The sequence below is a fragment of the Helianthus annuus genome, chromosome 10 (assembly GCF_002127325.2).
Source record: "Helianthus annuus cultivar XRQ/B chromosome 10, HanXRQr2.0-SUNRISE, whole genome shotgun sequence".
Lineage (NCBI taxonomy): Eukaryota > Viridiplantae > Streptophyta > Magnoliopsida > Asterales > Asteraceae > Helianthus > Helianthus annuus.
Window position 1 is genome coordinate 48,343,207 of NC_035442.2, and position 72,089 is coordinate 48,415,295.

The 72,089-nt window shown below is 37.1% G+C and overlaps 2 long non-coding RNA genes across 11 annotated transcripts; one reads left to right on the forward strand and one right to left on the reverse strand.

Moving 5' to 3' along the window:
* Window positions 1-29,133: 29,133 nt before the first annotated feature.
* LOC110881687 lies at window positions 29,134-29,876 on the forward strand. Its single transcript, XR_002559852.2, has 4 exons — window positions 29,134-29,201; window positions 29,274-29,361; window positions 29,477-29,718; window positions 29,818-29,876. It is a non-coding gene; the product is annotated as an uncharacterized LOC110881687 (long non-coding RNA).
* Window positions 29,877-34,555: 4,679 nt separating this feature from the next.
* Window positions 34,556-39,343, reverse strand: LOC110884949. 10 transcript variants are annotated; one of them, XR_002561743.2, is made up of 11 exons: window positions 39,169-39,324; window positions 38,927-39,005; window positions 38,610-38,734; window positions 38,097-38,249; window positions 37,434-37,819; window positions 36,868-37,217; window positions 36,199-36,804; window positions 36,061-36,126; window positions 35,896-35,969; window positions 35,013-35,118; window positions 34,556-34,822 (listed from the first exon to the last, which is right to left on the reverse strand). It is a non-coding gene; the product is annotated as an uncharacterized LOC110884949 (long non-coding RNA). The 10 variants fall into 10 exon arrangements; XR_002561746.2 differs by adding an exon at window positions 35,758-35,813 and having other exon boundaries at window positions 36,199-37,217; XR_002561742.2 differs by having other exon boundaries at window positions 36,199-37,217; window positions 39,191-39,343.
* Window positions 39,344-72,089: the final 32,746 nt, after the last annotated feature.

Sequence of the window (72,089 nt, forward strand, 5' to 3'; positions counted from 1 at the left end):
TCTGATACCACTTGTAAGGCCTCCTAATCCAAGATCTCACTCAGCTAAAGCAACCAAAAGGTGTGCGGAATCCACCTGATGATCAACCACTGTAGATGAACACAAGAATGCAAGGATTTGAGAGAGAAATCAAGAATACACAGAGTATTCTTGATGAAGATGAATGACGTCACTCACACAAAGCGCCGCCAGACAAAAGAGAATGATTAGGGCACAGAAATTCACACAGAAATCGTTTCCTTGTCTATTCCATATTAAAGTATATATACAAGGTGAAACCCGGACTTTCCACACTAAATAGAAAGCTCGGACTAAACATAAAGCACAAAGCAAGCACAGAGTTTTTGCTACAAAACTCAGACAAATCTAGTCTATACAAACTCTGTCTAAACAAAAACTCTTTCTAAACATAAACTCTTTCTAAACATAAACTCTTTCCAATCATAAACTCTTTCCAATCACAAACTCTTTCCAATCATAAACTCTTTCCAATCATAAACTCTTTCCAATCATAAACTCTTTCCAAACCTTGGACAAAGCTCTCCCTAGGAACTTCTTAGGGACAAAGTTTGGACATTGTTCAATAAAGACCCTAAATGTTGAAGCCTTGCACTTATCACCCAAAAGTGCATTAACATGAAGCCTTTCAGTGCCTTATCCATCTCTTACTCCAATCTACAATCTACTGTAATTACCTGAAACGCGTTTTAAAAAGATTTTGTCAGCAGGGAAATACTGAGTGAATCATTCATTTTACTTAAAACGATGCATTTGTTATAATTTGCAGTATTAAGAGCGATTACAATTGCCCATATCTTATAATTATCTGGTCCAGTTGTCATTCGACCGGATCTATGACTGTGGTCATATCACCATTGGGTCCTGTCACCCAACAGTGACGTGTATCACTATTTAGGTCCGTTCACCTAAAAGTGACATGTATCATGACTTAGGTACGCCCACCTAATCTGATAAAACAACAGTAATGTGCACAATACCCCACTTACTGCCAGTAACTTTAAGATTTGCAAAGACTTAATCCCTGTAATTATAACTGTAAAGCAAATAGCGTTTTGAAAGTAATTTGATAAAAAGAGAATGACTCACATTATAAGCATGCAGTATTGATTTAACAAGCTTCCTGATTCAAATTCTTCTGAGAATTAGCATCTACTTTGATTGTAAGCGTATGGGGTAGTGCTTAGTCTACTGATAAGCCTGATAACAATAATGCACACGAAACTGGGTAAATAACTAATACAACATTTACGATAACTCACGAGATTAAACTCTCACAACGAATGACAAAGTGCTATACTTAAACATCCAGCGGATTCGCAACGAACGACAGAGTATAGCCCGAGTTCAGGCGACACTCAAACATCCTGTCGGAATCACGACGAATGACAAAGTATAAACCCAATTTGAGCAGCACTTAAACATTCATCGGATAGTTCCAATCGACCGGACATTAAATCGTAGCAGCGATTGAGTTAATACCTTGTATCGTAGCAGCGTTTCGGGATTGTGTGTGTTTGGTAGAAAAACGGCTATAACTCAGTGTATATAACGAATTTATTCGTCGTTCCAACGCAGAATTGCAAGTCCCACACCCCTCTATTTATAGATGGAAAATGGTCTTCTTCGCGTGTCGCGACAGGGAGACCTGTCTCCTTCGCGTGGCGCGACGGGTCCAATTTCAGCATAGGGTTGCTTGGTGTCCTGATAGCCTTGGTGAGTCGACAGATCGATTAAATTCGAATTACACGTAAAACTGTGATGATAATATCGAATGGGAAATGCCCCCTGAGTTTTAGGGGCTCTGATCATGATTCTGATTGTTCTGAAAATTTTAGGATTTGTGCAGGATTACTTGGGGGTCTCAAATAGGGTTTCTTATTTGACAAAATAAAATAAAATAATAAATAATAGTTTTGGGTGAATCATAAAAAGGAAATAAAATGGTGAGAAAAGAGAATGGACTCACTTTGTAACTTTAGGGTTCAACTAGAAAACCTCCTGGTATAAATCTTGGGTATAACTTCTGAGCTATTAAAAATATATAATGCACTTGTGGTAAGTATAGTACCCCTAATTCAACCTTATCCCGATGTCACGAGACAGAACCCTAACGAACTTAGTCGGGCAGAGCCTTGACATGCGTTATGGGGCTCAGATCAATCGGAACGGGTAGCGGTGATCGGGAGTTAAAACACTTAAAATGGGGCAGGGCTTTATTATTATTATTATTATTATTATTATTATTATTATTATTATGGGGGTAAATTATTAAAATAAAAATATATATAGAGACAGACTGGGCGAAATTTTGAAGGAGAGAGCAATTTTGAAAGCATACACCAGCATCCTATTTATACTGTATGTTTGAAACTTAAACTTGAAGGTTACACTAAAAGAAAGATTCCATTTAATGTATTTGCTTTCCACGTATTGCATGCATTACACAGCACACCATCACACGTGCACAATTTCTCTTTTCAATTAAATGTAGTTTTAAATTCTTTTATTTTTTATTTTATTATTATACGTAGATCTTTGTTATTATTATTATTTTATTAATTTATATATTATAATTAATTCAATTGCTTCACTTATTTGGCGCGTATAACTTCTAAAATACAACGTTTTATAAAACAATGAATATGTCTTTAGAACGAGAATAATTTTATCTACAACTTGAATCAAGTTTTATTAAAAATGGAGTAGGTTCAAATATAATATATTTTTATAATTTAGTTATTAGACGGTCACCAAACCCGTCTAGGTACTTCATATTTCTAACAGTCAACTTACCCGTAATCTACCCGTCTAATAATATAAGTTTTTATATACTTTTATTTTATTTAGAAAGGTCACCTATATAAAGGCCAATTAATTAATATAATATTTCAACCAACTATATAAAATAGTGTTTTAAAACTATTTAGGTGGAATATTTATATTAAGATAAACTAGTTACTAGTTACTAGTGGTCTATAATTCTTATCTAAAAATAGGAATGTTACATCCTCCCCACCTTGTTTTAAATCTCGTCCTCGAGATTTGGGTTACGATATTTCTTTTAGACTTATGTCATTTTACTCAATAAAAACAAATTTAAGGTAGATGACACAGAACTAAAATATCAAATTTTGTGAATTGGAGTTGTACAATAGGTAGGATTCAATGGTTCAACTGAATTAGTTTAAGAAATCAATGTCAAATGAATAAGATGAAATGATATAATTTCCAAAGTGACTAGGTTCAAACAAAAAGATATATGATTAATAGATTTTTAAAATGAATGTGAAGGACTTTTAGAGTCAATAAAATTTATTTGTCAAAAGAAAACTTACTTTGATTGGCAACTGAGGAAGACTTAGAATTGAAAAGTTCAAAATGAAATAAAAGCATGAAAACGATTTGTCAAATATTAAATTATGATATGAGAAAATCAATGTGCTGAGATGAGTGAATTGCAAGGATACGAAAGGACAATAGAGTTAGTGTATTATTTTTTTAATACATAATTGCAAAAATTTTATTTTCCTTGAATAATATACATTTATATACACCTATGCCCAGTGCTTAGTCAAATTTATATAATATTTATTATTATATTAGAGGTATTGTAAAAAGTAAATACTTATATTTGGAGCCCAGTTCACATTATTCAATTCAATTATAGTAATCTATGTAAAAGGAAACTTAGATCCAAATGTGTATTCGTATATAATATATAGTATTTATATAATGTGAAATTATTATTGTGTTTGAATACAGTATATAACAACTGTTTTGTCTAGATTACTATAGTAGATTACTTTTACTATTAACATTATAAAATAATGTTTATTTAATAAATAAAATATGTCAAAAATAATATATATATATATATATATATATATATTTACACTACTTAAATATTGGTTTGAGTAAATAACATTTGATATTTTAATATTTTAAAATAATATTTCTATAAGTATTTAATAGTTGTGGAATATTAATCATGATGAACAATTACTTATAAAATGTCTTGTCCATGATTACTTAGATAGTTATTTAGATAATTTTATTCGTCCCTCTAATTCTTGTATTGTTTTATGAAAATATGTTTTCTCCTTACAGTATAGAGTATATATATTTTTATATATATTAACTAGTCATTATCATGGTTGGATATTAGTACTGCCTTGTTTAAGCATGGGTGATCAATCCATGCCTAACTAAGGCTAGGCTATCCAATATCTGCCCCTGACAATAACCCTAGTATTTTAAAATAATACTAACACTATCACTATTAATATATTATTACTAATAATAAAACTAATATTAATTACCAATAATAAATAACTAAATATAAACTTAAATGAGAGTATACCTCAAACATAATTTTATACGTAAAAATATAAATTCTTTACCTTAATGGTTTAACAAGAATTTTAAATATAGGAATACTATATTGTAAATAAGGTAATTACTTATGTAAGTTTCCATATATAATCAATAAAATTTATATTTTAAATTTATATAATGTTTTTCGATCAATGATGATAAAGCAATAAATATCAAGAAAGGCTCAATTGATGCTTGTAAGAACTATTAAGAGATATACTGAAATATGAAATAAATTTGTGTATCATTATCTTAGCACATGATTGTGTTAAGATTGCTTGTATAGAATAAATCAACAAAACGGATTCAATATAAATAAATAAATAAATAATTAAATCCGAGACTAGCGTAAGCTTCAGATTTTGTGAAAACGTCACCACAAGGTGATCGTGATCAAAGAAATAATTTAGTAAAGTTGAAGGCCAAGAAAGCATGTTATAGATTAAGAGAAATAAAGTGCTTGTTGGGATTATTTCGAATTTGAATATGATGGTTTAAAAATATCATATGGGACCTTGAATTGACTACGTATTGCGAGCAAGTTAACTGGGTTTGAATAAAACGAGTTTTAATAAGGAAGTTCGGACATGATCACAACAGAAACCATGTATACCCTTCAAAATAAAAAATCGAATTTTTCAAAATTCATTGATTCGATATTAAAGAGTCATCACTTTGTAAAAACGCGGTTTATAATGCAAAGATCAAGTATAGCGAAATGATATTTGAACTTTTGATAAAACAACAAATTGGAATGATGCCCTCCTATGGTATTCATAACTCAATTGAACCACATGCGTAACAAACAGTGCATGTGTAACGTGTGGATTTTCCAAGAAATGAAATGGATCAATATTTGCTACTATGATAGAAATATAAGAACTTTTCCTGGATTTCTGTGTGATAACCGGTGTTAAGTGACATTACTAGGGAATGTCGAATGAAATGAAATAGGGGATTTGCAAAGGTATATGACTTCTTTTGTAGTGCTAATAATTATGACTCTAATTAAACTGTGCACCGATGGTTGTGAAATATTGTTCCAACGTACCTCAGCAAAATTCAGATTGTTTGTAGGATTATGTGGCAAAGTGCCGCTTTTTGATTAGGAGTTCTTCTACTGACGGAATTAGTATTGGTGTCGTCGTGCCCAATTTTATATTTTCCAAAGGAAGTCGTGTGTAACATACTTTAACGTCTGTGGACGTATAATTTAAGTTTAATGTGTTTTCTTGTGCATTAGCACAACTTTACATGCTTCTTACTTGCGTTAATAGTTTATGGTAACGTATTGGAAATTCTTATATTTTTTTATGGTGTCTCAACTTAAAGGGTTCCTATTATTATTATTGTCGCTCGAGTTACGAGGTAAATAATGTTTGATATCGGAATTAAAGATATACGCAAAAGATTCCTGATAAAGAAATCTAGATTTATTATTGACACCTATGCTTGTGCTTTATCCCTAACTGACTTTTGGAATTCCTTATAGATAATCATATATTTCACATGCTGTAATATACATACCCTCTATAAGGTCAATGTATTTAACAGATTCATATTTCCAAAAACAAGTCAGATATCAGGTTATGATATTATTTAGGGAAATCTTGTCACTGGTTTGACATATTATTTACCCCGTCTTATTCGGTTCGCGCCGGAGAGGTAACCTCAGTATATCCAGACAAGCTAGACAAGCTGGAGAGTGTGCTACACCATACCCAGTCTTGCCGGAGAAAAATTTTCTATTTCCCATAAATAGTATCTTTTCAAGATTTTAAAAGTGCCTCTTTTATTAGGGCTTTTATCCATAATCAAGTAAATTTATATTCCCATAAAATAACCTATTCTAGACCAAGTAATATCAATAAGCAAGGATTAATATCAATTAAGTGTTATTGCTTATTTATCATATCTTGCAATATTCTAATTAACATTCTTATGATATATCAATATTCATTACATTATACTTATATAAGTAATTTATCTTGAAGCTTATTTTAAGACAAAATTCTTAAGTTTAAGTCTAAATATCATCCTGAGTGCTATTGGATAATATTAAGTTCCTAACTCTTCATTTAAACTTATGTATTATTACAACACCTAATTGCTTAAACAAGTGGCTTAGCTTATACTAAGGCATCTTTTCTTATGTTCAAGTCTAAATGTTATCAGATGTGTTACCAGTTAATAGCAATCTCCTAACTCTTTTATTTAAGCTTAAGTATTATTATCACAACACTTATAGGCTTAATGCAGTGGCTCTGATACCACCTTCTGTCACGACCCTGACCCCCCTGGACGAAATCGGGAGCCGCGAACAGCCAAGTGGTACCGGTGATTATTTTGAAAAATATTGCAGCGGAAAGTTCACAGGACCGCGAGGTAGGAAAAATATGAGAGTTTAGAAAACACCGGATTTTATTTATTAAATAGATGGGATAAACCCAGGTTTTACAAAGGTAGCTTTAATAAGGGATAAACCCAATTACATAAAACAACTTTTCTTAATTTGATTTAATTAGTAAGATAAGCCACTACTTGAAGCCTTTCAGTGCCGTATCCATCTCTTACTCCAGTCTACTGTAATTACCTGAAACGCGTTTTAAAAAGGTTTTGTCAGCAGGGAAATACTGAGTGAATCATTCATTTTACTTAAAACGACGCATTTGTTATAATTTACAGTATTGCGATTACAATTGCCCATATCTTATAATTATCTGGTCCAGTTGTCATTCGACCGGATCTATGACTGTGGTCATATCACCATTGGGTCCTGTCACCCAACAGTGACGTGTATCACTATTTAGGTCCGTTCACCTAAAAGTGACATGTATCATGACTTAGGTACGCCCACCTAATCTGATAAAACAACAGTAATGTGCACAATACCCCACTTACTGCCAGTAACTTTAAGATTTGCAAAGACTTAATCCCTGTAATTATAACTGTAAAGCAAATAGCGTTTTGAAAGTAATTTGATAAAAAGAGAATGACTCACATTATAAGCATGCAGTATTGATTTAACAAGCTTCCTGATTCAAATTCTTCTGAGAATTAGCATCTACTTTGATTGTAAGCGTATGGGGTAGTGCTTAGTCTACTGATAAGCCTGATAACAATAATGCACACGAAACTGGGAAAATAACTAATACAACATTTACGATAACTCACGAGATTAAACTCTCACAACGAATGACAAAGTGCTATACTTAAACATCCAGCGGATTCGCAACGAACGAAAGAGTATAGCCCGAGTTCAGGCTTGGTAAGATTTTGGAATTACCGAATGAGATTCTCAAGCCCCACTTACGATTCAGTGAAGCTGTAGAACATGAAGATTTAGCAAAAATAGGGTCAGCAATTCTTGAAACAACCCGAACATGACACGAAAAAAAGGTTTTGGGTCGATGAACACAACCAGTTTAAAATGGGTCGTGTTCGGGTTGACTCGTTTTAAAAAGGCCGGTTTAGGTTGACCCATTATCCCGTTTTAGTATTTTGGAAAAAGAAACAAACTTTTATAGTTTATTTTTGTTTTTTCCGTTGTCCATTTTACATGGTTAGTCATAAATAATGTTTGGTTTATCACACCATATTATATCCTTGTCACATTCATATTCACCGTTAAACACACTACTAATAACCCGCTCAAACCAAACAACACGTTTATAACTCGTCAACATGTGTCACTCATTTAAAAAGATAGGTTAAATGGGTTGTACTTGGGTTGACCCGAATTTATGTTCGTGCGCGTTAGGGGTGAAATTTTTGACATAAATAACAATAAGGGTCAGGTGCAGGTCACATATCTACCTCCCAACCCGATACGACTGACACCCATATGTAAAAACTCTATTAAACTATATAGTTAGTCCAGTCTACCCTATAAAATCAGTTTGTATAAATAAGTTTTTACAATTTAACATATAAATATGAAACAAAGAATTTGAACTATAAGATCAGTTTGTATAAATAAGTTTTCACAATTTAACATCTAGATATGAAACAAAGAATTTGAACTACAACAGTCTTCATACATGCTGCATCTCCTCTCCATCAGGGGTAAAAAGCTGATTAGGAACAAAAACATATCTTACGCAATATACACATGAAGAAGGAATTATACGAAATGGACGGAAACCAGAAAGCAGGTAAATATCTGGTTTACCTATTGGTCGGCCTTCTAATGCAAACACAAGCCTCCTTTCTCGTGTAGGCACCCGACTGGGTGCACTAGACTGTCCATGACCTTGCGAGGACTACGGGTACAAACAACAATGACAGACCTTGCCTCCATCCCTAAGGATAGAGAGGCTGCTTCTAGAGAGATCCCCGGCTCCAAACTTGTGAGGACTACGGGTCTGGATCGTTATTGGTAGCACTGATAGCCGGAGTTAAGTCTGCTATCAAATATATACATTTTAAGATTAGTTTTTTTTCAACTATCTGTATCTACTTGTGGAACCATTTTTCTATTTATTAACGTGAAATTTTTAGAGGCTTTTAAAGATTTGGTAAAGAGTTTTTGGTTTGCTCAAAATTGAAATTCGGGATTTTTGGTCCGAATCTTGTTCTGTAACTTGGATCAAGTGTCGGACGTAACTAAAATTTCAATTTTTTAGAGCATGATTCGAACATAATCCCATGCTAGCCAAAGAAATTATCCAATTAAGATTAATAAATGCTAATTATCAATTTTCCAAAAAACGTAAGGTAACGATCATACCTCAAACAATCAATCTTGAATCTAAATCATAGAAAAACGTCATATCGATTCATCAAATGGAAGCAAATAATTATACAGAAATCAAACGCCATGTGTTACAAGTCTTCAAGGTTTTTGCCTTCTGCTGTTACCAAACCATAGATCAGAACATTTGGATTTGGTAATTGTCTGAACCCTAGATCCACATTGACGGAACTTAGCGAGCTTAAATAGAAGGGACTTTGGCTAGTTTGAACCAGGTTTGAGCTTCTCTATTTGGGAATTCAATCCTAAATCAAGCCCTAAACAAAGAGGAATGGACTCCGAGCCCAAGTTTTCCTAGATTCCAACTAAGCCACAAACGGGCCAATTGAATATACCAAACAATACATCTTCTCAACTTGGGCCTGTAATTGCTCCAGTTGAGAAAAAGAAAACCCTAACATATATCTATCTATACATATATTTTTATGCAAACCATACAAGATAACTATACTAATCACATAATGCACAAAGTGGTCTTCCCATATTTGACTTTGAATCCACGTATACCTATATATATATATATACTACTTTAATAAGCATATAGGAAGGGTAAGAATGGTCATTTGCCATTGTACAACCATTTGAAGCCCATTGTACAAGCATTTAAGCATGAATGTGTTCAAACTTTCTTCAGCAGCATAGAACAATAACTGGGCGGCAAAACAATTTTTGGGCGGCCAGAGCTGGATTCAATTTTTGAATCTGTTTATTCATCCCCCATCCCAAGACACTTTTTCTGTTCCTATTGTTTCTTCTTCCAAGAGAAACCCTTAAACACAAACCCTCCCAACCATCTTCTCCACCGATTCTGTTACTACCCTTTCTTGAGAAACCCTAAAACACAAACCCTCGCATCCATCTTCTCCACCCATGACACCACCAGCGACCGTCGAAACCATCTTCTTCTCTTAAAGAGCCGATGATCTTGGTAAGTTACGATTCTTCTTTCCACATATGATTTTGCTTTGGTGATTTATGAGGGTGCGTTCTAATTTATCTTTGTTTTAGCAAATAAGTTTATAAACAGTTTCTAGGGTTTGTTGTTTTAGGACAAAATCATGGCTGGTTCTCCTTAACATACCCTCTGTTAGCCTTTACTGATGCCAGAGAGTAGTCCATTGATGATGATGAGTTCTTCGGTGAGTATTTCCCTTTTTCATTCTTCATAAATTCTTCGATGCACATGGTTCTTTGCTGATTTATTGAATCTAGAAGGTAATTTTTGTGTTTGATTGTATAAATTTGTTATAATTTGCGTTTGTTGTTAGCAAATTTTGGATTTTGTAGGTTCGTACTTTTCTAGGGTTTCAAAATATTCAACTCATTTCTATCTCTGAATTTATCTGATTAGTATGTCGATGCATTACTGATAAGAGGTGGGTTATGATATGAATACAGCCAAAATATATAGGAAATAACATATTGGTTGGTATAATCACCTGTGTTTGTGTCATGCTTTAATTACGATGGTAATTGGTCAGGATTTTAACTTTAATTGGTAGGTAGAATTAGTGTTTGAATTTTATGATTAACCGAATTTCTCTAGATAGAATTAGGGTTGTGTAATCTGTTTATGCAGCTTTGATTTAACATTTGTTTATTCAGCTTTGATTTAACAATTCTTATTGCTGATAACCTAACTTTAAACTGTGTGTTTGAAATTTTGCTGATGAATGTTATGTAACGATGTAGGTCCCTCGGAGGATGAGGTTCAACCTTAACCTTGTTATACTAACACACTAGCAAGTGCGGAATCCAAGCTAGTGAGCAAACCGAGTTGAAACAAGCACAAACACAACACACAAAGTTCACCGATTAACACCACTTGTATTAATGCGAATGAAAAGTTCCGGTTACAAGCACAAGGTTTACAAATCTGTTTTGTAAACTCTCTAACAGTGTGTGTGTTCTTGACAGAATGCTCTCACTATCTCTTAAGTGTATCTTTCTGTCTCTCGTGTCTCACTCAATAGTGAACGCACTGCATGGGTATTTATACCCAAACACAGCAAGTCTGGTCGAAGGATCAGGATGACTGATCGAAAGATCATCTTTCGATCAGACTGCTATCGAAGGATTCACAAGGACCTCGAAGGATGATCTATCGAGGTCCATCAATCATCCATCGAAGCATATCTTTCGAGGTCATCGAAGGATAGAAGCAATCCTTCGATGGTCCAACCTTCGACACAGACATTGTACAAACATATACAAACTGTTTGTCCAAGTCAAACCGGAGGATGGTTGACTTGGTCAAACTTACATGACTAACAAGGACATCGTTTACATCGTGAACGAATACAGACAAAGTACAGACACAAGTGCACCAACAAACTCCCCCTTGGCTGTAGCTTTGTCTCGATCTTGATCATTATTGATCTTCGTGTCTTCAAGACTCTGATGTCCATTCAAGTCTTCAATGTCGGAGGATCTTCAAAGTCTTCACGTCCTGAAAGCAGAAAGTGTATCAACAAACTACCCGTATCATGTAGGAAGTGTGTTGACAAACTCCCCCTTAACATAAGCTCCCCCTTGAGTTATACTCATGAATGACTTGATCTTCAATGCTTAAGATCCTTGTGGTGTTGATGATGGTCAGTGGCAACTCGATCATCTTCATCTTTTGAGTGCCTTCACGTCGTGTCTTCATTCCGAAGCTTGTCATCGACTATGTTCTCCTAGCCTTTAGAATCTGCACATGCAAGAAATCTAAACGCGTAATGAGAACAACTGCTTGGAATATAGTTAACATAAACAAATGACACACTAATGACCATGTCACAATCAAACACCGTCCGACAGTTTGAAAGTTTAATAAATTTGTCAATTTTAGTTTCTAACTTTCAGACATTGCAAATTTCGACCGTTTATGAAGATTTAGTCAATTCGGTTTTCGTTCAGGTTTCAGGTAACGAGGACTCGAGATCCAACATCGTACGATCGAAAATAAAGTAGAAATAAAATCTTTTTGGTATTTTTGATATTTGAAATGTAAAGACTGAAAGCAGTAAATAAATATATACAGACATTCTTTTTGCGAGTTTCAAGGGTAAGAGAATCATATCAGTGTACGGTCATGCCAAAACACTCTTGTTGTTCAGTTAGTTAACATTAAGATAAACATCCTATAACAATTATCGGTATTGTTGTCCACTTAAGCTCAACTTATCAAATGTAATCATGGCGAAGAGATACGTTAAGGTATGATTTATACTTACCGACCGGTGTTCATCCACATCACGACACATTCCCGTATCAAGGTATGCACGAGGGTTCATCTTACCGGTGAGTATACCGATTATCATCTGTTTGACTGTATATGATGTGAGATTCTCACTTATTTTGATTTGAAAACAAGCCCTATGTGATAGAATCACTTATTGATGAGGAACTTGATTTTCATATGCATGAGGGCACAGGAGCAAGTCCGTGAACAGGTCAGTACTTCCGTACAGCAGAGAGACGAACTTGACTCCCGGATAAATGTGATATTTTATCACTTATTTTATATGGACATGTGATTGTTTATCACTTATTGAGGTCGAATGCAGTATGAGATATGTACACGTATGTATACTATCATGAAAGATCTAGACTTGCGTCCCCGTTATTTTTCGGTAAAAGATACAACCATGATACCCAGATGATAAGCAGCATAAAGACCGAATATCTCAGAACCTCGGCAATCTCTCAAACGAAATTTCGGTACTAAGACCATATGCCAATGAATGGTTCCCACCTGGTCTTCAGTCGATTTAAGTTTATATCACCCTGCACACTTTAAAATGATTGTGAGCCTACCGATACATCTTATATAGAGCTGCTTATCGTTTTTCATTTAAGGTTTAAAGAGGTTTGGATAGACCACTGATGTACTATCATTTTCTCTTTTGCTCGCCAGGAAACTCATTTTTGTTTTTCTATTGTTTTTGTGTTTTTGAAATTTTTCGATGTTTTTGGATTTTCAGATTTTGGATTTACTCCCCCTAAAATCAATAAACTAAGACAAATTTAAAACACAAAGATATATACAAAAATGATTTTCCGATGTTGGTTTACTCTTACTTGACCTTAATGCCGTTTACCAATAATAAAAAGTCAAATCTTGATTTGTCGAATGCTTTGGTAAAAAGGTCGGCACGTTGGTCATCGGTGTGGACCTTAACAACATCGATTAGCCTTTTCTCAAAGCAATCACGTATGAAGTGATATTTGATTTCGATGTGTTTGGTCTTTGAGTGCTGCACAGGATTTCTAGTGATCTGTAATGCAGCAGAATTATCAACGTAAATAGGAGTAGTTAGGAATTCAAAACCGTAGTCGCGTAATTGTTGTTGGATCCAAAGAACTTGGGAGCAACAACTTGAGGCAGCAATGTACTCAGCTTCGCATGTTGATGTAGCGACGCAAGTCTGCTTCTTGCACTGCCATGTGACTAGGCGATTTCCTAAAAACTGACATCCAGCCGTTGTGGATTTGCCGTCGATTTTGCATCCGCCAAAATCAGAATCACTGAAAGCGACCAATTCAAAGTTATTATCCCTAGGGTACCATAGACCGGTGTCAGGGTAACCCTTCAAATAACGAAAAATCCTTTTGACAGCTGCAAGATGTGAGGTCTTCGGGTTAACTTGATATCTGGCAAGCAGGCACGTTGGGTACATTATGTCTGGTCTTCATGCTGTGAGGTACATAAGAGATCCGATCATTGCGCGGTAGTATGAGGGGCTAACAGCTTCACCCTTCAGGTCTGGTCTGGTCTGGAGTAATTCCGTGATTTTGTGGCAGTGGGGTACCAATGGGCGTTGCACTGGAACCGGCTCAAGATGTCACCAACATATTTAGTCTGATGGATGAATATGCCAGACTCAGTTTGTTGCACTTGTAGGCCCAAGAAGAAGGTCATTTCCCCCATAGCACTCATCTCGAATTTATCCTGCATAATGCGCTCGAAATTCCTACACAAGACATCATTAGTAGAACCAAAAATAATATCATCAACGTATACCTGTACCAGAAGAAGATCTCCATCTTGTTCTTTGATGAAAAGAGTACAGTCGATAAGACCTCTTCGAAAACCGTTCTCCAGTAGATAGTTAGATAAGGTTGCATACCAAGCTCGCGGTGCTTGATGTAGACCATAGAGAGCTTTGTTGAGCAACCAAACCCGATCGGGATGGATAGGATCTTCAAAACCTGGAGGCTGTTCGACGTACACCTCTTCTTCAACCACACCACGTAAGAATGCACTTTTGACGTCCATTTGGTAAACCTTGAATCCTTTGAATGAGGCATAAGCCAGAAAGATCCGAATTGCTTCCAGACGTGCAACAGGTGCATAGACTTCGTTGTAGTCGATTCCTTCAATCTGACGAAAACCTTAAACGACTAAACGTGCTTTGTTCCGGATAACAACTCCGCGGTCATCCTTTTTGCATTTGAAAACCCAACGGGTACCAATCTTCTTGTATCCAGCAGGTTTCTCTACGAGTTTCCAGACACCCAGCTTCTGGAACTGTTGCAGTTCTTCCTGCATTGCTTCAACCCACGAGTTATCTTTCATGGCTTCTTTCCAAGTTCTTGGCTCTTCCTGTGATACATAACACGCGAAAGACCAATCATTTTGTTGCCCGGATTCTCGAATAGCCACATACAAGCCTGCATTGTTGTTGTTTCGCAACATGTTTCTTGTTTGAATTCCACTTTGCACATTTCCGATGATGTTTTGTTGAGGATGGGTATTATGAATCCTTGTTTCTGGATTATCTGGAACTGGAATATTTATACCCAGGTTGTTGAGGTTGAGATCAACAATTAAATCAATGCCCGGAATTGACGAAGATGATGATGCAGTAGCTTCAGCTGTTCTATGGGTATCCACTGGAGGAGTACCCTCTGAAGTACCATGTACTGCTGTTGTTGGAGCTTCTTGATCTGCATCTAGAAATTCATCATCCTCTGAAGATTTGTTCAATTCAGCAGCATCGTGAAAATCCTCATTGTCGAGAGTATTATTGTTCACCGAAGATGGTTCTTGATTGACAAGAATTGGACGAACCACCGGTGAAACTGTTGCATTGTCACTCTCGAAAAACATCCTTGCGGTAGCACTTTCTTCAACGGCTTCAACATTGATCGAATTGAAAAAGTCATCATACTCAAACATCCAAGGTTGACCAGGACATTTGACTGGCAAAGTGTGCCTTTGTACTCTGACCTCAGACCATTCCTCGACCCTTTTAGTCTCCAGATTCCAGACTCGTAAGTTAGGGGTGGCATACCCAAGAAAGTATCCATCAATTGCTTTTGCCCCAAACTTTCCATTAGGATCGATGATTGTGCATGGAGCTCCAAACGGTTCAAGATAAGACAAATCTGGTTTCCATTTTTGAAGAAGCTCAAAGCAGGTCTTGTTGTGCCTTTTGACTGTAAGGACTCGGTTCAACGTATAACATGAAGAGGCCACAGCTTCAGTCCAGAATGGAATGGGCAACTGCGACTCTACCAACATTGTCCTAGCAGTCTCGATCAATGTGCGGTTCTTACGTTCAGCGACGCCATTTTGTTGAGGAGTATAAGCTGCACTAAACTCATGAAGAATACCCTTTGAAGTGCAAAACTCCGCCATGGCATGATTTTTAAATTCAGTACCATTGTCGCTACGTATCCGCCTAACCTTCAATTTATACAAATTCTCAATCTGAATGATCAAGTTTTTGATAATACCAAAGGTTTCACTCTTGTGTGCCATAAACGCCACCCAAGAAAATCTTGAATAATCATCAGTTATCACGAGGCAGTATTGATCACCCCGAATACTCTTGTGCTTGACAGGACCGAACAAATCCATGTGCAAACATTCAAGAGGAACTGCCAATGTGTTGATCTTCTTTGTAGGGTGCTTCTTCTTTGTTTGCTTTCCCTTCTGGCACGAAACACAGACGTCTTGAAGATGAAAATTTTTGAGGGGAACACCATTCACCAATTCATTTGAAACCAAATGATTCATTTTGCGTAAGTGAATGTGACCCATTCGTCTGTGCCAAGAGATAGAGTCTTTTTCTGTGGCTTTGGAAACAAAACAAGTTGCTTGTGCAGACGTAGTAATAGCTTAGCTCATATCATGGACGTACAAATCATTTATCCTTGGAGCTGACAAGAGAATCCATTCTTTTGGAATTTTGAAGCCCGGCTTCAGCACATAACATCCATTAGCATCAAAGTGTACTGAGAACTGCTTGTCACAGATTTGAGAAACACTAAGAAGATTGTGATCAAGTTGTTGCACAAAGTTGATCTTGTCAAAACTGACAATCCCGTTGGATATCATTCCTTCTCCCGTAATATATCCACCCTTATCTCCAGCAAAAGCAACATAACCTCCTCTAATAGATTTGACGTCGTAGAGAAGCTTCATGTCGCCTGTCATGTGCCTGGATGCCCCACTATCAACAATCCAATGACTACTGACAGTTCCTCCTGGAACACCCTGCACATGAACTCAAAATGATTAGTTGGAGATGGGGACCCAAGCCATTGTGGTCTTGGGTCTTCCATTTTCATCAATGACAATAACTTCTCGTCTTTGATGGTTGGTGAATTGTGATGTTCCCCCTGATTCATTAACCGTTTTTGGTTTCCAGGTCTGTTTTGTTTTACCATTGTCATTCTTTAAAATTTTAACTTCTTGGTTGTCTGAAGTTTTTAAATTGTCTGGTTTTACAGAAACAGCTGGTTTATTAACCACATCGGTTTTAATTGCCTTCTCAATTTTCTTGATTTGTTGGCCTTTCTGTTTCTTTTCCCTTTCTTTTACAAGGCGGGGATCTTGTTTTACCGAAACAGTTTGCCTGCGGTCAGTTTGGTCACGGGGAACATCAACCTTTTCTTTTTGTTTATGAAGATATGGACAATTTCGAATTATATGTCCAATTGTTCCACACTCAAAACATGATCTTCGTTCAACAAACCCCGAAGTATCATGTGATCGTTTAGCCGAAGATGTTGAACTTTGTGAACCCGAGGTACTAGGCTTTGAACTGTTTTGTTCATTTCTTTTCAGAACAGTAGCTTTCTTGACAAAATCTAAGTTAGATTTATTTTCGAACGTTTCAATTTTGTCCGTTCCCGTCGATTTCACAAAGTTTACATTCTTGTTTTTCTTCTGATTCGGCTTCTTTTGAGTTTGAGCTGGTGATTTTGCTTTTGGCTTGGTGTGATTTTGCTGTCTCTGCACTGTTGGTAATTTCTTGTTGCCAAATTGTTTTTGAATTTCGGCCTTTGGAATAGCAGGACCCTGTGTAACTGTAACACGTGGTCCTGACTTTCCCAAAAACTTACTAGTCGAATTCTCAAAGACTTTACTGATTAACGATTGATTAACATTCTTAATAGGAAAATCTTTGTCTCAATAAATTTTATCATCACCAACAAGAGTGTACAGCAAGTTCACACTCTCCGATTCTTGTGCAGACGATGACTCAATTGCAACAGTCTTAGCGGGTTTTGCAGGAGGTTCACATAGAATGTGATTCTCGAGAGGTATGTCCTCATTTTTGGCTACCGCATCATACTTTGCTGGGACAGCATCATCAGATTCATCATCAGAAGAATCAGCATCCTCAGTAATGACTGGAGAATCCTGATTCAGTTCAACAGAAGACACACATGCATCTGCTGATACATCTGAATCTGATGATACTTCTTTTGCATATCCGAGCCCTGCTGCAAACTCTTTCACATCTAGAGGCACAGATGCTTTAAAGAACACTCTGTCCTCCTCATCCGGCATGGCATCATAATTATATCTCACTGGTGGTGGACAATTCTTATAGCCTATGCACGTGACATCCCTTTTCTCCTTTTGGACATCAATGATGTGATCCAACACATAGCTAGAACTCAAATAACTATCTAACTTGAGTTGGATTGCCTCACTTTCCGTTTTTACACAAGCCATTTCTTTTTGCATTGTCTCAAGACGAGATATATACAAATTAATGTCAGTTTGTTTTCTGGAAACCATTTTAGTTAGTTCGGTTTTATCTTTCTTTAATTTTTCGATTACCGACTTAAATTCCTTTTCATGGTTTTCGTAAAACATGTTGGCTTCAGTGCATTTGGAAAGGTCCACAGTCAATTTCTGATTGTGGATAAAAGTCACATCATACTTTTCTTGCAAAGCTTCATGCTTACTTTGCAAGTCACACAACTTCTCATTCACTGTAGTATGTTTGTCTTGCAAGTCAAACAAACTAGCTTGTAAAGCATCATGTTTGCCTTGCAACTCAGACATACTTTTCTCTATATCAGCACATCTAGCACGCAGACTATCACAATTATCACAGTTAATAGCAGTGGGTTCATCGACACATACCTGACTTGATGAACCGTCGACATTAGCCATAAAGGCTGAATGGAGAGAAGACGAAGAATAAGCAGCTTGATCCACCAAGATAGATCTTCTTTGAGTTTCTGCTGCAGCTTCCCCCAAAAGTTCATCAATATCTGCATCGATTGCTGCATTTGATGTCTCACCCACATGATCATCGCCCGAACTTGAGGATTCTTCATCTGAACTCCTGCTATAACCCGAAGAGTCTTCATCCTCAGAAGATTCACCACCATTGGCGGAAGATTCTCCACCACTGGTGTGAACTAACTCCTTAACCACTTCAGCAAAACATGTTGTTCCATCGGGAGCATCACCACCCAACTGGATTGACCAGTCACAACCTTCATCCACCTGAACCGCAAGTGCCCGGTTGGCTTGGTTGTTGACAGGCACTAATGTACGCTCATTGTTTCTGTTCTGGTTCTGCTGGCTGCCTTGGTTTCTGAAGGGGTTTTGGTTCCCGTGCTGTGCTGGCTTTGTACATTCCCTTTTAAAGTGACCCCGTTCACCACAGTTGAAGCACTTTACTACCTGTTTATCGAACCCATACTTGGTGTCTCTCTTGCTCTCCAAGCTGGTTCTGCCAGTACATTCCATCCAATCATGTGCTCTTCTCACAGCACTAGCAAAGGCCCACTTGATATCCATCAAATCCATCTCTTCCTTATCAATCTGCCGATAATCTTCTTGTGTCAGATTAATGTTTCTAATCTGACCTTCTATTAACCCGCAGTACGCGCTCACTACAGTGTTAAGCAACTCCATGTGTTCCTTTGCTACTTCTACACTGACCTTAGAGAAGCTTGAAGTGTCGAGCTGGACTGTATTTGGTTTTGATTGTTGACCAGCAGATGATGTTCCTCCATAACACGCGCGTTGTTGTTGAGCAGGAGGAGGAGGAGGTGGTTGTATTGGATTTCCATACATGTCTGTGGTGGGAGGTGGCTTAACAGGAACTTGCACCGGATTGCCATACATATCCGTGCTTGTGACAAACGCCGTTTGTAGTGGAGCATGTGGACCGGTTCTTGCAGACGAAGTACTGGAAGTTCCATAATACATTTCTGGTTTTTGTGGCAATGGAACTCTCTTCGCCTTTAATGTTTCCTCCTGATCCTTGTTTTCCAAAAGCTGCACGAAGTCGTTGATATTTGTAGTTCTCAACACTCCGTTATATTTCAGGATTTCCAAGAAACTACTCCATTGGGGAGGCAAAGCATCAGCAAACTTCTTCACCACTTCTGCTTGAGTTGTCGCTACACCAAAATTATTCAACTCAGTAAGCAAATGATAAAACCGGCTTGTCATGTCTCCCAAAGACTCCTTATCCATGCATGTGAAACAGTCAAATTCTTTCTTGAGCAGATCATGACGCAGTTGACGTGTTGCTTCATTCCCTACTCCTCTGGTTTTCAACCCGTCCCACAGCTTCTTCGTTGTCTTGAAACTGACAAACTGGTGGTAGATATCTTTGCTTAACGCCTGAGTGAGGATGGCGTATGCTTTCTTTTCCAGATCATACGTTTTCTTCTGATCTTCAGGAAGATCGGCAAACGTAGCAGTATCTGAAGCAGCAACTTCTATAGCTTGATCGAAATCTGTAGTGAAACGTATCCACAGTTCGGTGTTTTGACCAAGAACGTATGTACGGAATCTATCAACCCAGCCCGGATATTCGTTTAAATGCATCAACTTCGGAGGTCGATTCAAACTTCCGGTTTCGCTTTCACTCAATAAGATACTTTGGATGCTCGGAGTTTGATTCGATACTAATGCCCATTGACTTGACGATATGGCATTTGCTTGTGAAGATGTAGACACCGGAGACTCGGCCCATGAAGGTGATAGACTTGTACACGTGTACTTTCCACTGTCTGGAGCTGGTGTACCCCACCATGAGGGAGTGGAACCTGTGCTGGTGCATTTTCCACTGTCTGGAGCCGGAGTTCCCCACCAACTCGGATTCATGATTGATCAGAAAAATAAATTCTATATCAATATTTCGAAAGATGACAAAACAGCCGAAAGATCCAAGCTCGAAAGATCTGAAAAACAGAAACTTGTTAAACTAAACAGACCACAATCGAAGGATCAACACTTATTCGAAGGATCAACAGTGTTCGAAAGATCACTGTTGAATCTGGAACAATGATTTCGAAAGATTCACAAATTCGAAAGATTCACAATTTGAAAGATCCTTATCTTTTGAATATATATCCTTATCTTTCGAATAACTATCCTTCCAATAGATTCCCTGGATCGAAAGATATATCTCAGAATTCGAAAGACTGTTCGAAAGATGCTTATCTATCGAACTGTCTTTGATCGAAAGATGATCTTTCGATGTCGAAGGATATCCTTCGAACACGACTGACACAACTGACAGGTTGGTGAAAAGGTGATGGGTTGGTAGAGTCAACTTTCGGCAAAAGAGTATGATCAGACTGTACTTTCTCTACCAACTCAGATTTTCAAATAAAATATGCCCAAAATGGCAAATCTTATCCAGAAAGTCCGGTCACCGGAACACACCGGAATTTTGCCGGAAATCACTCTTAAAAACAAGTTTTAAGTTACCCAACCCGCTCTTGAACACACCCGGTTAGTTTAAAACACGTTTTTATGTTTAAAAAAAAAGCAAGAAAACCACCAAAAACGGGTACTAAACCAAGTGACCAAACACACCAAGACTTGAACAAACCCAGTTTTTAACAAGGTAAAGAGCCACGGCTCTGATACCACTTGTAGGTCCCTCGGAGGATGAGGTTCAACCTTAACCTTGTTATACTAACTGTTGGTGCACTTGTGTCTGTACTTTGTCTGTATTCGGTCTGTATGTAAACGATGTCCTTGGTAGTCTGTAAGTTGACCAAGTCAACTATCCTCCTAGTTTGACTTGGCAAATAAGTTGAAAGATGTTTGTCTGTATCGAAGGATAGCCTCGAAGGATACTGATTGATCCTTCGAGGTGCTCGAAAGATATGCTTCGAATATTAGACCTCGAAGGATCATCCTTCGAGGTCCATGCACATCTTTCGAACATGTTGTCATCGATAGATGATCCTTCGGACCATCTATCGGATCCTTCGAGCAGACCTGCTGTGTTTGGGTATATATACCCATGCAATGTGTTGAGTTCAGGAGACAGATAGACAGATTCACACACATCCGAAAGAGAGAGCTTTGAGAGCATTCTGTCCGGAACTCACACACACACTTTGAGAGTTTACATGTTAGATTTGTAAACATTGTGCTTGTAACCGAAACCTTCATTTGCATTAATACAAGTTGTGTTAATCGGTGAACCCTTGTGTGTTGTGTTTGTACTTGCTTAATCCCGGTTTGCTCGCTAGCTTGGATTCCGCACTCGCTAGTGGGTTAGTATAACAAGGTTTGAGGTTCGTCATCCGACAAAAAGGGACCTACAAGTGGTATCAGAGCTTGGCTCTTTACCTTGTTTAAAACCGGGTTTTTCAAGTTCTTGGTGTGTGTTTGAACACTTGGTTTAACACCCGTTTTTGTTGGTTTTTCTACACTTTTAAACTGGAAAACGTGTTTTAAACTTACCGGGAGTGTTCATAAGTGGGTTGGGTAACTTAAAACTTGTTTTTAAGTGTCTTTGTGTTTTTCCGGCGAAAATTCCGGTTAAACTTCCGGTGACTGGTTTGCAGATAGGGTTTTCCTTTTTGGGTAAATTATCTTTCAAAATCTTGGTTGGTGGGAAAGTTGTCAGCCTGCCATACCCTTTTGCCGAAAGTTGACTTACCAACCCATCACCTTTTCACCAACCCGTCACATATGTGTCAGTGTGTCAGTGCACATTCGAAAGATATCCTTCGACTTCGAAAGATATCCTTCGACATCGAAAGACCTTCTTTCGATCAAGGAAGGCTCGAAAGATCATCATCCTTCGACCCTTCCTTCGAAGTCTGAAACATATCTTTCAATAAAGGAATCTATTCGAAAGACAGTGTCCGAAAGATAGGGATTTATCTCGAAAGATAAGGATCTTTCAAGTGTGAATCTTTCGAGATTTTGAATCTTTCGAAGCCAGTGCTCGAAAGTCAACAGTGATCTTTCGAACACTGTTGATCATTCGAACTAGTGTGATCTTTCGAAAGTCAGCCATACGAAAGATAAGGATATATACTCGAAAGATAAGGATCTTTCAAATAGTGAATCCTTCGAGCTTGTGAATCTTTCGAAACCATTGTTCGAGATACAACAGTGACCTTTCGAGTACTGTTGATCCTTTGAACAAGAGTTGATCTTTCGATTGTGGTCAGTTTATTGTTAACAAGTTTCTGTGATTTCAGATCTTTCGACCAGGATCCTTCGGCTGTGTGATCTTTCGGGTGGCAATCATCCTTCGTGACTTTGACATAGAATTTATTTTTCTTGTCAAAGATGAATCCGAGTTGGTGGGGAACTCCTGCTCCAGATAATGGTGAATATACAAGTTCAGGTGTCACTCCCTCATGGTGGGGTACACCGGCTCCAGACGATGGAAAATACACGAATACAAGGTCATCTCCATTATGGGCCGAACCTCCCACACCACCTCGAATTACTGCAGAAATGTGGGCATCAGTTACCAATCAAAGGCAAAGTGAACCGAAAATAACAACAACAGATTGTTTTGGCAATCCAATACAAGTTCCTGTAAAGCCGCCTCCCACCACAGACATGTATGGAAATCCATTACCCCCAGTTGCCGTACAACACCATTATTCTACTATAGAATCGTCACTTCTTAAGAACAGTAGTCAGACAAAAACGGCGTTGTATGCTGAAATTGTCAAAGATGTCAGCAATGGTGGATCCTCGGGGAATGATAACATTTCTGAACATGTTAGAAGTTCAGATGAAGATGTTTCAACTTCAGTTGAGGGTGATACAACTTCAAGTTCAAGTGAGGATGGATCTGAACGTGAATCATCAAGGGAGATTGTTGATTCTGATGCAGAAAGGCCAACACCTGAGAGTAATTCCAGTCAGGTATGTGTTGATGAACCAACTGCTGTAGATTGTGATGATTGTGCTAGATTAAAGGCAAACATGTCTGAGTTGCAAGGCAAACATGATGCTTTACAAGCTAGTTTGTTTGACTTGCAAGACAAACATGTTTCATTGAATGTCAAGTGGTGTGAATTGCAAAGCAAACACGAAGCTGTGCAAGAGAAATATGATGTGACATTTATCCACAACCAGAAGTTGACCGTGGATCTTTCAAAATGCACAGAAGCCAATATGTTTTATGAAAACCATGAAAAAGAATTTAAGTCAATGATTGAGACGTTAAAGAAAGATAAAACTGAATTGACTAAAATGGTTTCCAGAAAACAAACGGAAATTAATTTGTATATCTCACGTCTTGAGACAATGCAAAAAGAAATGGTCTGTGTAAAAACGGAAAGTGAGGCAATCCAACTCAAGCTAGATAGCTATTTGAGTTCTAGCTATGTGTTGGATCACATCATTGACGTTCAGAAAGAAAAACGGGATGTCACATGCATAGGATATAAGAAATGTCCACCACCTGTGAGACACAATTATGATGCGATGCCTGACGAGGAGGATAGAGTGTTCTTTGAACCATCCGTTCCTCTAGATGTAAAGGAGTTTGCAGCAGGACTCGGATACAAGAAAGATGTATCACCAGACTCAGATACTTCAGCGGATGCATGTGTGTCTTCGGCTGAACTGAATCAGGATCCTCCAGTCATCATTGAGGATGCTGGTTCTTCTGATGATGAATCTGATGATACCATCCCAGCAAAGTCTGATGCGGAAGTCAAAGATGGGGACATACCTCTCGAGAATTACATTCTATGTGATCCTCCTGCAAAACCCGCTAAGACTGTTGCAATCGAGTCCTCGTCTGCAAAAGAGTCGGAGGGTGTGAACTTGCTGTACACTCTCGTTGGTGATGATAAAATCTACTCTGACGAAGATTTTCCTATTAAAAATGTTAATCAATCTTTAATAAGTAAAGTCTTTGAAGATTCGAAAAGTAAGTTTTTGGGAAAGACAGGACCACGTGTTACAGTTACACAGTGTCCTCCTATTCCAAAGGCTGAAATTCGAAAACAATTTGGGAATAAGAAATTACCAACAGTACAAAAACAGCAAAATCATGCCAAACCTAAAGGAAAGGCACCGACTCAGGGTCAGAAGAAACAGACCCAAAAGAAAAACAAGAATGTGAACTTTGTGAAATCTAAGGGAACGGACAAAATCGAAACTTATGAGAACAAATCTAACTTAGATTTTGTTAAACAAGCAACAGTTTTGAAAAGAAATGATCCAAACTGTTCAAAACCTAGTACCTCGGGATCACAAAGTTCATCATCATCGTCAAGACGAGCACATGATGCTTCGGGGATTGTTGAACGAAGATATTGTTTTGAGTGTGGAACAATTGGACATATCATTCGAAATTGTCCATATCTTCATAAGTTGAAAGCAAAGGTTGATGATCCCCGTGAACAAAATCATGCCGCCCAAGAGAATAGTAAAGGCAAACAGGGCGAAAACAAGAAAAAGGTTCGGAAGATAAACCTCGTGAAATCAAGAGGGACTGATAAAATTGATACTTCCAAAAACAAATCCAATAAGGATTTTGTTAAACAAAGTAAAATTTTGAAAAGAAACAGTCAAAACAACTATACACAACACACAAACGGTTGTGATGTAGGACCAAGTACCTCAAGATCACGAAGTTCGTCATCCGGCTATTGCAGTTATGATACTCCGAGGTTTGTTGAGCGGAGATCATGCTTTGAATGCTGTGAGTATGGACACATCATTAAGAATTGTCCATATCTCACCAAGAGAAAGACAAAAATTGATGCCCCCCATGGTAACAATTACCATAAAAGATCTGTTTCACCAAAACAGGACCCTCGTCTTGTTAAACAACGAGCAAAGAAACAGAAAAAGAAACAACGAAAAGAAGTTGAAAAGATTTTAAAACCGGAGATTATCCAAACAAGATCTGTTAAATCGGATGTTAAACATGAAAAACAGAAAGAGATTTGGATACCAAAACCGGTAACTGTTTCAGGGGGAGCTACATCAATTCCGAATCATCGGGAAATGGATGTTACAATTCTCGACGATGACGGACGACCCAAGTCTGTGAAGGCTTGGGTCCCCCTCTCCAACTAATCTCTGAGTGAGTGTGCAGGAAGTTCCAGGAGGAACTATTGATAGTCTTAGGATTGTTGATAGTGGAATGTCCTTGCACAAGATAGGCGACAGAAGAAATTGTTGCCTTTGATGGAGAGAGAGGAAAGAAAAGGAAAATGTGGCTGAATGAAGTTGCAAAATTCGACCAAATGAAGAACGTGCCAAAAATTTGGTCATTCTGGTTTTTGATCGGGTCCTCAGGAACGAATGAAGTGAAATGTGTGCCGATGCCTTGGCGTGGATTGAACATCCGCACACCATTTCTGAAAGAGAAAGTCAAAGACCTTCGCTGGTGAAATGTGGAAGACCAGCCGGACCCGGAGGTTTTATGAGCTTGTTGCTGTCAAGAGATTTTTCAGTAGTTGCAAATTCGACTTTGAAGTCCACACCGGGTGGATATCCAGTTGGGAGAGTGCTTAGATTCCTTGCAATGCACGGAATAGTTGCAGGATACGCCTTTAAATTCTTAATCTCTCCTATACTTGTCGATATTTAAGCTACTTTGTGAATTATTATTATCTCGAACAGCACTCTTTGACCTGACACGTTGATCTCGGATATCACCTTACACGTGATTGTTTCAATATGAAACTCATCAATGTTGTCATGGTCCGCACCGCTTACCGACATGCCAACTCATTTTTCCAAAATTTGTTAAATCTTTTCTGATAAAACTTAATTTTGGTAAACGGCATTAAGGTCAAGCACAAAAGTAAACCAACATCGGAAAATCATTTTTGTAAATATCTTTGTGTGTTTTTAAATTTATCTTAGTTTATTGATTTTAGGGGGAGTAAATCCAAAATCTGAAAATCCAAAAACATCGAAAAATTTCAAAAACACAAAAACAATAGAAAAACAAAAATGAGTTTCCTGGCGAGCAAAAGAGAAAATGATAGTACATCAGTGGTCTATCCAAACCTCTTTAAACCTTAAATGAAAAACGATAAGCAGCTCTATATAAGATGTATCGGTAGGCTCACAATCATTTTAAAGTGTGCAGGGTGATATAAATCTTAATCGACTGAAGACCAGGTGGGAACCATTCATTGGCATATGGTCTTAGTACCGAAATTTCGTTTGATAGATTGCCGAGGTTCTGAGATATTCGGTCTTTATGCTGCTTATCATCTGGGTATCATGGTTGTATCTTTTACCGAAAAATAACGGGGACGCAAGTCTAGATCTTCCATGATACTATACATACGTGTACATATTACATACTGCATTCGACCTCAATAAGTGATAAACAATCACATGTCCAAAACAAATAAGTGATAAAAATATCACATTTATCCGGGTGTCAAGTTCGTCTCTCTGCTGTACGGAAGTACTGACCTGTTCACGGACTTGCACCTGTGCCCTCATGCATATGAAAATCAAGTTCCTCATCAATAAGTGATTGTATCACATAGGGCTTGTTTTCAAATCAAAATAAGTGAGTATCTCACAATTTATACGGTCAAACAGATGATAATCGGTATACTCACCGGTAAGATGAACTCTCGTGCATACCTTGATACGGGAATGTGTCGTGATGTGGATGAACACCGGTCGGTAAGTATAAATCATACCTTAACGTATCCCCTCGCCATGATTACATCTGATAAGTTGAGCTTAAGTGGACAACAATACCGATAATTGTTATAGGATGCTTATCTTAATGTTAACTAACTAAACAACAAGAGCGTTTTGGCATGACCGTACACTGATATGATTCTCTTACCCTCGAAACTCGCAAAAAGAATGTATGTATATATTTATTTACTACTTTCAGTACTTACTTTTAGAAAAGTCAAAAATACCAAAAAGATTTTAGGTGTGTTTTAATATAAACTTTATAAAAGCCAAAAAGATTTTATTTCTGCTTTATTTTCGATCGTACGATGTTGGAGCTCGAGTCTTCGTTACCTGAAACCTGACTGAAAACCGAACTGACTAAATCTTCATAAACGGTCAAAATTTGCAGATTTTGAAAGTTAAAATTTAAAATTGACAAATTTATTAAACTTTCAAACTGTCGGACGGTGTTTGATTGTGACATGGTCATTCGTGTGTCATTAGCTTTTATTATATTCCAAGCAGTTGTTCTCATTACGCGTTTAGATTTCTTGCATGTGCAGATTCTAAAGGCTAGGAGAACATGGTCGATGACAAGCCTTGGAATGAAGACACGACGAGAAGGTGCTCAAAGGATGAAGATGATCGAGTTGCCGCTGGCCATCATCAACACCACAAGGATCTCACTTCATAAAGATAAAGTCTTTTCACGAGCATAACTCAAGGGGGAGCTTATGTTAAGGGGGAGTTTGTCAACACACTTCCTACATGATACGGGTAGTTTGTTGATACACTCTCTGCTTTCAAGACGTGAAGACTTTGAAGATCCTCCGACATTGAAGACTTGAAAGGACATCAGAGTTTTGAGAACTCGAAGACCCAAGACCGTCGAAGTTCGAGACGAGTCTACAACTATAGAAGATAAAGACAAAGCTACAGCCAAGGGGGAGTTTGTTGGTGCACTTGTGTCTGTACTTTGTCTGTATTCGGTCTGTATGTAAACGATGTCCTTGGTAGTCTGTAAGTTGACCAAGTCAACTATCCTCCTAGTTTGACTTGGCCAATAAGTTGAAAGATGTTTGTCTGTATCGAAGGATAGCCTCGAAGGATACTGATTGATCCTTTGAGGTGCTCGAAAGATATGCTTCGAATATTAGACCTCGAAGGATCATCCTTCGAGGTCCATGCACATCTTTCGAACATGTTGTCATCGATAGATGATCCTTCGGACCATCTATCGGATCCTTCGAGCAGACCTGCTGTGTTTGGGTATATATACCCATGCAATGTGTTGAGTTCAGGAGACAGATAGACAGATTCACACACATCCGAAAGAGAGAGCTTTGAGAGCATTCTGTCCGGAACTCACACACACACTTTGAGAGTTTACATGTTAGATTTGTAAACATTGTGCTTGTAACCGAAACCTTCATTTGCATTAATACAAGTTGTGTTAATCGGTGAACCCTTGTGTGTTGTGTTTGTACTTGCTTAATCCCGGTTTGCTCGCTAGCTTGGATTCCGCACTCGCTAGTGGGTTAGTATAACAAGGTTTGAGGTTCGTCATCCGACAAAAAGGGACCTACACTAACACACTAGCAAGTGCGGAATCCAAGCTAGTGAGCAAACCGAGTTGAAACAAGCACAAACACAACACACAAAGTTCACCGATTAACACCACTTGTATTAATGCGAATGAAAGGTTCCGGTTACAAGCACAAGGTTTACAAATCTGTTTTGTAAACTCTCTAACAGTGTGTGTGTGTTCTTGACAGAATGCTCTCACTATCTCTTAAGTGTATCTTTCTGTCTCTCGTGTCTCACTCAATAGTGAACACACTGTTATTCGAGAGCTATCGTTATCTCCTGTTCCTGCATCGTGTTGCACTGCTTTACTGGAAGCTCATAGTGAGTTCATATCTCTTCTTATTTTGGTTGTTACATTTGGAATACGTATACTGATATTGTTAATCAAACAAGGAATTGATCGCAAGGAGGCTCGAGTAAATGCCATGCGTGCTGCAATCTTGGATACATTTCCTGAACCAAATAGGCGTTTGCTACAGTGGTACCTTTTCCTATATGTTACTTTGTATTTCGGAACCACACGTGTTTTGATTTATGTTCATATTGCTTGATAGCTGTTGTAATAAGTATATTAAATTGGTGAAATTCATCTGCAGAATTCTCAAGATGATGCACTATTTCTTCACATTCATTTGAAAATTGGATGACACCATCAGCGGTTGCCGCTTGTATGGCACCATTACTCCTACGCCCCTTCTTAGCTGGTGAATGCGAATCAGAGGATGAATTTGATAATAATGGCGACAATTCTGCACAGCTTCTTGCTGCTCCAAATGCTGCTAATAACGCTCAAGCTATTGTCACAGGTCTACTTGAGGAGTTTGAGACAATCTTTGATGTAAATATGCTCTTCTGTTTTTTCTTTACTTTAATCGTTTTTAAAATGTAACTGTGGAAGTTTAGTTATTTATCCAGAATTGTTTCAGTTGTGGTTCAGGATTATGCTATGCTCAAATGTTGTACATCGGCAGATTCTAGGATAGACAATAGTGGGATGATGAACATAAAGTAAACAGTTACCATGATGCTGAAAACGAAGCTGATCAAGAAAGCGACGAGGATCCTGAGCATGTACTGAGTGGATTTGAGTTTCTTGACCACCGGTTGAAACAAAACGGTCATGCTGTCGTGGTGGTTGCCGAAGGGGCTGGTCAGGATATGATCCCACGAACCGATGAGCAGAAACAAAAGCGAGATGAATATGGGAATCCAGTGTTGTTAGATGTTGGGGTGTGGTTGAAATCGGAGTTGAAGAAATGGTGGAGTAAGGATCATGAGGGTGAGTCGTTTACCGTCAACTATATCGACCCTTCATACATGTTGAGGATCTGATGAGGTTTTAACCATACCGAAGGGCACCCTCTTCCCCTTGTGTGGAATGAATCTTGCTTTTGCCCGTGAGTTAATCGGACCAGCAATGTACTTTGGTCTCATGGGCGATGGTCAGCCAATTGGGCGGTACGATGACATGTGGGCTGGCTGGTGCATCAAGGTATAACGTTTATCTATGCACACATAAAGTGAAAGAATGCGCGGATCGGGTAACATGTCAATATATGGATTATATGATCGGGTAACATGTCAATATATGGATTATTAATGGATTGCTACACCACCCCCTTGCATCATTCATCATGGTTCGCATTGATTAAACCATGACAACCATAGACCTCCTTTCCTTTTTTTAATTTCTCCCTTTCCTTTTCACAAAAATAAATTAAAATAAGAGAATAATGGTTTGAGTGATTACGACACCCTTAGGGTAGTGGTTTTGGATAGATTAAAAGTGGGTGACATGACGCTGATATGAAGGATCATGAGGATCATGATCACAACTTGTACTTTTAAACTTCTAAGGCTAAAGGGTGTGGGGGCATGGTTTGGGTAATTAATGTCACATAGGACCATTAATGGATTAAACCCTTGACTCATCCACCATGGTTGACATGGATTAAACCATGGCAACCATGAGCCACCTTTCCTTTTTCAATATTTCCTTTTCCTTTTCACAAAAATAAATTAAAATAAGAAAATAGTAGTTTGGATCATGACCACACACTTAGAGTGGTGGTTTTGGATGATGGATTAGAAGTGAGTGACATGCTTGAAAAAGAGTTTTTTTTTTTTTTTCCCAAGAATCCCTCTAACCCTTTCTGGAGATGACATGTTCCCATTCAAGCTGAAAAGAAAACAATTTCCAATTCGAATTAGCTTTTCCACTACGATTAATAAAGCTCAAGGTCAAACAATTCCGCACGTTGGTATTTATCTACCGGATTCTGTATTTTCACATGGACAACTTTATGTGGCGTTATCAAGAGGGATTTCAAGACAAAATACGAAGGTGTTGGTACATCTAGCCAAAGATTTTAAACAACGCGAAGTTTACACATCAAATGTTGTCTACCAGGAAGTGTTGCATGATTAATGAACCGCATTCGTATCAAAACGAAGGTAAGTAAGTAGATTTTGTGCCTTGATTGCTTTCAGAAATTACTTTTTTCAAAACACATGTAAGTGTCTAACATTGTTTTTTTTTTGTGTCGAAATCTGGTACAGTAGAGGAAAAGATACAAGAAAGTCATGAGCGATCGGTAAAACAGAAAGAGATACAAGAGACTCCCCATATTTTGTTTTTGATGTTTCATCCAGCTACTTGCTTGTTTTGTACTCTTCTTGTTTTTAATTACATTTACTTCCTTGTTTTGTATTCTTCTTGTAGATAGATCACGCTGAAGCTACAGCTAAAAAAATTAACAAAAGTATATCACCAAAAAATCCATAAAATAACAGAAAAACCAGTGCCAACATATCACCAATAAGAAAACTAACTTAAGTACTATACAATATATCACGAGACGACTGATAAACTAACGGTAAACAAGTATCCTGTTGTAAATCGCCACTCCGGCCGCATCGCGCGGGTAAATGGCTAGTATATATATATATATATATACATAGGGGAGGGTTTAAATGAGAACGCTAAATATTGTGAGAACCGTGAGAACAAATGAAAAAGCCGCGAGAACTTGGTCAAAAACAATTCAAATTCAAAATTTTTTTCCACACTTATCATTATTATTCGAATACAATGTTAGAAATTTAATTTACACGTTTAAATTTACGTGAATTCATAAATAAAGAAAATTTACACATGTGTAAATGTGTAAGTTTGCCATTTACACATGGTTATATTTACACATGTGTAAAAAAAATCTAAAAATAGTGATTTTGAAAGGAGAAATAAATTATTTGATGTTGTAAATTCTTTTTTTGATGTTGTATCTTAATTACAATGAGGTTTGTATTAAAAAAATTAGTTTTTATTGGTTTTTTCATTCGTTCTCACGGTTCTCGCAATATTTAGCGTTCTCAAGATAACCCTCCCCTATATATATATATATACTAGTCACTTACTCGCGCGATGCGGCGGGAGTGGCAATTTACAATAGTATAATTGTTTACCGTTAGTTTATCCGTCGTCTCATGAAATATTGTATAGTACTTAAGTTAGTTTTCTTATTCGTGATATAATGGCACTGGTTTTTCTGTTAGTTCATCGATTATTTGGTGATCTTCTACAAAAATAGTACAAAACAAGGAAGTAGATGTAATTAAAAACAAGAAGAGTTCAAAACAGTCAAGTAGCTGGACAAAACAATAAAAACACCATGCGGGGAGTCTCTTGTATCTCTTCCTGTTTTACCAATACATCCGTTCGCTTATGACTTTCTTGTATCTTCTCCTCTACTATACCATATCTCTCGACACATAAAAAAATGTTAGACGCCTACAGGTGGTTTAAAATAGTAATTAAAAGGTAATTTCTGGAAGCAAATAAGGCACAAAATCTACTAACTTACCTTCTTTTTTATACGGATGCGATTAATTAATCGCGCAACACTTCCGGGTAGACAACATTTGATGTGTAAACTCCGCGTTGTTTGAATTCTTTGGCGAGATGTACCAACACCTTCGTACTTTGTCTTGAAATCCCTCTTGATAACGCGACATAAAGTTGTCCATGTGAAAATACAGAATCCGGTAGATAAATACCAACGTTCGGAATTGTTAGGGTCGGTTGCAGCCTTCTTCAGCGGCGGAGAATCAGCGGTGTGCGGCGATTGGTGGTTTCGTGATGGCGTTTGGTGGTTATTGTGTGACTGCCGGTTACCGGTTACCATTCATAGGTATCCCCGGTTTCGAGTTGGCAAAACTCTTTGAAGACCAATGGCGGATCCAGGAATTTTTTCTAATGGGTTCACTATTTTTAAATGCTCAAATTCCATAGAGCCGGACTTAAAAAATTTCTGGGTCGGTTGATGTCCGATCGGTTCGGTTCGACGATTCAGGTTTTAACAAATTCACTAAATTCACTAAATTAAATTCAAGTTTCAATAAATTAACATCACTAAATCTACTATTCAGGTTTCAAAACACTTGCATTTATGTGGCATCCATTTAAATTGGTGGGAGTCCCATTAATCGAATAGAAAGCTACACATCTCTCATTATGTATAATTTAAAATGAAATTAAATCAATATATGCATCTGAAATCAAATTACTGATGAATACGATTGAACTAAATATCCTACAAAATTATTGGAAAATGTGAACTCAATAAAAATTAAAATAAAATAGTGAACTTCATCTATATATACTTCAACATTAATGCTCTGTTCCTCTAATCTCTGGCTTAGTGAATTTTGAAACCAGCAACCCTAACATGGGTATTTGAATTAAAAAAAAGTGAACAGTTAAAAAGAGCAATGATCGAACCCGGGTTACTCTGTTGAGAACTGACAGCTTATCCACTGAGCTACTTTCATTTTACATTTATGGGTTCATTTCATAGAATTAAAATCAAATACAAACCACCACAAAAAAAAAAAAAAAAGTTTCTAAACACCTACCACCCCCAAAAAACCTAAACCCCATCACCCACCCAAAAAAACATTTTTTTTGCCGTGGGCGGGAGGGGGGGGGGTTAGGTTTTTGAGTGGTGGTGGGTGTTTAGGTTTCGGGTGGTGGTGTAGTTGGTTTAGATTTTAGGTTATCGGATATTTATCACTCTATAAAACCTTCTTACACTTCTTATAATTAGAAGTATTTGTAGAATAACTTAACCCTCATAGAATTAAAATATTAATGGGTTCATTCGAGTTTCTTATAGATTTTTTTTTTTTTTGAAAGTTTAGAGTTTCTTATAGATAGTTTCTATTAAAAATACAAAACCGAGTGGGTTCGCATGAACCCGTAACCCACTACATAGACCGCCCCTGTTGAAGACCTTCCTATCCTCAAGCACAGGTTTTGTCCAACTCCAAGCAGACCCTATATTTTTATTATTCGTTAACCAGACCCAACGAAAATGCTCAAAATAGTTTTTAAACTTCAAAAACATCAATTAAGTTACTTGGTAACTACAATTCCAATTGAAGTCTATTACTCAAAGATCCAAACTATGATTAAAATCTTCAAAACGTAGCCACTGGTTTCATTTTCGTGATATGTTGGCACTTGTTTTACTATTAATTTATCGATTCTTTAGTGATATACTTTTATTAAATTTTTTTTAGCTGTTAGTTTATTAATCTTTTCATCAAATCAAACATAATGCTTTAACCATAAATCATTAATAGATACAAATACGAAGTGCAATATGCTACAAATACGAAGTGCAATATGCTGAACATCATAAATTTGTTAACAAAATTACAACGATAAACATTACTCGATAAAAAAATAAACGTTATAAATTTGTAACAATAATTACAACGATTTGTTGATTTGTTTCTAAGGATCTCTCATGATAATGTTTTTTTATAACTTTTAATTGGAGGCAGCCCACCAATAACCTGTATCTTGTATGCCTTGAAAAGATGCAACCTCTCTTTAGCATTCTCCAACTTTTTGAAATAGCCATTTTTTGACTCATCACCTTCATATAAAAATTACAAAAACCGTCATTCAAACAGAAACGGGTCGGTTAAGTCAGAATCATAACCAAGTAAAATAACAATAGATGGTTAACAGAAAGTTAACTTGATAATTTGAAAAAGAAAGTAATCAAACTACAAGAAGAAAATACAAAACATATCAACTTCATATGATGCTAAAAGGAAGGTTACTTGTGTTGTATTGTGTTGTAGGAGATGTCAGGTTCAATATCAAAAAGCATGGGAAAAGTTGTAGAGTTCCAATGCTTGACCATGTATTACAGCTGTTAAAACAACTCTGCAGTGAAAAGGACAAACAGTAAAAGGTAAAGGAAACCGTAAAAGGGCTAGTATATGACACTTGACAGGTTTAGTAGTTGACAATTGTAAAAGCAAAATGAATGGTTAGATTACAACTGAAACCGGTTAGAGCAAAAGAAACATCAAAACCAACTAAAACTCCCCTAAACATCAAAACCATCTGATACATACAACCTCCTAAAGTGGTTTATTACAAATTAAGTTATATTATTATATAACATAAATTTACCAATCATATAAATCAAAGAATGGACAAAAAAGAGGTTTGAGGGCCGTCCAAACTAACTTGACCGGTGTTTAAAAAGAAAACTATAGATTAAGAAAACGGACACAAAGCGGTTTACAAATAAACAAATCTAAAGTGAAAAGCTAAATGTAGCTAGACATGTACAAAAAAAACTGGTTCTCGGATCGAAACCGGAAAAAAATATTGAAACCAATGTTTTGAAAACCGGTTCGGGCTCAACCAGACCTGGTGGTTATAGCGCGGTTCTTCTTCGAGACATTTGTACCCCTTCAAAAACCGAACTGATTTAAAAAACCAGTTAAAACCGAACCGAATTCAGCAAACATGTCCATACACTTTTAAAACGAACGGACTACAACATGAACCTACCTTATTCGAAACAACAATAAACGCGACGGATCAGGTGCGAGAGCGATCATAATCAGCTAACAGGCGATTCATTTAAAAATTATAAACACAGAATGTAATTAAAAAGGATGAACACAGGTGATTCATTTAAAATTATACCCGATTTGAATCCTCAAAGTGGGTTTAAAGGCGAACAGAAAACAGAAGGCTGTACCAAATAATGCTGAGAAAGGCTGTACCAACAGTTAAAACAAACAATTACACTATATAAACAAAACCGTAAATAAATAAAAACACGCAACGGTACATTATAGTGCACATTACCTAAATAGTGATGTTTGTACCAAGATCTGGTGAACAAATTTGCATCCCAGGCTGTTGAAAGATTAGCTGCAATATTGAAAATTAGTGTGTAACAAAACTGATCAGGCAAGACTTAAAATTAAAAAGAAAATAGTATACCCATTAAAGTTCCACTTGTAGCTTGCAAGTTTATATTATGAAAAAACTTCACACTAATAAGTATCTAGCCAGCTGCAATTTTAGGATACATGTTTACCCGTTAGTTTATTAGTCGTCTCCCGAACACAACCCAGTTATTGCCAATACACGAAAAAAAACATACCTGGTCTTACCTGTACCCGGGTTCATACCTGAACGCCTAAAAAACCCGGTATTGTTCACCTCTACTTCAGTCAGTTTTGATCATTTAATGGTTTGGTCCAAGTTCAGTTTTGACGGTATAAAGCTTGAAACCAGTTGTTTAACTATACATTTACTTATATGTAATATATTAACAAACTGCCTTCATCATTTTAAAATTTTAATACGAACGACTTCAAGAAAAAAAAACCACTCAAAACCAAACCATTTTAACTTGTTCAACCAAGCTAATCACCTAGGTCTTTTAATACTAAGGCACACCATATTAGGTCTTTTGACCAAGAAAGACGCAGGCTTCCACAGCATCACAGGGTATTTCGGCCTGTTGTGCGGATCATAATGTCTATCCCGAAAAAGATACAGCACACCACCAGTCCTAAGAATAATCTTACCACAAGGTTTCTCCTGTCATTTCAACTAACATTAACCATAACTGCTTCACTTAAACAGTTAATAGTTATATCTTACCAAGATTAACCTGCCGGTTACTCGAAACATGTCGTTTAACAAGCTCGCCTCTCTCGGCTCGGCTCAACGGCTTCCCATGCTGTAGCTGATTGAAGCCCAGCTGCATCATTTGATGCTGATCTACCAGCTGATTGAAGCCTAGCTGCATCATTTGATATGCTGAAAATCGCCTACTTAGACAACCTTTGAGCCCATAGTGAGAACTGATGGTGTTGTTGAAGAGAGACCAGCTTGGGCATATGCTTGTGCCTGAACCTCGGCCTGCTTTAAGGCGTGTACACCTTATTAGCCTCTTCCGGTGTGGCATATTTAATAAAATATTCTTCAAAGGCAAACACCGTGCTTCCTTCCTGGGATAATAACAATGAAGCTTGATGAGCAGAAGCAAATACTTTCTACGCAATCGACAAATTTACAAAAATCATTCAGAGAACATAAAATTAATATTAAATTAAACCTCAAATATGATAAATATTACTGAAACAAAAAGAAGTTGATTTATAGTTGCTATTTCAAACCACCGAAAGTTATTAACCATCCAGCTAAACATTAATACTAAAGCTCACCATAAGACACCCCATGATGCCCTTACCCTGTCTTCGGTCACAATATAACACCGAGCACTCACACATGCTGATTCAAATACACCCCATGATGCCCCACCCCACCTTGTGTCGAAGATACAACACCGAACACTCACACACGCCGATTCGAATTATAGCTTTTTAGCCACATATCTCACAGATTCACTCTAAACTAACTGTCATCTGATTCAGGCTTGGCGTTTGAATCAACTTCATTTTGAGCTGCAACATCATCATAGGAGGCCTCTTCTCTTACAAATATAAGTGCTTCCATTTATGTAAAAAACAATATCGAATGAAAAGATGATTTAATTCCCCAGTTGCAAGCTTCCATTAGGAATGGGTTGATTAGCTGATTAGAAAAATACCTGATAAAAGTTGCATAACGTGTATTTGTTAGGCGTCAAACATCCTCAACCATTTTATTTAAAAAAAAATAGAATTATTATTGGAAATTATAACTTTTTAGTCAAACTAAACACATCAAGTATAAATCAAACATTTAAATTTAGAGATGAAAGTATTTGTGGTCAGCACAACCCATTTTGCCCCCATCTAATACCCATCACCGAATCTGCCCGACTTGGCCATTTCTCAATAATGAAGTATATAGCTCTTAGATAATTAAATATAAAGAACGCATACCACTTGTTCAGACCAATTTGATATAGCTAAAAGATGTGAGAAACCCTCCAACTCAACAGCTTTTTCTCTAGCAAGAAAAACAACACTTTTAGGAAAGTTTGCAAACTCTGCAACATGAATTCCAAAACTCTGACCACCAGCCCCTGCTTCAACCTGATAATCAAAATTAAAATTAATCCCACTAAAGCGAGTTGACAATGAAGATGATTAAATCCCACTAAAGCGAGTTGAGAAACAACATCTTCATTAGGCAAAAGCTTTGTTGGCTTTTTCTCACCTCATGCTACAATAAAATCATGAGAGCTACAAATTATTTAAAAACTAAACGAACATTGTATTATTATATTAACATCGTCATCATCTTCCACCCACATATTTAGACATATTTAGACATAAAAACCCTAGAAACCATGAAAATCTCACCAATATCCGAGTAGCCAATGTATTCAAAAGTTAAAACACCTGCTTCCACATATTTAGACATAAAAACCCTAGAAACCATGAAAATCTCACCAATATCCGAGTAGCCAATGTATTCGACAGACCACGATTCGCGAGTGCATCCAGCAAACAGCCAACATGATGCTCACAAAAGAATGAAGACCCCACGGTCTTCATCTTCAACTGTATTCACATTTCTAGAAAACAAAAACCGTAATCAATACAAAAATATATACTCTCTCCGTAGATCCATTCACAAAACATTAAAAAAAACACAAAACCAGCACAGATCTGAGAGTATTATAACAGATCTGACAAAGATGTTTATAAAAAACTTAAAAGATATAAAATTTAACAAACAAAACTATAGATAGTGTAAAAAACGGTACCACTAAGGCTGAATTTGAAGGTTCTTGAACCAAGCCGCAGTGTTATCTCTTTCACCTGTTCATCGGTCTTCGTCTTCAACTAAATTCACATTTCCAGAAAACAAAAACCCTAATCAATACAAAAATATATACTCTCTCCGTTGATCCATTCACAGAACATTAAAAAAATCACAAAACCAACACAGATCTAAAAGTATTATCACAGATCTGACAAAGATTTAAAAAAAAAAAAAAAAACTTACAAGATAGGGTAAAAAACGGTACCGGTTCCATGGATGAAAGGGGAGAAGACGGTGATGGCGACGACCGGTTCCATGGATGAAAGGTGGAGGAGCGATGGAGGATCTAGGGTTTGTAAAGAAAGGTGGAGCGGCGGATGAAACGATTGTGGTTTAGAGAGAGTGATAGAAAGATTATATTGGATCCATCAAACTAAAAACGGGTCAAGTTGATCCGGGTAAGATCCGCGTGGGTATCAGGTGTTGAAAACAAGTTTTCAACACTTTGTGCTTAACAGGTTTGTACAATGGGCTTGAAAGACTTGTAAAGTGGCAAATGACCATTTCTATCCTTCCTATATGCTTTATAAAGCAGTATATATATATATATATATATATATATATGCAACCAACATATCCCCTGGCAGCCAAACAGTTCCATGACTATCATTAACTCTTTTACTAATGTTGACTTCTTTACCGGCGTTTATGTTTTGACCAGAGTTGACTATCTGACCATCATTGCTCTTTTTCCTCTTAAATAATAACCAAGTTAGGATCACCCAACAACAATCCAACAAATGACAAGGTAGATCGTTTGAAACAATATTGGAGATACACTAAGACTTGACAAGTATAGATGCGCTAAAAAAATCTTGAACACACTAATCAGACACCTAATCAAACCATGCTAAACAAATTGGAATTTTAAACCCGCTAAACGATCAAAATCTTGTTTGGTAACACTTTACCGAAACGGGATCTATGTTAACAAAACTTACTAGAAGTAGCAAAAAAAAAATACCAGTTTTGACTTTTAAATTTGTGAAGTCAAAACTAGATTGATTTTTGACTCAGTCCCAAAGGAGTTCTTTCAGGCCAACATTACTAAAGGTAGCAATTTCTACATGTTTAGTTAAGATAGATTAGGGTTGTATATATTTCAAATGCGTCAAACTAAAGAAATTCAGTACAAGGAAAAACTTAGGTAAACAGTCACACAAAGTCTGTATATTTAGGTCACACAACTTATCAGATCATTTTATTAAACATTTAAATTATTGTTTTAAGAGTATTGTCGTTGTACCCGTAATCAAACTATCAAAGTACAAAAACATAAAAAAATTTGTAGAATAGTTCAACAAGTTATCTTTGTGAGACACAAATATGGCATGAAAATGAGTTTGTTTCCTATTCCATACATTAAATTTTAATTTTAGCTCATTTAATCTCTCTTTTTCAAAATGGTTCAACTCCATGCTAGATTATAAACATGAGTAAATTGCCATTTTAGTCCTTGAGGTTTGGTCCAAATCGTCATTTTAGTTCAAATAGTTTTTTTTCTCCTCTAGTTCCCTCACTTTTCCATTTTCTTGCCATTTTGATCACATTGTCTAATTCAGTCTAAAAATCTGGTTATAACCAGGGGTATTTTTGGCATAACTGTTGTGTAGTGATAACCAGGGATAGTTTACAACATAATTTATAAACCTCATAATAATTTAATGCTAAAAATACCCCTGGTTATAACCTGGTTTTTAGACTAAGTTAGATAATGTGATCAAAATGGCAAGAAAAAGAAAAAGTCAGGGACCCAGAGGAAAAAAACTATTTGGACTAAAATAGCAATTTGGACAAAAACTCAGGGACTAAAACAGCAATTTACTCTTATGAACATATTATAATTAGGTCTTCGCTATGTATTTATCCGACACATCTTACAAGCATGATGTTAGAAAAATAGCCACCGATCAGAAAGTAGTTAGTGAAACGCCACTGTTTGAAATAGCAAACAAATTAATCAGAAGCAGAAATAAAGAAATTCCAGAAACAGTAAAACCGGGCTTGTGTTTAACGCAATTCCCTTAAATAGATTCGTCGTCTGTTCCCAGGGTACGCCGGTTCGAAGCAGCACCGCGCACTTCCGGACTTGAGCACTTGCCTGAAAAGAACAAGGAGTTGTGTTGTTGCAGAAACTGAGAAGATAGAGAGAAGAGAAGTTATTTCGTATATATCAACTGATCAGCCTAATCTTTGATTTATAGTGCCAGAACCCATAACCAAAATCAGCAAATAAAGACCATATAATGGTCACTAGTGTATATCGGTTACGAAACTGACTGATAATCATGACTGCAGCTGTTAGGATTTGAAAATGAAATAATGATCTCATTCATTCATTTCAGTTTTAAAAAACTGAAAGTCAATAACGATCTCATTCATTCCAGTTTCAAAAACTGGAAGTCAAGAGTGCAAAAACCGCTCCACGCGGTCCCGGGTTTTTGGAACTGCATTCGTGTCCGCAGGACGTGCGGGCATACGCGAGTTCAACTAATTCTGGTTCCATTTTTCGCACCCCCCTGCGCACGCGAGGGTAGGACTTGTGGTAAAACATGTCACAAGTCTTCAAAGGCTTGGTTAAGGATTCACCTTATAAATAGCCTATCCTTTTGTTCCCACTCCGATGTGGGACAAAGTGGTTTTACCACTTGTGACTTTCCATTCACACTATAACTTCCAACAATCCCCCACATGAATGGAGGTCGATCTCAGAAACAACATAATTCCTTATTACATTTCAGCAGTTGAGTTTTGCATACGATAGGTAGGTGTTACCCTTTGAACCTTCGCTCATGAAATGCACTTAGCCCACTAGCTCTGAGTAGAACTCGATGTCTTTGAACTCGTCTGCCGTTTGTATAGATGACAATGCACTTCACACAAGACTCTCCCTGACAAAGTCAAGTCCTCATAGTTATGTTCGTTATGGTCATGAACATGATGCCTGGTTCTGCGAGAGCCATTAGGTATTGTGCCCCAACAATACCCTTCGAAGCGACCCCATTTCCCTCTCACATAGGTGATTCACTATGTATGGTTACCTTAGTCGAATCATTAAAATCCATAGGCTTAGCCTCACACTTGTCACTTTTAGGAATGGACTAGGAAGTTTATTAATCTTTATAATAAACTACCTTATTAAATGCGTAGGGTTATCCCCCCCACAGTGACCTCGCTTATTCATACAATTAGGTTTTCCTATTGAACTCAATTCTTGGGATCTCCAGTCTATTGAGTTAGGTTTCCATCATATGAACTTCATTTTTCAAGGGCTTCAGTCCCATTCCCATGGACAACTTCTGTACTAACTCTCTACTTAGGCCTTTTGTCAGCGGATCCGCAATATTATCCTTTGAACTCACGTAGTCAACAGTGATAATTCCTGTAGAGATTAGTTGTCGTATCGTATTATGTCTACTTCTGATATGTCTGTTCCTACCATTATACATTATGCTACGAGCTCTGCCAAGTGCCGATTGGCTATCACAATGTATACAAATGGCCGTTGCCGGCTTAGGCCATCTTGGTATATCCTCAACAAATTGACGTAGCCATTCTGCCTCTTCACCTGCTTTATCTAAAGCGATGAACTCAGATTCCATCGTGGATCTAGCAATAACCGTTTGTTTTGATGATTTCCACGATATCGCTGCACCTCCAAGTGTGAATACATACCCACTTGTTGCGTTGCTCTGGAATCATTCGTGTCAGATATCCAATTTGCATCACAGTGTCCTTCTATAACTGCTGGATATCTATTATAATGCAACCCGTATTCCCGAGTGTATCTTAGGTAGCGAAGCAATCGAGTGATACAGTTCTAATGCATTGAACTTGGGTTGCTTGTGTATCTACTTAGCTTGCTCACAGCAAATGCTATGTCTGGTCGAGTACAGCTCATAAGATACATCAAGCTACCAATAATTCTTGAGTATTCCAACTGGTTTACGGGTTCACATCTGTTCTTGGCTAGATGTTGACTAGTGTCAAGTGGAGTTCTAGCTTCATTAGAGTCATTTGCATTGAACTTCTCAAGAATTTTGTCCACATAGTGAGATTGACTTAAAACGAGTCCACTTTGGGTTCGCGTGATTTTGACCCCCAAAATCACATCCGCAAGACCCATGTCTTTCATGTCAAATCTTGCTTTTAGCATGTTCTTTGTAGATTTTATGATTTTGTCATCGCTTCCGGCAATGAGCATATCATCTACATATAGACACAAAATGACATATCGATCAGATGTGTCCTTCACATACACACACTTGTCACATTCATTGATTTTGAACCCAGCATCAAGCATGACATGATCAAACTTTTGATGCCATTGTTTTGGAGCTTGTTTCAATCCATACAAGGATTTCACAAGTTTACACACTTTCTTTTCTTGCCCAACAGTTGTGAAGCCTTCGGGTTGCTCCGTGTAGATTTCTTCCTCTAGAATTCCATTCAAGAAAGTTGTTTTCACATCCATTTGGTGAACTTCCAAATTTCTAATGGCGGCAATGGCAAGCACCAACCTGATGGATGTTATTTGCGTAACTGGCGAATATGTATCAAAGTAATCTAAACCTTCTCGTTGTTTATATCCTTTGATCACCAACCTTGCTTTGTACTTATCGATGGTTCCATCTGGTTTCATCTTCTTCTTGAACATCCATCGATATCCTAGTGGTTTACATCCTTGGGGAAGATCCACTAGTTCCCTAGTATGATTCAGTAAGATAGAGTCTCTCTCACTTTGGATTGCCTCCCTCCACTGAGGTCCTTCTGAGGAATGCACCACTTGGTGGTACGTTTGAGGTTCATCTTCTACCATATAGGTAAGAAACTCAGGACCAAAGGATTTTTTAGTCCTTTCCCGTTTACTTTTCCTGATTTCAACTTCCTCATTCTTAGATTGTTCTCGAGGTTCATTGTTTTCAACTTCACCCTCGGGAACAATTTCCTCAACCGGTCTAGAAGAACTCGGTTCACTTCTATCTAAGCATGGGAACACATGTTCAAACCATGTTGCATCCTTAGATTCGATTATGGTGCCTTTGCATATTCCAGGGTTCTTGGAATCATGCACAATAAAACGATAAGGACCATAAGGACGGGTGTATCCTATAAGTACACAATCCACCGTTTTGGGACCTATTAGTAGGTGCTTAGGTGGTGTGACCACCACCTTAGCTAGACACCCCCGCACTTTCAAGGATTTATATGGTGCTTTCTTTCCCGTCCATAATTCGTATGGCGTTACATTCTTTTTCTTATTGAGTATCATGTTCAACACATAATCTGCCGATAAGATTGCTTCCCCCCACATGTTTTGGTTTACACCAGAACTTATCATCATGGCATTCATCATTTCTTTCAAGGTACAATTTTTCCGTTCCACTATGCCATTTGATTGAGGGGAGTAAGGAGCCGTGAGTTCATGGATGATTCCACTTTTTGCACATACGTCAATAAAAGATGAAACATATTCACCTCCTCGATCGCTCCTTACGATTTTGATTTTCCGATTTAGTTTATTCTCAACTTCGGCTTTGAACAAGATAAACTTGTCAACAGCCTCGTCCTTACTCTTAAGTAAGTACACATAGCAATACCTTGTACTATCATCAATAAACGTGATGAAGTACTTGTTCCCACCACGAGTAGGAATTACTTTTAGATCACACACATCAGTGTGGATCATCTCGAGGGGTTCGGTGATTCGTTCAACCTTTTTGAATGACGATTTTGTTTGTTTTGCTTCTACGCAAGTTTCACATTTATTAATTGAGTCGATATCGAATGTTGGTACGCAATCAAGTTTGATTAAACGACGAGTGGAATTATAATTTACGTGACCTAGTCTACCATGCCAAAGATTAGAAGACTCAATCAAGTAAGTAGAACTAGTAGCATTTTCTTTCATTGCATTCACGACAATTACATTGAGTTTAAACACTCCATTTAGGGCATAGCCCTTACCAACATACACACCATTTTTGATCAACACGACCTTATCCGACTCAATCACCATTTTGAACCCAAACTTGTTCAATTGCCACCCCGAAACAAGGTTCTTACGAATTTCTGGAACATACAACACATTGGACAATGTGAGCTCTTTTCCGGAAGTGATCTTCAAGACCACGTTACCCTCACCTTTAATTTCTGGCATGGCAGAGTTTCCCATGAAAATCTTTTCTTCATTAGTCACCTCCTTGAAGGTGTTGAAAAGGATTTTGTCAAAGCACACATGTTGGGTAGCCCCCGTATCGACCCACCAATCCTTGTTATTTTGCCCAACTATATTCACTTCCGTGACCAAAATTGAGAGGTTTGTGACCATGGCAACAAGCTTATCGACTTCATCTACCATGTTCACTTGTTGAGCATTTTCCTTCTTCTTGGGAAGCTTGCATTCGCTAGCCTTGTGGCCTTGTTTTTGACAAATATAACAAGTTCCTTGGAACTTCTTTTTCCCAACTCCTCCTTTAGGACCAAGGTTGAAGCGTTTCCCATGACCTTTCTTTCCACCTTTTCCACTGTTTTTTCCCTTTGAAGATTGGCCATGTTCAACAAGATTGGCCTTCACTGTTTCAGGACCATCAATCCGTTTCAAAGCCAATTTGTTACCTTCTTCAATACGAAGACGAACAACGAGATCTTCAATGGTCATCTCCTTTCGCTTATGCTTGAGATGGTTCTTGAAATCAACCCAACTTGGTGGCAGTTTTTCAATCATTGCCACAACTTGGAATGTCTCGTTGAGGACCATTCCTTCCGCATGAATATCATGAAGAATAACTTGCAATTCTTGGACTTGGCTCATGATAGTTTTAGCATCTATCATTTTAAAGTCCAAGAACTTCGCCACCACGAATTTCTTAGTGCCTGCATCTTCTGTTTGTATTTGCGATCCAACGACTCCCATAATTCTTTGGCATTCTTGGCTTTGCAATACACATTATACAATGTGTCCACCAAACCATTCAAGATAAAGTTGCGGCACAGGAAATCCGTATGATTCCAAGCATGCATCGTGCTCACAGTTTGAGCATCCATTTCCCCTTCATCAACATGGGGTTTAGGTTCAGTCAAGAACCTTGCCAGATTCAGCGTGGTCAGATAAAAGAACACCTTTTGCTGCCACTGTTTGAAATTCACACCATTGAATTTCTCTGGTTTTTCAGCATGCGAAACTGCATTAGGCAGCGGTGTAACCACACCGGTTGTGACAGCAACAGCGGAAGCGGAAGTCATAACAGCAGTGACGACCGTAGAAACAGCAGTGGTCACAGGGGTTTCCATTCTGAAAAGAACAAGTAAGAACAATCAGTAAAGAGTCTGTTTAAGTTTGTTAGAAAAATAGCCACTGATTAGAAAGTAGTTAGTGAAACGCCACTGTTTGAAACAGCAAACAAATTAATCAGAAGCAGAAATAAAGAAATTACAGAAACAGTAAAACCGGGCTTGTGTTTAACACAATTCCCTTAAACAGATTCGTCGTCTGTTCCCAGGGTACGCCGGTTCGAAGCAGCACCGTGCACTGCCGGACTTGAGCACTTGCCTGAAAAGAACAAGGAGCTGTGTTGTTGCAGAAACTGAGAAGATAGAGAGAAGAGAAGTTATTTCGTATATATCAACTGATCAGCCTAATCTTTGATTTATAGTGCCAGAACCCATAACCGAAATCAGCAAATAAAGACCATATAATGGTCATTAGTGTATATCGGTTACGAAACTGACTGATAATCATGACTGCAGCTGTTAGGATTTGAAAATGAAATAATGATCTCATTCATTCATTTCAGTTTCAAAAAACTGAAAGTCAAGAGTGCAAAAACCGCTCCACGCGGACCCGGGTTTTTGGAACTGCATTCGTGTCCGCAGGACGTGCGGGCATACGCGAGTTCAACTAATTCCGGTTCCATTATTTTCACCCCCCTGCGCTCGTGGGTAGGACTTGTGGTAAAACATGTTAGAAGACTTCAAAGACTTGGTTAAGGTTGCGTCTCTGGATCTGGTTGTGATGGTGTCAATTGGAAGTGGTGCGTCCCAAGGGATGTGTCGCTCCATCAATTTTGTAGGTAATAATATTTGCTTTTGCCGCATCTAGTCATCGCACTTATATACTATTCTATTTACAATTTAAACTAATCTATCTGCTAATTACGGCACAAACCCTTGTACTTAGGATGTGAAGTGATTAGTTCTTCACTCCTGTTGTTATTGTAGATTTGCATCCAAACTCTACACAAATTCCAATCTACAATCATACTACATCCAACTTGTTAAACCATATCTGTCAGCAACATTGTACATTACAAGTTCATCCCATGTATGGCGTTTGACTCCAATGGTGACCGTGATTGTGAGCAATCGAGTCACGCATGCGGGCTGCTGGGTAACCTGGTTCGCTGATTTTAAGGGAGCAGGGGTAGCGAATTGTTTGTTACGAATGCGGTTGTTGTTCAAACTTGCTGCGAGACGATAAACTTCTTCGATAGTGTCAAGCTGAGCTGCTTCAATCGAGTCACGCATGGCAAGAGGTAACCTATTGATGTACTTGGTTATCATGCGTTTCGGAGTAGAAACCAAGTGAGACACGGTTATGCTGAGTTGCTTAAAACGAGTAGTGTAAGCCAAATTGTCATCTCCAACCTGCTTGAGGTGCCATAATTCTTCCTCAAGCTTTAGCTGTTCATGGGGAGGGCAGAATTCGAGCATCATCAATTCTCGCACCTCTGGCCATGGAAGAGCATAAGCTTCTTCGTTGGAGCAGATGTTTCTCTCGTTGGACCACCACTCTAGAGTTCTGCCTTGAAACATGCTGGTTGCACTCCTAGTCTTTAAGTGTTCTGGGCACTCGCTGTTGATGAAGGTAACCTCGATGTTGTCGAACCACTCCAGCATAGCAGTCACCCCATCATTGCCCGTGAAAGACTTGGGGTTGCAAGAGACAAAGTGTTTGTAGTTGAACTTCGTAAGCTTTGGTTTCTCCGCTTTAGAGTCCACAGCGGAGGGAGGAGTATTTGATCCCTGGATCTCAGAGACGATTTTAGGCACGATGCGAGCAATCTGATCGGCCATGAAAGACATCATTTTCTTCTGAGAGTTGGCCTTGGATCTCTTGAGAGAGTCGGATAGTTTACGGGAAGACATCTAAAGATCCACGAAAAAAGGATCGTATAAGTCTAGATCATAAAGCCTCGTAGTATATAGTTTCACACACGGTCACATAAAGACTCAAGTTTCACACACCACAAAACGTTCAACAAGTTTCACATAGCACAAATGTTCAACATTCTCACCATAAGTCTGCAAAACAACGACTTTCGCATGGAACGTGGTACGAAAGTTCGGTAACATGCTGGAAACACTTATATATAGGAAGTACCAGCGGCATATCCACCATGTTTTGACCATGTCACGTCGTCTTGTCGATCGGTGTCATGTTACGTATCGTGTTTTGCCAACCATAACAGCACACTCCATCATTTTCATGCGCTTCAACCGGTTACATACACATAGATCAAGCAAGTAGTTTCACCTAGCATAACGTTCAACATCCTCACCACAGGTCTGCAAAACACCGAATTTCGCATGACACGTGGTACAAAAGTTTGGTAACATGTTGGAAACACTTATATATAGGAAGTACCAGCGGCGTATCCACCATGTTTCGTCCATCTTACGTCCGTCTCGTCATTAGGTGTCATGTTACGTACAGTGTTTTGCTACCCACAACAGTACATTCCATGACTTTCACGTGCTTTTACCATCAGTTTCACATAGCATAACGTTCAATCATGTTTCCCATAGTTTAATTAAGACTTCCATGTAGTATATCACAATGAATAAAGCTTCATAAATTTAGTTCGATCCTAAGGGATTACAATTATTAATGTTTTCGATTGCGGAGATACGTGCGATTTGTGTAAAAGTCTCGAAACGAAACGAACGATATATCAAGTATAAAACCACAAGTAAAATCGAGATAACATAAAAGAGAGGCTCGTAAAACACAAGATTGTTCCGGGTAGTGGTACGTTGACCAACCAAAGTAAGTTGAACCCCTTTCGAATTGAGACAACGTGTCTTGACTTACTTAGACAAAAACCTCATCGATGTTAGGCCTACGTTATTTGTCCTTTCGATCATTACACATCCCTAATTGATTGGGAGTTTCGAGACTTTGTCGAGACTCAAAATCATTCACCTCTAGCTTGACAACATTGTACCCTGATAGTGTCGGTACTTATCAAAAGATAAGACCTACTAGAATATGACATGGAAATTTCCCGTCAAGGTTCGGAAGTTACTCCTGACTTGAGGGTAAATCTGGTGCAAAACATAAACACTGCTCGACAGCGTTTTCAACTCGTCAAAGTGTATATTGTATCAGCCTTAGAAAAGCCATGTAAATTTAACAGGAAATGTGTTGCTAGGAAGCAAGTACAGTAGAATGCATGAGTCTTAAACAACAGATAAGAGTCAAGATTCCTAGAACTATAGATTAGGCAAAGAATTCCTACTTTTCCTAATTCCCTATAGTTATGGCTCGGATACCAATCTGTCACACCCCAACCGATGGCGGAAACATCGGGGTGCGACACTAAGCGTTCAGATTGCTCAAGAGTTTCCATAACACTAATAGTTGCAGTATAGATTAATCAAATTCAAAACATTGTCTAAAAAGTCAATCAAGATCAATCACCACATAAAGTATCAAATTACATCCATGTTCAAATATCGTTCAAAATTCTTGATTTAACTACGTGAGTTTCTAAACATCATCCTAGCTTGTTTCTTCAGCGTCCAAACTTATCAACCTGCAACATGTATAAAATACTATCAACAAAATGTTGGCGAGTATACAAGTTTGAGTACGTATAGCACAATAGTTTAAAACATTCCAAAAACTCGTATCCGCCATGAAAACATATAACAGGTTTCACCATGCTAAGCTAATGCAGTCCCTATGTAACACGCATTTCCAATGCAATTAACATAGCAATCCCAAGAGTCTAGCGGGAGCTATAAACGTTCATTGCCTTTCCGACCCATAAAAGTGTCTGACAGGTTTCTTGATCGGAGGGTCATCCGACCCATATGGGACCCATCCGTTCGGGCGGTCGTTCGATCATTAGTGTGTTTCAAAAATGTTTCAAACTTTTGAAGTTTTCGTTGTAGTATAAGATCAAGTCATTCGACCGGATGGTCATCCGGTCGGATGGCCGTTCTATCGGATATTCGAGTGATAGATTGATAGTTTAAAGCTCTGATTCAAATAGTTTAAGTGTTGAGTGGTTGCAGAGAACTGTCACCTGGTCGGATGATCGTCCGATCGGATGATCATTCGACTGTGGTGAACTTGTCCCTTTGAAACTTTTATAAAATTTCTAAGTTTATTCTTTACTATATAAAATTACATTTCTTCCACCCGTGAATATATACGGTTTTTTTTTAAATATAACTTTTTTATTGTTTGGTATATAAAATTACATTTATTCAAACCGCACAATAAACGAGCTTATGAAAGCTATAAATTTTTTACTATTTAATATATAAATTATATTTACTCAACACGTGTAATAAACGAGGTTTTTAAAAATAAATTATTTTTTTATTTAGTACATAAAATTAAATTTATTCAACACGTGTAATACACGAGGTTTTAACCTAGTATATATATAATATATATATATATATATATATATATATATATATATATATATATATATATATATATATATATATATGTATATGTATACTTATTATGCAACCAACATATCCCGTGTTTTACTAAAGTTGACTTCTTATGTTTTGACCAGAATTGACTATCTGACCATCATTGCTTTTTTTCCTCTTAACTAATAACCAAGTTAGGATCACCCAACATCAATCCAACAAATAACAAGGTTTTCATACATACCACCATAACCAAACCTTTGTTGGTCCAGGCCCCTTTAACCCTCTACACTCACACAAGACACACTCACAAGACACACAATTATATGAATGTAAAGTTGCAGAGGTAAACGAAAAATGGCTACTGTATTTGGTACTCACATAAAGGGGGTACATTATTCAATAAAACAAAGCTAATTTATAGCCATACAAACCAAAACGTGGGAATAATAAAAGCTAACAAACTACAAATATTTGCCAAATAAACCGTAAACTAGAACGTGCACTTTGAATAGCTTCCAATAGAATCGGTCAACTCCTTACCAAATCTTTTAACGTGCAAACTATTGATTAAACGTGACCCATTAATCTTCGACCCGTAATCAGTTAAACCGCGACGCGATAACGCACCGACCCGTGACCCGTAAACAAACCCGAATAATCCAACAACCTTTTGGTATAAGTACCAATATTCCGATTATGAACTCTCAGAGTCTTGAGACTTAGGCATGAAATACAAACATCTTCATCTTCATCTTCATCTTCATCTTCATCTTCATCTTCATCTTCATCTTCATCTTCATCTTCATCTTCATCTTCATCTTCATCTTCATCTTCATCTTCATCTTCATCTTCATCTTCATCTTCATCTTCATCTTCATCTTCATCTTCATCTTCATCTTCATCTTCATCTTCATCTTCATCTTCATCTTCATCTTCATCTTCATCTTCATCTTCATCTTCATCTGAGTATGAGACAAGTTCTTCATACAAGTTCTTCATACGAGTATGAGACAAGTTCTTCATACGAGTATGAGAAGCAGTCAATCAAACTCAAATCCTCAAGAAATGGGCAGTTTTTAAGAAACGGTTGTACCGAAGCACCATCCATTAACTGAACAGTGTTGAGTTGAAGAACCCTAAGTACCGAAAACCAGTGACAGTAGGCAACCTTAGAGTAGATGTAAACAAATACAACCTTAATACCTCCAATGAATCGCATGTTAGCGGAATACGAGGCAACCTGATAACCTCAACATCAACCCTAGGGCTAAAAGACATGTCAAGCAATTTTACTTTTCGCATAATGTCGTCGCGAATCCACCGCCATACAGTCCACATATCGTAGTGATTTTCACAACGTATATGAAAACTATCCAAATCTACGGTTCGGTCTATCAAAAGTCGATCCACGAACTCTTTGAATTCACTCTCGTTGAAGTTTGTTAGTTTTCAAGTACAATCTGTGTCTCGATACGGAATTGAAGCCCACAAATACCTCCATCGTTTAAACAAAACGCTTGTTCGAACTGCTTCTTCGGTGGTTGGAAGGCCTGAAAGGATCAAGTGGAGAATAGGATCCAATCAAACTAAGACTTATAACGAAAGGTTTGGTTATGATCGTTTGAAACAAAATTGGAGATACACTAAGACTTAACAAGTATAGATGCGCTACAAAAATCTTGAACACGCTAATGAGACACCCAATCAAACCATGCTAAATAAAATGGAATTTTAAACCCGCTAAACGATCAAAATCTTGTTTGGTAACACTTTAACTTAAACGGGATCTATGATAACAAAACTTACCAGAGGTAGCAAAAAAAAAATTACTAGTTTTGACTTTTGGATTTGTTAAGTCAAAACTGGATTGATTTTTGACTCAGTCCCAAAGGAGTCATGTCTGGCCAACATTACTAAAGGTAGTAATTTCTGCATGTTTAGTTAGATAGATTAGGGTTGTATATATTTCAAATGCGTCAAACTAAAGAATTCAGTACAAGGAAAAACTTAGGTAAACAGTCGCACAAAGTCTGTATATTTAGGTCACACAACTTCTCAGATCATTTTATTAAACATTTAAATTATTGTTTTAACAGTATTGTTGTTGTACCCGTAATCAAACTATCAAAGTATAAAAACATAAAAAAATTTGAAGTAATAGTTCAACAAGTTATCTTTGTGAGACACAAATATGGCATGAAAATGAGTTTGTTTCCTATTCCATACATTAAATTTTAATTTTAGCTCATTTAATCTCTATTTTTCAAAATGGTTCAACTCCATGCTAGATTATAAACATATTATAGTTAGTCTTCGCTATGTATTTACCCGAAAACATCATTGTAGGATCGTTATTGACGATCAAATGAGTCAATCAGAGCTGCTAAAACACCACTGTTTATGCGGCGGAATCACACAAACAGTTTGAATAAAAAAGAATGGAGTAGAAATAGACAGCAGATCACTTTAAACACGGTTTCTCATTAATTCTTCACAGAAAATTTTGGCAGCAGTTCAGCTACAACTTGGACATTCAGTACAAAATGAGAAACCAACAAACACTATATATAGGGGTGCTAATTCCGCTCCAAATGACATCGAGTCATTTCGGGCGGAATCAACAACATCTGATTTCGCTCCAAATGACACAATGTCATTTCGAGCGGAATCAACACATAACAACATAAACTTTACATTCAGCCCTCTACACTATACAAAACTGACATATTTGACCCCTAGACCCTATACAAGCTTGACTAAGACTAAGACGTAGGCTTTAGACATTCGTGCACCAACAAACTCCCCCTTGGATACAGCCGGAGTCTTCAGTCTTGTCTTTGGGTCTTCAGAGTGACTTGAAAGTTTCCTCTCTTGTCTTAGGCTTCCTCCTAAGCAAGTTCCTCACCCTTTCATTCTCTTTCTTCGCTTTCTTATCTTCCTCAGCCTGTTGCTTCATCCATTTTCCTCTGTTTTCATCCAGCTTCTTGCGTTCTCTTTCAGGTTTCTTTCTTTCTTTCTCTTTAAGCGACCACCATTTAGAATTCCATTTATTTTCAGAATTAATGCCTTTCTGAAAAACAAATAGATACAACTTGTTGAAACCGCATCGCTTGTTCACGGTCTTCAGACTGAAAATGGATCTTGTTGATGAACAAACATTCTATATCTTTGGCTGAGCAATTCACTAACCACATCGGGTCGTAAACATATATCTCTCTTGTCTCCCTTCCAGCTCGATAAGTAATAACAGCCTTAGTCGAAATGCAACTGTATACCCAGCCCAAGAAGCCTTTGTAGAAATCCTGCTCCATCTTCGGCACTGGTATATTCTTCATCGTCTTTGGCTTTTTCACGTTAAGAATAGTCTCTTCAACCCCTGTCACTGGATCTACTCTTTGAACTCTCTTCGGGTAATGTGGCTTCCAGTGTCGGAAATTCTTCAAAGATTCAAACTTTATGTATCCCCACATTGCAACATCATTCTTTCGTACAGGATACCCTAAAGTTCTTACTTTCGATAACTCTTCGACATCCCACCACAGTAAAGACATCACATCATATAGACATTCAAAGTATTGTACTCCACACTCTCTTCTGATCGCATAATCGTTAACATGAGGTAGGAACCCAGCTAATGATATCACCGAGTGAAATACTTCGATCTCTGATAATACTTCAACGGCCTTTTGAACTTTCTTTCGTGACTATCTTTAAACCACTTCTGCCGTTCTTCCTTCTTCATGTCTTTAGGAGTACCATCGAAATTCCTGTCTTTCAAAATCTCAGACACTTTCCTTCTTAGTTCATCTCGATTCTCTTCAGTAAAGAGCTCCATCAGTGTAGGAAAGTGAGAAGTATCTTCAGTTACACTCTCGTCATCAGTACAATCTTCAACCTCAACCCTATCATACAAATCAGCATCCTCTACATACTTGTACTCATACTCGGGTTGATGGTTGATGTTGAACGCATTCAATTCATCTTCAAAATCAAACTTGAAGTCTGGATCCACCACACGTGTCATTTCTTTAATTTCATCCAATGTATACGTATGTCTGTGCTCACCTTCCTCCAAATGAGGTTCTATTCTCAAAATTAACTTTTCAACTTGTTTAACATTTTGATCATCACCATGCTCCCCCTTTCCGTCAGCTCCCTCTGTTTCTTGATTCACACTATCATTCAGATAATCATCAACTGTCCTTTCACTTGACGGTTCAGTCACTTTGATTCCCATACCACCCTGATCATCATCATCGTCATTGTCATCATCAGAACCATGACTGCTAGCAGAGAACACTTTTTCATTATCATCATCATCCTCTTCTTCATCACCCTCTTCATCGTCATCCTCCTCATCATCTTCTTCATCGTCATCACCAGCAAGATCTTCCAGTGATACTTTTTCTTCAAAGATTGCTGATACGGAAGATATAGGAACAAGATTCTCAATAACTAGAGATGGAACAATTGAACTTTAAGCCACTTCAACACTTCTTTCAACACCTTTTCCCTTATCTTTCATTTGTGCGTCAATCTCAGCTTGGTGTTTAGCCCTAAGTTCTTCAACTTGTAGTTCTTCGAACTTTTGCTCAATCGACGTTCCAAGCATGTTTTCAACAACTTTGTTTAACATGTAAAACTCATGTTCTTTCAATGCTTTCGCAGCTTCAAGCTCTTTGTTTTTCAACTCAAAATATTTGTTCTGCTCATCTCTGCCAGCCTTTTCTTCTTCTAATTCAGCCACTCTCACTTTCAAGAAATCAATCTCTGTCTAATCTGTATCAATCTTCTTCAGTAATGACTTGTTTTCAGATTCTATCTTCTTTACACGCATCTCGAGAATCTTTTCACGATCAGCTACTTTCTTGCTTTCAGCTGCTAATAATTTGTTTTCATTTACAACATCATCCATTTTCTTCTCTAACTTCTTCACCTGTTCATCATTTGCAAATCCGAAATCTCCAATATCTTCAAGACTTTCTGGAACATTTGGAAACGTCTTGTGGCCAGAAGAACCAGGAGTTAATTGTATTTGTATTTGAGTGGGTGGAGGTGTTTGAAATATTTCTTGAGATGTGAATAAGGTTTGTTGTTGTGGTGGTGAGAGATGTAGTGGTGAAAGATGTAATGGTGAAGGTTGTCTAGGTGGTGTTGGTTGTTTTGGTGGTGAAGGTTGTCTTTGAGGTGTTGGTTGTCGTGGAGGTATTTGATGTGGTGGTGATTGTATTGGTGATTGATGTGGTGTAGGTTCAGGTGGTGGTGTTGATGGTTACTTGGTTCTTTGGATGATTTCAAAACTTACTAGAGGTAGCAAAAAAAAAAAAAAAAAAAAAAAAAAAACTAGTTTTGACTTTTGGATTTGTGAAGTCAAAACTGGATTGATTTTTGACTCAGGCCAACATTACTAAAGGTAGCAATTTCTACATGTTTAGTTAGATAGATTAGGGTTGTATATATTTCGAATGCGTCAAACTAAAGAATTCAGTACAAGGAAAAACTTAGGTAAACAGTCGCACAAAGTCTGTATATTTAGGTCACACAACTTCTCAGATCATTTTATTAAACATTTAAATTATTGTTTTAACAGTATTGTTGTTGTACCCGTAATCAAACTATCAAAGTATAAAAACATAAAAATTTGAAGAATAGTTCAATGTTGGTGTAGTCATCTGTCGTCTTTGTCTTATGTCGAGTCTCGGGTTAGTTGCTGATCTAATCAAGAGTGATGTCATCATTAATGATGATGACATCATCTAATGACATCATCTAATGACATCATCATTACAATATGTTCACAAGAAGACAAAACTGAATGTTTATATTTTGACTTTTGTTTGAAGATGTCCGTTTGAATGTCATATACGTTTGAAAGTAGGTGGTCGTTTGAAGCCCTTTCGGTTGAAGGGGTGACCGTTTGAAGGGTGGCATGTCACCTTCAAACGGTCAGGGGTCTTCCTATAAATAGGCTTCAAACTTTTTCATTTGTAACGTTCTTGATTCCGACGCCGAGGTGCTGTCAAAGTGTCTACGTGATTGTAAAATTGTTCAGATATCAATATACGAGAAAGTTAATAGTGAATCCAAGCTAAACGAAGACCGAATCAATGAATTCCGCCTCTGATTCTGTCTGAGCACTCTTCTGATCGACTCGTTAGGTTGTTTCACGATCCTACATTCAACAAGTTATCTTTGTGAGACACAACTATGGCATGAAAATGAGTTTGTTTCCTATTCCATACATTAAATTTTAATTTTAGCTCATTTAATCTCTGTTTTCAAAATGGTTCAACTCCATGCTAGATTATAAACATATTATAATTAGTCTTCGCTATGTATTTACCTGAAAACATCATGAATGATCATAGAAACAGATGATATGACTTAAGTGGTAAAAATAGCTCATTTAAGTGGGTTATAGACTTGTAGCTGCTGGACTACTCAGGTGAGCCATGTCATTTGATAGTGGGCTGCCCAAAATTGAAATTTGGTAAAGAGTTTTTGGTTTGCTCAAAATTGAAATTTGGGATTTTTGGTCCAAATCTTGTTCTGTAACTTGGATACGTAACTAAAATTTCAGTTTTTTAGAGCATGATTCGAACCTAATCCCATGCCTAGCCAAATAAATTATCCAACTAAATTAATAAATGCTAATTATCAATTTTCCAAAAACGTAAGGAAACGACCATACCTCAAACAATCAATCTTGAATCTAAAGCATAGAAAAACGTCATATCGATGCATCAAATGGAAGCAAATAATTATATAGAAATCAAACGCCATGAGTTACAAGTCTTCAAGGTTTTTGCCTTCTCATGTTACCAAACCATGGATGAGAACATTTGGATTTGGTAGTTGTCTAAACCCTAGATCCACATTGACGGAACTTAGCGAACTTAAATAGAAGGGACTTTGGCTAGTTTGAATCGGGTTTGAGCTTCTCTATTTGGGAATTCAATCCTAAATCAAGCCCCAAACAAAGAGGAATGGACTCCGAGCCCAAGTTTTCCTAGATAACAACTAAGCCACAAACGGCCCAATTGGATATACTAAATAATACATCTTCTCAACTTGGGCCTGTAATTGCTCCAGTTGAGAAAAAGAAAACCCTAACATATACCTATCTATACATATATTTTTATGCAAACAATACAAGATACTTATACTAATAACATAATGCACAAAGTGGTCTTCCCATATTTGACGTTGAATCCACATATATATATATATATATATGTATATATATATATATATATATATATATATATATATATATGGTTGAGTTCATTTCAGAACTCTAAATAACTACAGAACTTTCAGAACTCCTAATAAACAATCATTTTATATATAAGCTTTTGTATTTAGGATCTTTTTATCATCTATTAGATGTATTTCTTTGATTACATACATGTTAAAAGTAGTTTACATATGTTTAATTGCCAAAATTATATATATGTGTAACAACTAATTACATATATGTAAAAAAACTAGTTTGCATATGTGTAATTATAAAATTACATATAAAAAATGATAAAATTACTCTTAACATGTATGTAATCGTAAAAATACACATAATAAATGACAAAATTATCCTAAACATAAAAATATATAAATAAAAAGATTGTTTATTAGGAGTTCTGCGAGTTCTGTAAATATTTATGGTTCTGAAATGATCCTGGCCCATATATATGTATATATATATATATATATATATATATATATATATATATATATATATATATATATATATATATATATATATATATATATGCAACCAACATATCCCCTGGCAGCCAAACAGTTCCATGACTATCATTAACTCTTTTACTAATGTTGACTTCTTTACCGGCGTTTATGTTTTGACCAGAGTTGACTATCTGACCATCATTGCTTTTTTTCCTCTTAACCAATAACCAAGTTAGGATCACCCAACTTCAATCCAACAAATGACAAGCTAGATCGTTTGAAACAATATTGGAGATACACTAAGACTTGACAAGTAATGCGCTAAAAAAATCTTGAACACACCAATCAGACACCCAATCAAACCATGCTAAACAAATTGGAATTTTAAACCCAATAAACGATCAAAATCTTGTTTGGTAACACTTTAACCGAAACGGGATCTATGATAACAAAACTTACTAGATGTAGCAAAAAAGAAACATTAGTTTTGACTTTTGAATTTGTGAAGTCATGGATTGATTTTTGACTCAGTCCCAAAGGAGTTCTTTCAGGCCAACATTACTAGAGGTAGCAATTTCTACATGTTTACTTGGGTAGATTAGGGTTGTATATATTTCAAATGCGTCAAACTAAAGAAATTCAGTACAAGCAAATACTTAGGTAAACAGTCACACAAAGTCTGTATATTTAGGTCACAAAACTTCTCATATGGTTTTATTTAAACATTTAAATTATTTTTTTAACAGTATTGTTGTTGTACCGTAATCAAACCAGTGGTGGACCTATAAATCATTTACTGGGGGTGCGTACGTGGGTCTTAACCAACATTTCAAGGGGTGTGGTCCGGATTTTTGCCTATAAATACACTAATTTTTTTTCAAGGGGTGCGCCCGCCCACCCAGCCTATAACCTCGGTCTGCCCCTGTCACGACCCCCGACCCCCTGGACGAAATCGGGAGCCGCGAACAGCTAAGTGGTACCGGTGATTATTTTGAAAAATATTGCAGTGGAAAGTTCATCAGGACCGTGAGTTAGGAAAAATATCAGAGTTTAGAAAACACCGGATTTTATTTATTAAATAGATGGGATAAACCTAGGTTTTACAAAGGTAGCTTTAATAAGGGATAAACCCAATTACATAAAACAACTTTTCTTAATTTGATTTAATTAATAAAATAAGCCACTTCTTGAAGCCTTTCAGTGCCGTATCCATCTCTTACTCCAATCTACTGTAATTACCTGAAACGCGTTTTAAAAAGGTTTTGTCAGCAGGGAAATACTGAGTGAATCATTCATTTTACTTAAAACGACGCATTTGTTATAATTTACAGTATTAAGAGCGATTACAATTGCCCATATCTTATAATTGTCTGGTCCAGTTGTCATTCGACCGGATCTATAACTGTGGTCATATCACTATTGGGTCCTGTCACCCAACAGTGACGTGTATCACTATTTAGGTCCGTTCACCTAAAAGTGACATGTATCATGACTTAGGTATGCCCACCTAATCTGATAAAACAACAGTAATGTGCACAATACCCCACTTACTGCCAGTAACTTTAAGATTTGCAAAGACTTAATCCCTGTAATTATAACTGGAAAGCAAATAGCGTTTTGAAAGTAATTTGATATAAAGAGAATGACTCACATTATAAGCATGCAGTATTGATTTAACAAGCTTCCTGATTCAAATTCTTCTGAGAATTAGCATCTACTTTGATTGTAAGCGTATGGGGTAGTGTTTAGTCTACTGATAAGCATGATAACAATAATGCACACCAAACTGGGTAAATAACTAATACAACATTTACGATAACTCACGAGATTAAACTCTCACAACGAATGACAAAGTGCTATACTTAAACATCCAGCGGATTCGCAACGAATGACGACGAATGACAAAGTATAGTCCGAGTTCAGGCGACACTCAAAAATCCTGTCGGAATCACGACGAATGACAAAGTATAAACCCAATTTGAGCAGCACTTAAACATTCATCGGATAGTTCTAATCGATCGGACATTAAATCGTAGCAGCGATTGAGTTAATACCCTGTATCGTAGCAGCGTTTCGGGATTGTGTGTGTTTGGTAGAAAACGGCTATAACTCAGTGTATATAACGAATTTATTCGGCGTTCCAACGCAGAATTACAAGTCCCACACTCCTCTATTTATAGCTGGAAAATGGTCTTCTTCGCGTGTCGCGACAGGGAGACATGTCTCCTTCGCGTGGCGCGACGGGTCCAATTTCAGCATAGGGTTGCTTCGTGTCCTGATAGCCTTGGTGAGTCGACAGATCGATTAAATTCGAATTACACGTAAAACTGTGATGATAATATCGAATGGGAAATGCCCCCCTGAGTTTTAGGGGCCCTGATCCTGATTCTGATTGTTCTGAAAGTTTTAGGAGTTTTGCAGGATTACTTAGGGGTCTCAAATAGGGTTTCTTATTTGACAAAATAAAATAAAATAAAATAATAAATAATAGTTTTGGGTGAATCACAAAAAGGAAATAAAATCGTGAGAAAAAGAGAATGGACTCACTTTGTAACTTTAGGGTTCAACTAGAAAACATCCTGGTATAAATCATGGGTATAACTTCTGAGCTATTAAAAATATATAAGGCACTCGTGGTAAGTATAGTACCCCTAATTCAACCTTATCCCGATGTCACGAGACAAAACCCTAACGAACTTAGTCGGGCAGAGCCTTGACATGCGTTATGGGGCTCAGATCAATCGGAAAGGGTAGCGGTGATCGGGAGTTAAAACACTTAAAATGGGGCAGGGCTTTATTATTATTATTATTATGGGGGTAAATTATTAAAATAAAAATATATATAGAGACAGACTGGGCGAAATTTTGAAGGAGAGAGCAATTTTGAAAGCATACACCAGCATCCTATTTATACTGTATGTTTGAAACTTAAACTTGAAGGTTACCCTAAAAGAAAGATTCCATTTAATCTATTTGCTTTCCACGTATTGCATGCATTACACAGCACACCATCACATGTGCACAATTTCTCTTTTCAATTAAATGTAGTTTTAAATTCTTTTATTTTTTATTTTATTATTATACGTAGATCTTTGTTATTATTATTATTTTATTAATTTATATATTATAATTAATTCAATTGCTTCACTTATTTGGCGCGTATAACTTCTAAAATACAACGTTTAATAAAACAATGAATATGTCTTTAGAACGCGAATAATTTTATCTACAACTTGAATCAAGTTTTATTAAAAATGCAGTAGGTTCAAATATAATGTATTTTTATAATTTAGTTATTAGACGGTCACCAAACCCGTCTAGGTACTTCATATTTCTAACAGTCGACTTACCCGTAATCTACCCGTCTAATAATATAAGTTTTTATATACTTTTATTTTATTTAGAAAGGTCACCTATATACAGGCCAATTAATTAATATAATATTTCAACCAACTATATAAAATAGTGTTTTAAAACTATTTAGGTTGAATATTTATATTAAGATAAACTAGTTACTAGTTACTAGTGGTCTATAATTCATATCTAAAAATAGGAATGTTACATCCTCCCCACCTTGTTTTAAATCTCGTCCTCGAGATTTGGGTTACGATATTTCTTTTAGACTTATGTCATATTTTAGTCAATAAAAACAAATTTAAGGTAGATGACACAATATTAAAATATCAAATTTTGTGAATACGAGTTGTACAATCAGTAGGATTCAATGGTTCAACTGAATTAGTTTAAGAAATCAATGTCAAATGAATAAGATGAAATGATATAATATCCAAAGTGACTAGGTTCAAACCAAAAGATATATGAACAATAAATTTTTAAAATGAATGTGAAGGACTTTTAGAGTCAATAAAATTTATTTGTCAAAAGAAAACTTACTTTGATTGGCAACTGAGGAAGACTTAGAATTGAAAAGTTCAAAATGAAATAAAAGGGCATGAAAATGATTTCTCAAATATTAAATTATGATATGAGAAAATCAATGTGCTGAGATGAATGAATTGCAAGGATACGAAAGGACAATAGAGTTAGTGTATTATTGTTTTAATACATAATTGCAAAAATTTTATTTTCCTTGAATAATATATATTTATATACACCTATGCCCAGTGCTTAGTCAAATTTATATAATATTTATTATTATATTAGAGGTATTGTAAAAAGGAAATACTTATATTTGGAGCCCAGTTCACATTATTCAATTCAATTATAGTAATCTATGTAAAAGGAAACTTAGATCCAAATGTGTATTCGTATATAATATATAGTATTTATATAATGTGAAATTATTACTGTGTTTGAATACAGTATATAACAACTGTTTTGTATAGATTACTACAGTAGATTACTTTTACTATTAACATTATAAAATAATGTTTATTTAATAAATAAAATATGTCAAAAATAATATATTCTATATATATTATATATTTACACTACTTAAATATTGGTTTGAGTAAATAACATTTGATATTTTAATATATTAAAATAATATTTCTATAAGTATTTAATAGTTGTGGAATATTAATCAAGATGAACAATTACTTATAAAATGTCTTGTCCATGATTACTTAGATAGTTATTTAGATAATTTTATTCGTCCCTCTAATTCTTGTATTGTTTTATGAAAATATGTTTTCTCCTTACAGTACAGAGTATATATATTTTTATATATATTAACTAGTCATTATCATGGTTGGATATTAGTGCTGCCTTGTTTAAGCATGGGTGATCAGTCCATGCCTAACTAAGGCTAGGCTATCCAATATCTGCCTCTGACAATAACCCTAGTATTTTAAAATAATACTAACACTATCACTATTAATATATTATTACTAATAATAGAACTAATATTAATTACCAATAATAAATAACTAAATATAAACTTAAATGAGAGTATACCTCAAACATAATTTTATACGTAAAAATATAAATTCTTTACCTTAATGGTTTAACAAGAATTTAAAATATAGGAATACTATATTGTAAATAAGGTAATTACTTATGTAAGTTTCCATATATAATCAATAAAATTTATATTTTAAATTTATATAATGTTTTTCGATCAATGATGATAAAGCAATAAATATCACCAAAGGCTCAATTGATGCTTGTAAGAACTATTAACAGATATACTGAAATATGAAATAAATTTGTGTATCATTATCTTAGCACATGATTGTGTTAAGATTGCTTGTATAGAATAAATCAACAAAACAGATTCAGTATAAATAAATAAATAAATAAATAATTAAATCCGAGACTAGCGTAAGCTTCAGATTTTGTGAAAACGTCACCACAAGGTGATCGTGATCAAAGAAATAATTTAGTAAAGTCGAAGGCCAAGAAAGCATGTTATAGATTAAGAGAATCGAAGTGCTTGTTGGGATTATTTCGAATTTGAATATGATGGCTTAAAAATATCATATGGGACCCTGAATTGACTACGTATTGCGAGCAAGTTAACTGGGTTTGAATAAAACGAGTTTTAATAAGGATGTTCGGACATGAGCACAACAGAAACCATGTATACCCTTCAAAAGAAAATCGAATTTTTCAAGAAATTCATTGATTCGATATTAAAGAGTCATCACTTTGTAAAAACGCGGTTACAATGCAAAGATCAAGTATAGCGAAATGATATTTGAACTTTTGATAAAACAACAAATTGGAATGATGCCCTCCTATGGTATTCATAACTCAAATGAACCACATCCGTAACAAACAGTGCATGTGTAACGTGTGGATTTACCAAGAAATGAAATGGATCAATATTTGCTACTATGATAGAAATATAAGAACTTTTCCTGGATTTCTGTGTGATAACCGGTGTTAAGTGACATTACTAGGGAATGTCGAATGAAATGAAATAGGGGATTTGCAAAGGTATATGACTTCTTTTGTAGTGCTAATAATTATGACTCTAATTAAACTGTGCACCGATGGTTGTGAAATATTGTTCCAACGTACCTCAGCAAAATTCAGATTGTTTGTAGGATTATGTGGCAAAGTACCGTTTTTTGATTAGGAGTTCTTCTACTGACGGAATTAGTATTGGTGTCGTCGTGCCCAATTTTATATTTTCCAAAGGAAGTCGTGTGTAACATACCTTAACGTCTGTGGACGTATAATTTAAGTTTCATGTGTTTTCTTGTGCATTAACACAACTTTACATGCTTCTTACTTGCGTTAATAGTTTATGGTAACGTATTGGAAATTCTTATATTTTTTATAGTGTCTCAACTTAAAGGGTTCCTATTGTTATTATTGTCGCTCGAGTTACGAGGTAGATGATCAAACGAAATAATGTTTGATATCGAAATTAAAGATATATGCAAAAGATTCCTGATAAAGAAATCTAGATTTATTATTGACACCTATGCTTGTGCTTTATTCCTAACTGACTTTTGGAATTCCTTATAGATAATCATATATTTCACATGCTGTATATACATACCCTCTATAAGGTCAATGTATTTAACAGATTCATATTTCCAAAAACAAGTCAGATATCACGTTATGATATTATTTAGGGAAATCTTGTCACTGGTTTGACATATTATTTACCCCGTCTTATCCGGTTCGCGCCGGAGAGGTAACCTCAGTATATCCAGACAAGCTAGACAAGCTGGAGAGTCTGCTACACCATACCCACTCTTGCCGGAGAAAAATTTTATATTTCCCATAAATAGTATCTTTTCAAGATTTTAAAAGTGCCTCTTTTATTAGGGCTTTTATCCAGAATCAAGTAAATTTATATTCCCATAACATAACCTATTCTAGGCGAAGTAATATCAATAAGCAAGGATTAATAGCAATTAAGTGTTATTGCTTATTTATCATATCTTGCAATATTCTAATTATCATTCTTATGGTATATCAATATTCATTACATTATACTTATATAAGTAATTTATCTTGAAGCTTATTTTAAGACAAAATTCTTAAGTTCAAGTCAAAATATCATCCTGAGTGCTATCAGATAATATTAAGTTCCTAACTCTGCATTTAAACTTAGGTATTATTACAACACCTAATTGCTTAAACAAGTGGCTTAGCTTATACTAAGGCATCTTTTCTTATGTTCAAGTTTAAATGTTATCAGATGTGTTACCAGTTAATAGCAATCTCCTAACTCTTTTATTTAAGCTTAAGTATTATTATCACAACACTTATAGGCTTAAAGCAGTGGCTCTGATACCACGTTCTGTCACGACCCCGACCCCCCTGGACGAAATCGGGAGCCGCGAACAGCCAAGTGGTACCGGTGATTATTTTGAAAAATATTGCAGCGGAAAGTTCATTAGGACCGTGAGTTAGGAAAAATATCAGAGTTTAGAAAACACCGGATTTTATTTATTAAAAAGATGGGATAAACCCAGGTTTTACAAAGGTAGCTTTAATAAGGGATAAACCCAATTACATAAAACAACTTTTCTTAATTTGATTTAATTAATAAGATAAGCCACTTCTTGAAGCCTTTCAGTGCCGTATCCATCTCTTACTCCAATCTACTGTAATTACCTGAAACGCGTTTTAAAAAGGTTTTGTCAGTAGGGAAATACTGAGTGAATCACTCATTTTACTTAAAACGACGCATTTGTTATAATTTACAGTATTAAGAGCGATTACAATTGCCCATATCTTATAATTATTTGGTCCAGTTGTCATTCGACCGGATCTATGACTGTGGTCATATCACTATTGGGTCCTGTCACCCAACAGTGACGTGTATCACTATTTAGGTCCGTTCACCTAAAAGTGACATGTATCATGACTTAGGTACGCCCACCTAATCTGATAAAACAACAGTAATGTGCACAATACCCCACTTAGTGCCAGTAACTTTAAGATTTACAAAGACTTAATCCCTGTAATTATAACTGGAAAGCAAATAGCGTTTTGAATGTAATTTGATAAAAAGAGAATGACTCACATTATAAGCATGCAGTATTGATTTAACAAGCTTCCTGATTCAAATTCTTCTGAGAATTAGCATCTACTTTGATTCTAAGCGTATGGGGTAGTGCTTAGTCTACTGACAAGCCTGATAACAATAATGCACACGAAACTGGGTAAATAACTAATACAACATTTACGATAACTCACGAGATTAAACTCTCACAACGAATGACAAAGTGCTATACTTAAACATCCAGCGGATTCGCAACGAATGACAGAGTATAGCCCGTGTGACAACCCGAACTTTCACGGTCCGTGACGTTCTATCTTAGGAAATAATTAAACCCTGTAGCTTGTTATATGATGAATACGTAACCTACCTGATCTATGTCTAACATAAAAAGCTCAACAAATAATTAAACCCTGTAGCTTCTTCTTAATTCACGATTGGCGACTGAGGAAACCCCCTCCCCTCTGATCGTCGATTTCAGCAGCAGACACCCCTCCCCCCCTGTTCATCGAGGCGCTAAGTGGTTAGTAAAATCATATTGGATGAATCTTTAATTCATATGTGTCAATTATGTTCGTATATACATGCAAGCTACATGTTGTATAGGTTCTGTGCATGATTTAATTGTATCTTGAATTCATGTGCATATTTTAGTCAAAGGCATTAATTAAGTTGGATGATGGAAATTGATATTTATAAGTTAGTGTCGGCCAAACCCATGAGCATTTAATTTGTGGAATATACTAAAACAATTAAAAGAATCAGTTACATCGATATATTGGTCCAATAGGGAGTTAATGCTTTATTAATGGGTGGCCACTATTCTTTTGTTTGATTCTTAATTATTAGAACTATTATGGGTTCAAGCTATACATAATTAATTATCACATCAGTTGGGGTATTTTATTTGTTAAGGTGTTGTATGAGGATTGGGCCGCACAAGGGGATGGAAATAGTGGGTTTACTTTATGTGATAGGAAATTTTAGTTATGTATGTGATCACCCACTGCCATGATAAATTATGTATGCATGGGTTAGTAATGAAAAGACTTGAGACTAGGGTTTTGTGATGTGTGTATGAAACCTGTCAAGTCAAGGATTTCTATTTATGTGATTTGATGGGGGTTTTATGTAAATAGTTGTTGAATTTATAGAAAAAGTGGCGGCTCATGCATGAGCAGTCTTGTTCTCATTAGGTAAATAGTTCGTGATGTGTGTATTGACTTGGTTGTACATGAAGTATGAATATGATGTATGAACATGCTTGCATGATTAGATGTGACCTTCACAGGAATAAAGTTGTCAATATTTGATTTGGTCCAATAGCATAAGGTGGTGGAATGGTCAAATAATAGGTGGGGGATAGTTTGACTAGTATAAGGGGCGGCTTGTATATATGGAACTCTCATGTTATTAATTAATTAATTGAGCCGTATAGCAAACTGATTGAATTGTTGAATTATTAGACCATAAGCGAACATGTATATAAAGATGTAAGCAGTCAAGGGTTATTATGTGTACCTGATGAATGAGGTGAATACGTGAATTACTGGCATAGCATGTGCAATAATATGTGTAAATACTTGGGTGATACTTATTTGATGTATACGTAGAGAACGAAATTTATTTGCGCACGAAACTGATTATTAATGATAAACACGATAGGTCCTGGTTAACCAACTTGGAATACGTAATTTAATCTTACCGAGCAAAACCAAGGTGAGTTCATCTTTCTTGAGCATGCGTCCCGGTGGTTGGGACAGTCAGTGGGTATCCTGGGAAGGGATAAGTCTTTTGGGTAAAACGGGAATGTTGGATAATATACTCATCCTATCACCTTTAAAGTCCCTCCGTGTTGTTTGGTTACTTGGAAGGTAACATGGTATTAGTTAGTAGCGCTACTTAGGTTTGGCAACCTCACCCCGTTCCTGGGAGGACGGGTGTTGAACTAATGACCTAGTCATGACCAATGCTTTGATAGGAGCATTGGAGAAAGGGCAAAATAATCAGAAGCCGTCTTGTATTGGGGTATTATCAACATTGTTTTCAACATTACTTTCGGATTTAACTTCAACGGATTAACTACATACTTGGTAACCAACGTTTTCGTAAAACTATGAACTCACCAGCGTTGTCTGATACACTTGTTGCATGCTCGCAGGTCGTTAGGTATCGTGGATTTGGGGAACTTGCTGTCTGGAGTAGCTGGAGTGGTCGTGGGTCGACTGGGAGGATTTATGCGATTGATTTCATGAAACTATACTTGGGTTTTGAAACAGTTTAACTTCGTTTACTATTTGCTTCCGCTGAACTTATTGATTTTCGTTTAAACTTGTTGAGGATGTTTTTATTAATAATGGGGATTTTATTTATAACTTGTATGGGTTCAATGTAATTGGTGGCTCGTTATTGGTATGTCACACGCCTAACAGGGACACTCCCTATGTGGTAATTTGGGGGTGTGACAGTTTGGTATCAGAGCCATTGGTTATAGTGAACTTGGTTTTAAAACGGTTTCATAAAACCAGACTATAACCGAACAGTACCAAAATCGACCATGACACTCAGCTCCAGATTGCAAGGTTCGTTTCTCATTTACTATAGCATAGTATATCTAGTGTACACTTATGTATGACATTGCACGTGAATGCACACTTGGCACAACAGTATGAGCCCTTATGTTACCAACCCTTGTTATGTGAACAGTTAGTGTGACATTACACTTCGACTATTGTGATTCATGATCCCGTAAAACCTTTCGTTTGCTATTTGAATGTGGGGAAACTTTTAGCGCAAGTTAAGAGGCACTGAGATGAGCATGCAAATTGCCTTATTATTATGGGTGCACACATAATAATAATGTGGGGTGCATGTGAGTCCCAGTGAGGCTTAACGAGTGTGAGAGGGGTTCCGCTCTGTTAATTGATGTTATGTTAGAACTTAACAGTCTATAGGAGTCATAGCACTGATTGTCTCCTACTCGAACATGATATTTTCACCCCTTTCTGAATCCTTACGAATCTCGATGCTATCGAGTATCGCCTTATCACACATCTGAACGCCTAGCGAACTGTGTAGAATGTTAGGTGCTAGTACGAACGTCCCAGAGTTGGATGGCTCAGAGTCAAATGATTGGACTATACTTTCCTCACTTATCTTTGTTTGCTATAACTTAGCGTGTTGACGCCTTAGATCCCGAAGTGCGATCACTTCTGCAACACTCTCGCGACATACCGTGTATTACTCAGTCAACTTGCAAGAACGATGGACAAGAGGGTAAACGTAGTACCTTATTGACTTCAACATTTGAACGACCCTAGTTACCGACAACGAACAACAACGATTTGACTCCAATCGAATCCTTAACCCCAGCCAGCGACTCGTGGGAGTCGACTCTTACGAACCAATCGGGACAAAATCGATGACAATTGACGGTAGAGCGGACTGTGTAACCGTCCGCACCATGAGTAGTGCCTTAGGACGTGGCACGGAATGTGAAAAGATGGACCTTGTTGGTGAAAGGACGCAGGATACCGTTACAGGCAACAATATTAGAGGCAACAGTCGCGGTAACATCAAAGTACTCGTGATCGTAGCTTACAGTATGGAAAAGAAGGTGACGACGACCAAGGGAACGGCGACAGTACTAGAAATTCTCATGACGAAAACAACACTGGAAATGAAGCTCATGGGAGGACATTTAGCATGGCATAGGCTGTACCAGACGTAATAGCAGCACGATAGCTTGGATGGGTAGCTATTCGCTTCATCTCTATTCTGTCTAACCCTGATGCTTCTTGAAATCGAACCTGTTGTGGAGTCGGCTGATGCAAGTCAATTGAATCCTTCTATGTTCGCCAGGATGCAAACTCGACCTTGGGGGACAGGTGTTCGACATTGACCTTCCTTCTACTACCCCTGATGGTTACAATGCAGTAGTTAGCGTGGATTGGTTATTCAGAAATCACGCAGGCATACCATGTGAGGAGAAAATTTTGTGTGGAGAATCGTTATTTGTTCTAAAGCAACAGAGTGGTGCAAAGGTTAGCACCATATCAGCTATGAAGGCCCAGAAGTGTCTACGGAGGGATCACCCCGCTACGTTAGCAACCATTACTGATGTTGACGCTAAGGGAAAGATGATCGAGGATCCACCAATTGTTCGTGACTCCTCTCGGTGTGCTACCCGAGGAGCTTACAGATTTACTTCCACCACTGTTGGGCAGAATCTCATCTTGACCTCACGACGGGGGCAGTCCTGATTACTCGTGCTACATATCGTCTTGCACCAGGAGGGTTGCAAGGACTATCTACAGGAACTATTGGACATGAGTTTTATTGGACATGGTTTTTGTTCGCTTTGGGGAGCCCCAACCATATTCGGGAATATAAAGCCTTTTCGTATGTGTACTGATTATCCAGAACTCAGGAAGGTGACAATCAAGAACTGTTTGCCTCGACCCTGTATCGACGGAAGACCAAGAGGAGAATGTTCCTGAAACGGCATATTGAAGGCAATACGGCCATTGCGACTTTGTACACCATGACCATTGAGTTAATCAACACACCAGCAGCTTCATGGACCACATGAATCGACTGTATTTATGGTTGACGTTCTGGATCATTTCCAGGAGGAAGGAACATCATGGGCGACATGTGCATCTTATTTTAGGGCTCCTGAGGGAGGAGCCACTCCACGCAAAGTCTTGTTAAAGGTAACTTCTGGATTTGAGAGATACATTTTTGGTCATATGATTAACGAAGTAGGAATACACGTGGATCTCGCTAAAGACCCACTTCGTTAGATATTGTTCGGCACCGAAGATCCCTTCGAGGATGCAGCAATTTCGTGGCCACACTAGACTCTATCGCAGATTCACCACGGGATTTTCGAAGATCGAGTAGCCCAAATCTCTTTAGCACAGTAGGGTGCTGTGTTCGTGAAGGGCAAAACAAAAGGACGTCGTTTCAGCTTTCGAATCCCAACTCTGCAATGTTTACAGGAAGAACTGTATGAGTCGCGACCTGTGGTGGAAGCCCTGGTCCTTGGATTTTAAATTGGAGGTATTACTTGGACGGTACCAAATGCACCACTTAGACCGATCACAAGGGCCTCCGGTGCACCCTTGTTTCAATAAAGCTAACCATGTGATGGCATCGCTATATGGAACTTCTGAAGGAATACGACCGCGAAACCTAGACTCGCACGAGCTTTGCAGCCTGCTATCGACTTTAACATACCTGATCAAAATCGCCTTGTTCAAATTGAAGAACTGAAGGAAGAGAGCTCTCAAGATAGACCCATGCGGGGCATGGGGAAGCAACCTTTGGCAGGTCGGACGATATTTGCTGCTTCATGGAACGAATATGGACCTCACTATACAACAACCTTAGGGGACTGGTGTAGGCGAAGCACATGGGCCTCGATATCCTATTCACCGGAGTTTTGATAGGATGCATTGAAACCTGAAGACCATATGTGGGTGACCGGGCCTGAAGGCCCAGATAGCCACGGGAACGAAGTTTGACATGTGGGAAAGTCAAGGTAGGATATTAGCAACCAGAAACACATATATGGAAATGAGAACCTAGTCACAGATCCAGGATTTGTACTTGGACCCCTTGGGAAGCTGTTAAGCTTAAGAAATAGTGGAAATTCGCGGTGGGAGAACGCAAAGATCAGGTGAAGCTCTGTTATCCCCGATTGTTCAACGGTGGGACCAACTTTCGATATCCTTGGCGAATTTCGGGACGAAATTCCCTTTCAAGTTGGGGATGATGTGGCACCCAACTGACCTAGCAATCCTGTTTT